This window comes from Quercus suber, unplaced genomic scaffold (genome assembly GCF_002906115.3).
Source record: "Quercus suber isolate HL8 unplaced genomic scaffold, Cork oak 2.0 scaffold_270, whole genome shotgun sequence".
Taxonomy (NCBI): Eukaryota; Viridiplantae; Streptophyta; class Magnoliopsida; order Fagales; family Fagaceae; genus Quercus; species Quercus suber.
Genome location: NW_027069726.1, coordinates 171,851 through 243,555, shown reverse-complemented (window position 1 = coordinate 243,555; position 71,705 = coordinate 171,851). Strand labels below are relative to the sequence as shown.

The window sequence follows — 71,705 nt, the reverse complement described above, 5'->3', positions numbered from 1 at the left end:
AGCTTGGGTTGGGGAGCTTTCCCAGTTGCTTGTGGAGGAACATCTTTTTCCTTCTCCATTTGGACTCCTCTAGCAGGCAGAGTGGTTGAAGCTAAAGCCTGTTCAAAGCTCTGAGAAGCTGCTCCATCTTTGGGCCTCTCACTTGCTTTGTCCGAAGAGATATCTTTGGCAACTTCAGACGCTTTGGGTTGCTCCTGTTGGTTGAGAATGGGAGGATTCTGAATTTTGGCTTCTTTGGCCGAATCAACAGCTGTAGAAGATGCATCCTGTGGCTGAGAAGAGGGGCCTGAGGCTCATATAGCTGGGGGGAAGTAAACGCTGTCTGGTCTCCTCAGCTCGGAAGAAGCGTCAACACCAGCTCGGTTAAGAGCTTCTGTCCAAGTCTGGGCACAATATACTCGGCAGACAACTGGCACCTCAGTTCTGAATTTCTCCTCCGTTTCAGCTACACCGATGTCATACCCGTCCTGCTCAGCTTTATCTTTTTCTTTTTCAACCTCGGCCTTTGCAGTTTCTGCCTCGGCTTTTACCTTTTCAGCCTGGCCTCTGAGCCTCTGGGCTTCCTCCAGTTGTTTCTTCAAATTTGATATCTACTCTTAGGAAGTTACTAGCTGGTCAGTAGCGTCACGCAGACGCTTCCTCTGATCCTTGGCCTACCTCTGAGCGTTATCCAGGGCTGACTCGACACTCTTCCAAGCGTGTTCTTCCTCGGCCAACTTCTTCTTCAGCTGCGCATTACTTTGTTCAGCAATGGTAAGTGTTTGCACAGCTGCGGCCCGCATCTTCCTCTCATTATCCAGTTGCTGGCCATAAGAATTGGTGATCTCCTCTATCCTGAAAGTGGCTTGGACGGCCTAGAGGAAAGGGAGTTAGAGATGCAATGAATAAAGTTATGTGCAGGACATCTATAATTAAAAAGGTAAAGCAAGAAAGATATCATACCATGCCTAAGTATCTCTTAGCGTTCAAGAAAACTTCATTCTTCCTTATACCTCTCAGCTCTGTTACATCCTTAGGGAGCAGGAGGGTTTCCTCAAAGACTGAGGCGACGTGGCACCCAATTCGGCCGTTGAAATTTCTAAGGGATGCATCCTCCCTTAGGGGCTCACCATCGAGCATGGGTGTGGGGAGCCAAGCCTCAAGCTTCGAGGACGAGGCGGATGTCTTTCCCGCGGCTCGTTCAGATCCATGGCTAACCTTTTGCTGCTTCACAGCTCATTGAGCCTCATCTTCAAGAATCAGTCAGGACCTCCCGGCTTCCACTACTTCCTTGTCTTTGGAATCTCTCCTCCTCTTCGGATCGGTAGGTTCGATCACAGGTGGTTGGGATGGTTGATGAGGGGGAAAAGGAGATTTGGGAGGAGGGGGAAGCCTAGGTTGGGTTGACTTCCCCGGCGCACCCTTCCCAGGCTGGCCTTCGATCACATCCAGCAAACTCCTCTGAATTTTCCTCTGGATGCCCATTTCTTCAGAAATTGCCTCGGGAGATGGAGGTTGATTAAACACTTCGAATTTGTCCTCCGAGTCCAACAGTTCTACAAATCCCTCTAAAGCTTCTTCTTCTTCTTCTTCTTCTTCTTCTTCTTCTTCCTCTCTTCCTTCCTGAGGAACAAGGCGCGATGAAGAAGCCCCCACAGAGGGTGTGGCCACGTGTAGCGGCTCGGTAAAAGGAGTCCCTTCAGGGATCGAAACGCCTTCAGGGACAATAAACCCTTCAAAAGCTACACTGATACGGTGAAGCCGAGGGTCCTTAGCCTTTATCACACACTTTGGGGCTTGAAATGCCGAGGAGATAGGCTTATATCCGAGGATGATATGTGCTACTCTAAGTTGGCCGTCAGATGGGTTCACGTATACCTCGGATCGCAGGAGTCTATCCAAACTTTCCCTATTGACTAGTCCGAACTGAGGCCTGGTAGCGCGCTTATCTGCAAGGTCATTAAAATAAGAAGAAAGCTTTATTAGAAACAAAAATAATTTGAACTGAAGAGCACAAACCAAACTATATAAACTTATTGCCAAAAACCCCACCTGGCTTTCCCTCTCTAGTCGGGTAGGGTAGACCGTCATGCCACTCCCCAGAAAAGATTAAAAAGTCATCTTTTAAGCCCTTATTCGATGTAGGGAGACATTGAATTAACCTGACTTCAGGGTGCCTAGACTTAAGATAGTAACCCTGACCTTTTAGATGATTAAGGTTATACAACCAATTCACATCGTGATGGGTCAGGCCTAGGTTCATCTTCTCGTTTAGGACTTCTATACTCCCTAATACCCTAAACATGTTGGGGGCACACTGTGTGGGAGATTACCTAAAGAATCTAAAGTAGTTTCTAGTGGGATTACCTATAGGAATGGTCATCCCTCCCTCCACAAAGGCAATCATAGGGATGACCACTTCTCCTGTCTTCCTATCTTTCACCCATGTTTCTGGAGAAGCATATCTCATACCCACTGTTGGGGGAATCCCATACTTCGATCTAAATGCCTCTATATTCTCCTCGGACTCAACTAAAATTTTAAACCTACCCATTCTCTAAAAGTTATGAAGAAAAGCTAACAAAAAGGGAATGAGAACTAAGAAGGTTCAAGGAGACTTACAGGTTTAAAAAGGAGATCCTCGGACAGGGTTGTGGTATTTATGAATGCACGATGAGGCAAAAGAAAGTGACAGGTTCAATGGATGTGCGCTGTGATAATATGATTGTTGTAACTGGAAAGAAGGTCGATTTAAAAAGCTATTTATAGTGGTGCAGAAATTGTGAGCGGGAAAAATCCCGCCCATAAATATTGAAAACCCTTTACCGTTAGATTAGCATTTTGCCGTTGAACGTGGGGGACAGACAGGCCACCATAATTTAATGAGGCACGCTCCTGAAGCCAAAACGTCAGAAATGCGCCTTGGGCAGGTAGAAAGGTGTTCTAGAGATTATGAAAAGAGGATGACGGCAAGATATCAAAATCTCCCTTCTGCCGAGGTGACAAAAAGTGAGATTTTGAGGGGCTATTATGGGGCCAGCTATATAAGGTGGTATTGGTAAGTTTGTAGGGATTGGGCCTGCGGCCCAATGGCCCAATTTGAGGACAGCAATCCGTCCGAGGATGATTTAATAAAGGCATGATATGAATAATATAAGAAGAAGAGCCGAGGATTGCAAATGAAAATCCAAAATGTGTTCGAGAAGAAGATTCACCTCAGAACGACAGTCCGAGGTGGATGCAACTATCTGATTACCCTAGATAGTCCATAAGGTTGTACTGTAATTGAGAAACGAATATGGGATAGTAGAGGCAACAAATATCTTCTGACGCTACTACCTCCACATTAAATGCTTCCTAGCTAACCCTCTGGCCGCATTAATGTAAAGGTGATGCTTGAACAGTGATCAAGTAGCCTTATGATTGCTGGTTGAGGATTCTAGAGAGTGGGAGATGGGACAGAAAGGAGTTCTCAGGATAGAACCTACACATGTACGGTGAAAGCAAGGGGAGGAACGTAGTATATAACATGAATGGGGATGACATTATAGAGGGAGACTGAAAATACAAGAAACGAGAGGCTTTTCCTATCAAATAGAGCTAGTTCTTTCACCCACTCTCTAAAAATTTATTGTTTAGGCTTGTTGGACCGTTTTTCCCTCTCATTTCTGGAGGCTTTTCCAAATTGAGTCCCTACACTACTTATTTTGCCCGAAAAGGGCATGGTCCAATTTTGTCCTGGAATTGGCTTACTAACGTGATAAGCTTTATAACTTTGTTTCTTGAATTACAAGAAAAAATTGGCAAATGCCTTTTTTGAGCAAAAAAAGTAACATTCTGCCCTCTTTCTCAAACTAATTAGAGAAATGTCTCTCTTTTTTAACTCGATTTGCACCTCTTTTTTTCACTCGATTTGCTCAAAATCAAGTTTAAAAAAAAAATTTCTAGAGCCCTATAATGGCGTTTTAAGGAGCCTATAGTAACGTTTTCATGACCTATAGTGGCGTTTTGTAACTCAACCTCCATGAACTCAAGATATAGGTAATTTTTTTTTTCATTTTTTTTACCTATAACTTGAGTTCATGGAGGTCGAGTTACAAAACGCTACTATAGGTCCTTAAAACATCACTGTAGGCTTCTTAAAAATGCCACTATAGGGCCTAACTCGATTTTGAGCAAATCAAGTTTTAAAAGAGGAGCATTTTCCTAATTAGTTTAGGAAAGAGGCAGAATGCTGCTTTTTTTGCTCAAAAAGGGCATTGGCCAATTTTTTCCTGAATTACAAAACAAAACACAATAGGCGTATATATCATGTGGAAAATAATAATAATCAATTACAGTTCAAGACAAACATGGATATCAATTAACACAATTGCAAGCATATATTCAATATGCATAGTAATATTGTGAAAACAAACATGGATATCAATTAAGAATGCCATCATTAAACCATGATTGATATATATATAAAATAAAAATAAAATAAAAATAAATAAAAAAACACGGTTACAAAACCGAAAGAACATAAACAAGTGTAAATAGCTACATCAATTAGTAAATAAGTCAATAAAACTCAAACCCTCAAATTACTTCCTTTAAGTTAGATACATGAAAAAATTATGCTCTCCGCCCATAATAAAAAATTCCTATGCTCCCTACACTCTCACTCCCCCTTTTTCTCATTGAGCATCATATTAAAAAATGGGAATAGGGAGCCAATTTAATTTTGGTTGTATCTTTTTAAGGATGATTTAATAATTACGAAAATGAAAGTATGGGAATTCGCGCTCTAATTCTACCTATAAAAAAGCACTGACAATGCCAATAAACTACAAGTCCCTCAGTTAGGTTGCAATACTTTGAAATAGAAGGTAAATATCATTAAAGAATAATCGTGATAACTCCTATTTAGAAAAAAAAATCAAAATCAAAATCAAAATTAAATGGTCTCACTTGAACGCCCAAATCAAATCTATATATAAAAAGTGTGAATGAGTAAAGCAACAGTGCATTTGGTTTATTCAAGTGGCACTGTTCTGCTAGCCATTTTCTTTTTCTTTTTTTTGTTAAACTCTATCAAAACAACAAATTTTCATAATTATTAGAGGTGTTAAGTCCTTATCGATCAAAACAAAATAATAAAAATATCATATTGGGACCAACCACATCTAAAACTAAAGGTATTGTAAAAAAAAAAAAGTGTTATATCTACAACATCTTTCACAATATTTTTATAATAAATCATAGTGGTAAATTGTTATTGGTTTTAATTCAAACTTATATATATAAAAAGTGTAAAAGGTGTAAGTGAGGAAAGCAACAGTACCACTTTGAACAAACATTGGCCCTTTTTTTTTTTTTTTGGTTAATATCATCAGTTGAACTCTATTTAAACAAAAAATTGTCATAATATTTTCACAATTGTTAGAGGTGTTAAGTCTTTATAGGTCAAAATAAAATAACAAAAATATCATACTAAGACTAACCACAACTAAAATAAAGGTATTGTGGAAAAAGAAGTGTTACATCTACAATATTTTTCACAATATTTTCATAACAAATCATATGTGGTAAATTATTGTTGATTCTTATTTAAACTTTTATATATAAAAAGGGTCAATGCTCAAAGCTACAGTAGTTTTGTTTTATTCAATGTAATCCATTTCACTGGCTTTCTATTTTTTTTGTTTTTTTTTTTTTTTTTTTTTTGGAAATATAGCCTATTGAACACATTTTTTATTTTTTTATTTTTATATACATATGAGCCATTATCTTAAAAGAATAAAATATTATCACAACAAATTGTCACAATATTTTCTCAATTGTTGAGATATTAATTCTTTATAAGCTAAAATAAAATTTTATATATATATATATATAATACTGGAAACAACCACAACTAAAAAGATAGGTATTGTGAAAAAAAAAAAAAAAAAAAGTGCGACATCCACAACATTTTTCACAACACTTTCGTAACAAATCATAGATGATAAATTGTTATTATTTCTATTTTAAACTTACCAATGAAAATACTTTTTTTCCTATCAATAACAACCTGTAACAACCTATTACTTTATGATTTGTTATAAAAATATTGTGAACATAGCATTTCTCTTGTGAAAACTAGCTCTCTTTTCTTTCTTTCTTTTTGGAAATATCACCTATTGAACACGTTTTTTTATTTTTTTTATCTGCATATGAGTTGTTACCCTAAAAGAATAAAATATTATCACAACAAATTGTCACAATATTTTCACAATTGTTCAAGAGTTATTCTTTATAGGCAAAAATGAAATATATATATATATATATATATCTCATACTGGAACTAACTACAATTAAAAATAAAAGTATTGTTAAAAAAATAAAAAGTGTGACATCCACGACTTTTTCACAATATTTTCATAACACATTATAGGTGGTAAATTGTTATCCTTTTACAATTGCCATTGGGTTGACTAGATTTTGGGTGTGGCTGAAGTGGGCATTTGGAGTTTGATGTGGTGGTTGATGGCAATTTTGTGTTAGAGGTTAGGTCCTTAGCCATTGTGTTTGAATCAAGGCCATTATTGAGTGTTTTTTGGGTTTCTTTGTGAAGAACATGAGGATTTTCCTTTTGGTTTTCTTGGCTACCAAACACTGAATAAAGATGAAACTTTGTTTAGCTTTTCTTTTTAATTTTCTAGGCTACCAACCACAGAGTGGAGAAGATTTATGTGGCTTTCTCCTAATGATTTACTCAGCTACCAAACACAATCATTAATAATTTTTATTTTAAGAAAAAAAAAATCATAGAAAATTGTTGTAGTATGGACTGTAGAAGCTGAAATATTTTTAGTTTTTTATCCATAAAAAAAAAAATTAAATGATAACACACACTACCACTCCCTCTCAAATACCAAATTTAATAATAAAAAAAATTAAACCCAAAATCTGCAGAAAATCAAAATGCAAAAGTTTTAAGATTGGGTTTTCATTTTCTGCAAATTTTGGGTTTAATTTTTTTATTAAATTTGGCATTTGAGACAGAGTGCTCAACAACTCATGTGTGACAGAGGTATAATAAAATTTGGGATTAAATGAGATATTATATTCACTTTCTAATAAAATGCTGACTTGGAGTTCCATTATTGGTGGGTGTAAAACACATGTTTTACATCCCATTTGGACAGAACAAAAGGGTTATTCTACCGTACTCCCTAATTTTTTGGTGGTACGATACCCACCCATATCTGAACCATTAACTTGGTGTAGTTATCATCTTAGCCGTTAATTTAATTTTAGTAGAAACCGGTTAGTGGCAAAGTAAGTTAGTGTATATAAACAAAAAAAAAAAAAAAATTCTAATGGTCTCTCTCAGTTTTTTTCCTCACGCGTTCTCTGATTTTTCTTCCTCTCTCGCGTTCTTCACTTCCTCTTGCGTTCTGGTAAAGGTTTCTTTCTTTCTAAAAAAAAATAAAAATTGAAGGTTTCTTTAAAGGATCATAATCGTTTTGATATTGTTAAAGGTAAGTATCAAAACGATAAAACACTATTTTCACTACTATCGTTTTGTTTCCCTTTCTTCTTTATTAGTTTCTTGTGGGTATTGTGTATGGGGTGGGTGGGTGGGGAAGAGTCCTCAATCTTCTTCTGGTTTGTTTGGATGGCATGGGATTTCGTTGAGGATTTGGATTTAGGTGGGTAACTTAAAAAGAGAAGAACTTGTATTTGACCCTAATCCATCCTGGAATTCAAGTTCCAAATCTATTGATTTCAAATCCCTCACTAACCGTGGAATTTGGGAAATCCTCCCACAACGCTCTTGTCTTCACTGCCTCAAGCTGCAACAACAATGTTAAAGNCTTTGGGCTGTCAGAGCCGGTGCCGGTCCACCGGAAAATAAACGGGAAGCCGGAAAAATAGATACGGGGCGAAACAGAAAAAACTCAGAAAAACCCCCAAATTTTAAGATCCACCTCGTCAATCTTACCTCGTTTTTCCTTCTCTTCTTCGTATGTCTCTGCTACGCATATTTTCTTTCCTTTGTTTCGCGCGGCCTCTGTTTGTACAGCCGCTTCATCTTCTTCATTTATTCCAGCGTGGTCTGTCTCTGTGTTTAGTTTTGGAACACTCACCTGAAAGTAGACACAAGAATGAAAAAAAAGTAAGTGACAAGATTCAAAGCAAAACGTGTGGAGGTGAAAAAAAGAATGAAAAAAAATAAATAAAAGACTAATGGGCTACAGCTGTGTTAGCAAGATGTGTGGAGGTGAAAAAAACGAATGAAAAAAAAAAAAAAAATCCTAATGGGTTGGGACTTTCAGAAGTTGACCCTATAGGTGTATGACCCTATAGGTGTAGTACTTGGAAACTCTAAACATTTCAAATGATAAAAAATTTATTGGTTAACGTAAACCATTTTAATTTTTTTAAAGGTTTAAATTTTTTATTTTAGCTATTGCTCTATTATTGTAACATATATTTTTGTATTTTGATGAAGTTAAAATAGCTATATAGTTATTTAACTTCACTGTAGCTAATGCTCTAACTCCACCAAAACATATAAAAAGTTGTCAAAGTGATATATTGAGTTATTAGAAATATAACTTTATATATTGTATATAATAGTAAAAAATAGCGGTAAACCCGAAACGGTATACCGGTATTGACCGGTATCCGAAACATACCATACCGTTGGCCAAACCGGTACAGTCTCCGGTACGGTATTGACTTCCGTGGATGAAATGCCTCTATAAGCTATGTATTTTAATGCATGATAACTTTTTGGTTGACAGTTGTGATAACTTTTTAACTAGTTTAACATAAGATGTTTGCTTTGTGTATAGCTACATTTATTTCAAAGTTTGTCTTGTTGGTAGATTTGTATCAATGCCTAGTCTGTGATGAAAGAAGACTGCCTAGTGCTAATTATGTAGATGATTCCTTTTGTTTCCATAGAACAGGTAGAACCTTTTTTTTTTCATGTCTAATAAGCATCTTGATGGCTTTGCTTAACCCTGGAATAGCTTTGAAATATATTTGTAATGTTGAGTAGATAACATCAATTCATCTCAATCCAACATCCTCTTTTTCTCTTCTTAGTAGTTCTTTCATAGTTTTTCTCCCTTGTTTTAATCGCAATGGGTGGGGTGCTTATGCCAAGGTATGGTCCCAAATTATGACCTTTTTTTCGCTTAAATTATGATGGGGTATTCTTTGTATTTGCAATTTTGGAACTGGTTGGTCAGTTTTTTGGGTTATGTTATACTACTTGGGTTGATTTTATTTTCCTTTTGTTATACTGTTAAGGGAGTGCCATTGGCCATTGCACTGCGGCATTGAATTTTTCTAATTATATTTTTACATATTGTGGTAATATCCGTGAATTTAAGATTTAGTTGCTTTGTTTGCTGGGTTTCTCAATTTGTTTATTTGCTTTGTTGTGTACTATTCTGATTGTAGGGGTTGTAAAGGCAGTCAAAAACATTGTAGCTATAAAATTTAAAATAAAAAATTTTGTTACTGATAAGTTAGACTAAGTTTTTATGAAACTGAATTTCTGTGGATTCCTTGCCTGATTAACAAGGTTGAAAATGCAAGTTTTGCAAAAAGTAGATTTCAAATGTAAATAATTTAAGTGGTTACAATGTGCTAGCCTTTTAGTTTGAAAATTATAGGGTATGTTTAGAAGGCCTGACAACTATTTGCAAAGTGCAAACAAGTTCCGAAACTGTTAGAATTTTATGTTAAACTGTGGTCTTTTGTGAGAACAATATTTATTGAGATTTGCTATTATAAATTAGTAGATTTCAATAGTTTTGTTTCAATTGTGCTAACTCACTGCTTGTCTTTTTTTTTTTTAATAGAAAATTTCAAAAGCTTGTGCTTATAAAAACAAAGTTATTGACAATTGGGAGGTCAGTAAGATCTTGTTTGGACCTATTGTTCCTTTTACCTGTTGTTTTGGCCTTAACTTACACAGTACTATTGTTTTGTGTAAAGGATTAAATTCTAAATGTTGTATTTTAATATATTCACATCTTGTAGCTTCTTGCCAATTTTCTTGTAGTTGAATATTGCTAGTAGCTTCTACTTTGATGTAATTGGCTTTGTAATTGGGCAGCCTTTTATTTCCATAAAATCCAATCATTTCTCAGGGGAAAAATAATAAAAAAAGAATTTGTTGTTTTTCAATTCTGCATATGCATTTGGTTCCTAGTCATGATGCAAGGGTCCATTGTGAGCCTATCTTATTAATTTTTGGATGTATCAGTTTGAAGAAATATCACTTTTTGACGATATAATCTATGCCTTCAACAATTTGAATCCTGTTAACTATACCTTTGGACTATATATTTTATTGAGCCGATTTAATTATATAACAGTACAAATCATATATATATATATAGATAGATAAACAATAGTGCAAGAATGATTATACTTTGGGTTCTTTCTTAAGTCAAATAAGAGGAACTAAGTGTGGTTAAACTTAGTTTACTTGCTTAAGTTTGTGTTTTTATTTTTAATTTGTGCCCTTATTCCTATTGTCATGTTTATCAGATACACATACACCTCTACTATGTCATGGGTGTTGCCAATGACAAGCATGGGAATTATCATGGCTTCGGGTTATTAGAGTGCCATGAATATCATAGCATCAACCATCAGAAGTGTGTTGTACTTGGAGATTTGAGAATTGTAACTCTTTTTTAGGGATTGAATACCTGACTTTGTATGTTTTGATTTCGTCAGATTGATGTGTAAATATGTAAATGTAGCAAAACATGTTGTACCTTTGGCTCTTTAATTAATTTCTAACACATGATTACATTGATCAATATAATACAAATAATGTTAATATTCAATGTACTACATACATAATTTTTCCTCTCCATTGACAGTGATTACAATGGATGCAGTTTGCAGATAAATGTTAATTGATATACCTAGACTAATCTCATGGATGCTATGATGGTATTCAAGTTCTTATCAGGTGTGTGAGTGACAATATGTTAATTTGCATCATTTGCATCTTTTAGAGGGATTGGTAGGGTCTAAGGGTATTTCATGATTTAATAAATAAATAAAATCATTAGAATGTGGAAAATTGTTAGACCTCGAAAGTGACGTGACAAAGTATTATAAAGTCAACTAATAATCAAACGTCTTTAGTTTTTTCACATTACCAATCACTAACTCATGTGATGCACTAAACGTGATGCATTCAGTAGTTAGCGATTAAATATTTTCAATGTTATAGTTAGTTAAAAATGAATGAAATTCAATATTATTTTATTAAAATTAAAATGTAGAAAGTTTAAGAAAAATAATAAATTGGGAAAATTATTTTATTGATCTTAAATCCAAATCCAAATTTAGGTATCCAAACAACGGAATTTCAAATCATTCATTGTACAAAAAGGCCCAAACAAGGAATTTAAAAATTAATGGATTTTGTAAGTTTCGTAGTCCTTTCGTATCGGATTTTACAATGAATTTGTAGAGGTGGGAACTTTAGTCCAAATAACCAAGCATAGATGGGAATTTTAACTAGTGAGATAAATTATACAATGTTGGTAATTTTAACAAGTTTGATCCTCAGGTAAGCTTCCAAGGACAAAGTTCATATCTCTTATCTATGTACACTTCGGGCATTAAAGACAGGCTTGTCTCTACCAAATTTTCTCATCCACATTAATGAGGGAGGTTACAACTTAAAAGGGTTTCTTTATACATCTAGCTTGCCGAAATGTAACAGTGATCTTGCTAGCTGGAGAAGCACTGTTTAGGGGTTTTATCCTCATTAATGTGGCCAGAGTAGCAAGTAAAGGGCATTTAATGCGATGATGAGGTGTTCTGGAGTAGGGAGCTCCCCTCTTGTGTCAACTTTTTCTCCTTCTATCCCAATATCCTGCTTTCTCTTTAAATTTCCAAAGTAGATATTAGGAGTGTGCAGAAAACCCACCGACCCATCAAACCCGACTCGACCCAACCCGACCCGCCAGGTTGGGTCGGTTTTTAAGACTTGGTGGGTTGGGTTGGGTCATAAAAAATTTTTTTATAGCGGGTCGGGTTGGGTGTGAGTCATAAAATTACAAACCCGCCAAACCCGACCCGACCCACCCATATTTAATATATATTTAAAATATTTTATATTTAATATTTTTTTTAAATCAACTGTAAATTAATATATACTAATAATAATATTATATACTATAAGTGCTTATATATAATATTATATATATAATATACTAATAATAATATATTTAACAAATTTAATAATAATAATAATTTGTTAAACCCATGGGTTCAACCCGACCCAACCTAACCCATATGGGTTGGGTTGGGTTGGGTTAGACTTATGTGATGGGTTGGGTTAGGTTGAATTTTTTTTGACCCACCATGGTGGGTTGGATCAAAAAATCCCCTCAACCCAACCCAACCTGACCCATGCACACCCCTAGTAGATATTGTTCGACCTTGTGACTTTTTCCTCTTCTTGGGTCTCAAGGCCAGATGTTGTCCTTTCAGTGCTCCTTTTACACACTTCAGCGATCCTTTTCCTCTATTCATTCTCTTCAGAACTACCTTCCTACATATTTCAAATCAAAACTTTTTAAATCTTTTAATTTAAAATTAATGGGTTTTAAATACACGCAAATAGAGTGGTTGTATAACATTTTTATTGTCATTTTGGTCTTGCAAATAGAGGTTTCAAGGGGTATTTTAGTCAATTTCAGGTTTATGGTAATTTTGGTCATTTTTTAAGTTTCAAGGTCATGTGGTCTTTTTTTTTTTTTTTTGTCTTAGGGGTATTTAGGTCATTTTCAAGATTTCATTATTATTTTTGGTCATTTTTTAGGTTTTATGGTAATTTAGTTTTCTTTTTTTTTTTTTTCTTTTTTTTTTTTAGTTTCAAGGCCATTTGGTCAATTTTTGTTATTTGGTTTTAAGGGTATTTTGGTCATTTTTTAGGGTTTGTGCTTATTTCGGTCATTTTTTTTTTTTTTTAAGTTTTAGGGCTATTCTAGTCATTTTTAGATTATAAGGTATTTCGATCATTTTTTAGGTTTCTAGAGTATAATGATACAATCAAATAAAAGAACCATCAAATGTGAGAAAAAAATAAGGGAACCACCGAATGTGACAAAAGTACAATCAAATGTAATATTAGTACTACATAATGTGAGAATGATACAATTAAATGTGAGAAAAAAAAAAAAAAAGAACTATCGAATGTGACAAATGCACAGTCACATGTGATGTTGGTACTGCACAATGTGAGGATGGTACAATCAAATGTGAGAAAAAAAATTAAACGAACCATCAAATGTGAAACAAAGTACAGTTACATTTGATATTGGTACTGCACAATTATCAAATGTGATAAAAAAATAAGGGACCACACTGAATGTGACAAAAGTACAGTTACATGTGATGTTGGTACTATACAATGTGAGGATAGTACAATCAAATGTTAGGATAAAAAAATAAGGGAACTACTGAATGTGACAAAAGTACAATCACATGTAATGTTTGTACTGCACAATATGAGGATAGTACAATTAAATGTGAAAAAAAAATAAGGGAACCACCGAATATGACAAAAGTACAGCCACATGTGATGTTGATACTGCACAATGTGGGGATAATATAATCAAATGTCAAAAAAATAAAAATAAATGAACCGCTTAATGTGACAAAAGTACAGTCACATGTGATGTTTGTACTACACAATGTGAGGATTGCATTCAATTGTGAGAAAAAAAAATGAGAAAACCACCGAATGTGACAAAAGTACAGTCACATGTGATATTTGTACTGCACAATATGAGGATGGTACAACCAAATGTAAGAAAAAAAATGAGGGAACCACCGAATGTGACAAAAGTACAATCACATGTAATGTTAGTATTACACAATATGAGGATGATACCATCAAATGTAAGAAAAAATAAATGAATCACCAAATGTGATAAAAGTTCAGTTACATGTGACATTGGTACTGCACAATGTGAGGATGGTACCATCAAATGTGAGAAAAAAATTAGGGAACCACTAAATGTGACAAAAGTTCAGTCACATGTGAAGTTGGTACTGCAAAATGTGAAGTTGGTACTGCAAAATGTGAAGATGGTACAGTCAAATGTAAAAAATAAAAAAATAAAATAAAAAACTATCAAATGTGACAAAAGTTCAATCACATGTAATGTTGGTACTGCATAATGTAAGAATTGTACAATCAAATGTGAGAAAAAAATAAAGGAACCATTGAATGTGACAAAAGTACAGTCACATGTGATATTGGTATTACACAATGTAAGGATGGTACAATCAAATGTAAGAAACAAAATAAGAGAACTGCCAAATGTGACAAAAGTACAGTCATATGTGATGTTAGTATTGCACAATGTGAGGATAGTACAATCAAATGTGAGAAAAAAAATAAGGGAACCACCGAATGTGACAAAAGTTCAATTACATGTGATATTGGTACTGCACAATGTGAGGATAGTACAATCAAATATCCAGAAAAAGAAAATAAAGGAACCGCTGAATGTGAGAAAAAAAAAAGTACAGTTACATGTGATGTTTGTACAGCACAATGTGAAGATGATATCATTAAATGTAAGAAAGAATAAGGGAACTACCAAATATGACAAAAGTACAATCACATGTAATGTTGGTATTGCACAGTGTAAGGATAGTATAATCAAATGTCAGAAAAAATAAATAAATAAGGGTACTGCTGAATGTCAAAAAGTACAGTCACATGTGATGTTTGTACTGCACAATGTAAAAATAGTAAAATCAAATGTGAGGAAAAAAAAAAAGGAACCACCGAATGTGACAAAAGTACAGTCACATATGATGTTGGTACTGCACAATGTGAGGATGGTATAATCAAATGTGAGAAAAAAAAAAAAAGAGAACCATCGAACGTGACAAAAGTACAGTCACATGTGATGTTGGTACTGCACATTGTGAGGACATTGTGAGGATGGTACAATCAAATGTAAGAAAAAAAAAAAGAAATTACCGAATGTAACAAAAGTACAGTCATATGTGATGTTGATATTGCATAATGTGATGATGGTACAATCAAATGTGAGAAAAAAAAATAAGGAAACCACCTAATGTGACAAAAGTGCAGTCACATGTAATGTTGGTACTACACAATGTGAGGATAATACAATCAAATGTCAGGAAAAAAAATAAGGAACCGCTGAATGTGACAAAAATACAGTCACAAATAATGTTTGTACTACACAAGTGAAGATGATACCATCAAATGTGAGAAAAAATGAATAAACCATCAAATGTGACAAAACTATAGTCACATGTGATGTTAGTACTACACAATATGAAAATTATACCATCAAATGTGAAAAAAAAAAAAAAAAAAAAAAAAAAATACTGAATGCGATAAAAGTTCAGTCACATGTGATGTTAGTACTGCATAATGTGAGGATGGTACCATCAAATGTGAAAAAAATAAAGGAAACACCAAATGTGACGAAAGTATAGTCACATTTGAAGTTGGTACTGCACAATGTGAGGATGGTATAATCAAATATAAAAATAAAAATAAAAATAAAATAAAATAAAAAAGGGAACTACCGAATGTGACAAAATTATAGTCACATGTGATGTTGGTATTGCACAATATAAGCATGGTACAATCAAATGTGAGGAAAAATAAGGAACCATGAAATATGACAAAAGTATAGTCACATGTGATGTTAGTACTATACAATATGAAGATTGTACCATCAAATATTAGAAAATAGTAACCTGATATAGTAAATTGTCTACTAGGTACTGTACCCCAAAAAAGGGGGTACAGTAGAATTTCCCATGTACTATGATATGGATACAATTTAAGTCCATGAATACAATTTAAGTCCAGTTTAATTTTTTTTTTTTTTTTTAATCCAACTTTTAAGTCCAGTTTTATAACAACTAGCATAAACCGTGTAATATAAGATTAATAAAAATTATTTTTATAATACACATATTTTAGCAATGAGAATTACTATATTTACAACATTTTACAATACTTTCACAATAAATATTATGTGGCAAGTTGTTATTGGTGGGAAAAAAAAAGTAATTTCAATTGTGATTACAAACTAGAACTAGTAACAAACTGTTACTTAAAATTTGTTATAAAAGTGTTGCAAAAATATTGTAAAGGTAACATATCTCTTTACCAATGCCCCATATTCCCAAAAGTAAGGAAAAGTATAAAATTCCTTAATATTCATTAAGGTCTCCTGATAGTTTTAATAGGGGTAAAAAAAAAAGTCTCCTAATAGTCCTGATTATTTTTTTTTTTTTTTTTTTGGCTAAACTACATATTTGATTCCTATCATTTACGCCACATTTCAATTTGGTCTCTAACCTTTCAATTGTGTCAATTTGGTCACTAACTTTTCAGTGTCATGTCAATTTAGTCCTCATTGCTATATTTTGAATGAAAATTGCTGACATAGCAAATGGCCAAATAAAATTTTATTTTATTGACACATTAATGGAAGCTAATTTTTTATTTTGGCCGTTAGACACGTCATCGATTTTCATCTAAAAAATAATAGCAGTGACTAAATTGACACAATATTGAAAGGTTAAGAACCAAATTGACATAATTGAAATGTTAGAAATTAAATTGAAATATGATGAATAGGATAGAGACCAAATACGTAATTTTCCCAAAAAAATTCTAAGTAACTCTTTGTTATTGGCCATTACTAATGGACAAAATTATAATTTCAGTGATGAACCAGTAAAAATTTATTAGATTGTGGATGTAGCACTTCACTAAAATAATAATAATAATAATAATAATAATAATATATAATAATTAAAAACTAAATAATAAAAACGTAACTCATCCTCAAAACGAAAATATATTACAGTTTTTTTAATACAGAAATAAAGTGCATTTGTGAATTAATAGGAATATGAATACTTTAAATAATAATAACAATAAAACAACAAAAATAAAATTCAAAAAAAAGTTGTCAAACATCACATTTATTGTTCTTCATGAGACCCATAATTTTCTCGATAATGATTTCATTGATTCACGCGTATGTTAAAATCTCCTTTTCATCATCTCAAAAAATAAATAAATAAATAAATAAAAATAAAAATAAAAAATCTCCTTTTCATGGCTTTCCCACATCTGTTCTTACTACATGGAAGATGCCTATAAATAGGACATTTTCTAAGCCTCAAACGTACCATGTCTAAAGTTTTAAGACAAATTGCTATAATCTGATCGTGTTCATGGTAGAGTATCAATTCTGGATATATAGGTCCTCTCTTGCTATTCTATCATGAACAACGATCAGTTTGTAGAAATTTTTTGCTGTGAAGAGATGAAGAGAGACATCTCTAGCTTTCTAGAGGAGGAGATTAATTTTGTAAAACACTACAATCCGATTGTGTTCATGGTCTATCACATGCCTTCCTGGTATTGTCCCATATGGTTTATGATATACCATGAACAACAACCAGATTGTTGATTGTTTTAGCTCAGAAGATTGCCTTACCACTCTGTGTGTGCGTGGTTTATTTATGCTTCCTTAAAACACATATTTCAACAATGTTTTCCATGTGGGTGTCTCTCAGTTTTCATATTTTATAATATGTGTTGTTCATAGAAAATAGTTGTTTTTGCAACAGAAACAGATTCTGGTTTCCCTTGTTGCAACATGTGAGATGCTTCTACATACATATTGTAAATCATTTAGTTGATGCATGCGATAAGTCAATGTTTTAGAGATTATATATATGGTGGCTTATATGTTGTATTTTATCTGTTAAATATTTGGATTTCCATTGGAAACCCCTACACATTTTGACATTTTGACACATTATCTGAGAAAGAATTCTGTTTGCTTTACTAATTGACAGATAACCATAAAATATGTAGTAAATAATTCAAATGCTTCAGTTTATGGTCTTGTGAAGTTTTGCCTATAGGGGAAGAGGAATTAGCCATTGTGACAGTTTCTTTATTATGTTAAATATATCAATTGATCCCAAATTGTGTGAACAACCCAAAATATTCAAGAAAATGATGCCACATGTATAATTCCTAAATCTCATTAGGATTCTGAAGCCTTAAGAACTTTGAAAGCAATCCTCTCCTAAAGATAGCAGATAGGAGCCCTTCATTTCAATTTCATGTCCTAAATGCCTTTCCTAAATAGCATAATTGGTCACTATGGTGAAGTAGAAGCTATGTATTTATGTGCATAAAGAATATACATTGAAAGGAAGCAGTATTAATAAAGATTATCATTGCAGAAAGTTTAGAACGCAGAGGCATCAAACTAAAATGAGTTCTCCAAAGAAAGGGCAGGCTTCTGAACACAGAATATCACCATTTATTTTGTTAAAACATAATATAACCATTGAGAAGCCTTTTTTTTTTCATCATTTTAAATCTCTTGTCCAAAATCTTTTTCTTCTATTAAACTCCCCCTCCCCCCCCCCCCCCCCCCTTCCCCCTTTTCCTATGGGAATTTTTTAAGTTAAAATTGAAAAATAAATAAATAAATTCTTTTGTAGGTTGAATAGGATTCTTAAGTATCTTTTAGACTTTTTTAAAAATAATTATACAAAAGAAAATTTATTACGTAAAAAAATAACAATAAGGCTTGTTATTTTTATTGTTTCTATCATAGGAATTTATTGTATGGAATTTGTATTGAATTTATTTCTTTCCATATTTTAGTGAGTATTTGAATCTCTCTCCCAGATATATTCGTTTGAATAATTTCCTCTTAGTCTTGCACATCTTTTTTTTTGACGTCAATGATAGAAATATATTAATAAAGGAAAGAGAAAAACATTATACAAAAAGAAGCTTGGCTGAGGAGCTGTAAAACAAAGGGCCATGCACGTCTTCTTTACCTACCAATTATTTCTCTTCAAAGTAATTACTTCTTTCTTTTGTAATTGTATCTTCTCTTTCACTATTTCTTCCCCTTCTTATAAATATTTACCATTTATATATACACACACATTTTAAGTAAGATGGGGATTTGAACCCTAAACTCCGTTGGAAATATCAAAGAATATCATTTGGCCTTAAGGTTATTAACAATAGCTACCAATCTAAATGAAGATTATTAGAAATTTATTTTGGAGTATAAAATTGGTTTTTATTTATAAATTACTTTATTTTTTAAAATTTAATTTTGATATTATTTTATGTACATGCATAACATGAATAATTTCCTCTTTATCTTGCACATCTTCTTTACCTACCAATTATTTCTCTTCAAAGCAATTACTTCTTTCTTTTGTAATTGTATCTTCTCTTTCCCTATTTCTTCCCCTTCTTATAAGTAGTTACCATTTATATATATACACACACACTTTAAGTAAAATGGGGTTTTGAACCCTAGGCTCCATTGGAAATATCAAAAATATCATTTGGCCTTAAGGTCATTAGCAATAGCTACCAATTTTTACTAAATGAGGATTATTAGCAATTTATTTGGAGTATAAAATTGGTTTTTATTTAAAAATTACGTTATAATTTTAATTTTGATATTATTTAATGTTCTTGGATAATGTGCTTCTTTGGTTACTGGTTAGTATATTTTTTTATATATTAAGTGAAGAGGGCGATTTGAACTTAGAAATCTTAGTTGGAAACACACAAAAATTGTTAGCTTTCCTCATAGGCTCATAGTATTCTTTTTGGTCTAACGAATATAGTTGTAATTTATAAAGGATTTAATATGTATCAGACAAAATATAGACTGTATTTGAACTTTTTTGTATTTTTTTTTTCTATATATAGAAAGAAGACATCAATATTATTAAGAACGATCTGTATTTGAACTTGAATATATGTTTTTTTTTTTTTAATGTGATGGCCTAAATATTTTTATTAGAAGCACTAGCAAGTTCCATATAATTTAAACGTCATTGCTGTTTTTTATTTTAAATATTGATTAAATACCTATTTAAGTGAAATTATGAAATCAACTTTACTATCACAGATGACATATCCGTTTCAAACTTAGAGTCGAAATTCAGATCTGAGTAATAATAGTTTTTAATATGCATCAGTCTTCTTTCTATTAACCACGAATGTAAAGGCTTGTAGTGCTGAATCTTTTCAAATCATAAAATTGATTGCTTTAAGTTACTACCTTAAGTTCTAATGACAAACCTTTTTTAAATTCTTTCATAAATACGTTATACATATTGCCTAGCATGCGGTTGTCAAAAACGTTATTGTTGACTGAATCTTTTTGGTAAAAATTTCTAAATACATGATTGGTTATACAACTGTGTCTTGAATATCACTAATTTGTAATATGAAATAAATGAAAAAATGGCTCTTTCTCACCCTATATTAACATATGATCAAGTGAGCATTGTGTGAAAAACGTTCCAGTAGACTTTACTCTCTTACAGCGGTTTTACTCCCTCCTCAAACATTTGTTGTTAAAATATATTTAGATATATTATTTTTTCTATATACTATATATATTCTAGGTTTGGAAAGTACTATTTTAAGAGCTTCTTATCCTGGCTATAAGCGGTGTAAGCTTATAAGGAATATCAATAAAGTGACCAGTGGCGGCTTTAGGATTTTTTTTCTAAGGGGGTCAGTAAGAAAATACATCTTAGGTAAAATATGAATCTTACGGTCTAAATGACTTTCTTATTACAAATTTGTCTATAGTACATACTAGTAATAGAATAAAAAATAAACTATAGGTTCGTTTGACATATTTTTTCTTAATATAATAAACATGTTAATTGTTGTTGTTAAGTGAATTTTAATTATTATTGCTTAAAATACTTTTATTTATTAGTTTATGATGATTATATGTTTACATTGTATTGTCAATGTAAGATTTATATTATAGATAATTATACTATACAAATTTGCAAAAATTACACAATATTGTACACATTTATTTAGAAACAACGTAAATATTACAATGATAGTACAATGTAAACTATGAATTTTAATTAGTTTATTTCAAATTTATTAAGATCTAAATGGGCTTTTTAAAACAAATTTAGAAGAAAAAAAATTTACTTTATTGTTGGGCTTACTATTTCTCCCAGATTTTATATAAAATTAGATTGTTGTTAGGCGTTTTTTGTATTTAAAAAGATCAAAATATTGTTAAGATAATCATAATTAAACTTATTTCAAGTGGGTCTTAAAAAATTTAGAGACATAGTGTTCAAATATTTTATTTAGGAGGATCAAATAAAAAAAACAAAGTATATTATATATATTAAAAAAAAAAAATTTGCTAGCTCAGGAGGTTCATTTGAACCCCTTGAACTATACATGGCGCCGCCCATGAAGATGACTGAACTGTTGTATCCTAAGAGAGGCATGTTATGTTGTTAATTTACCATACCAGAAATTTTATAAACGACGCGTCTCCTCAAAATAGTGAGCCCACGCCTGAACTCTGCCACAAACTTTACCATGCCAGAAATTTTATAAACGGAATGTCGCCTCACTTGATTATATAGGGTGAGAAAGAGCAATTTTCATTTATTTCATACCAAAAATTAATGCAATTCAAAACACAGCCTGTATTTAGACCTTTTAGGCTTTTAGCCAAAACGATTGTGTCCAAGAATAACGTTTTTGACAACAGGATGCTAGGCAAAATGTATAATGTATACATTAAAGAATTTAAAAAAGTTTGTCATTAAAGACTTAAAGTAGTAACTCATAGCAGTAAATTTTATGATTTGAAAAGCTTCAGCAAGCCTTCAAAGTTTGTGGTCAAAACAATTTAATAATAGAATGAAGGTTACGAAAATAGAAATAAAACTGATGCATATTAATAACTATTATTACTTAGATTTGAATTTCAATTCTAAGTTTGAAACGGATTTGTCATCAATGATAGTAAAGTTGATTTCATATTTTCGCTTAAATAGGCGTTTAATCAATATTTAAAATAAATTACAATACAAATTATAAAAATACTCCAACACGATGTGGTCTATTAATCGGTGGCTTTCCTTGTAGGCTCAGATAGGAGAAAATCAAATGAAAAAGAAAGACACAAATAGACATACATATAGATATATTATGAGATATCTGGTAAAGTCTCTGATAATTGAATAAGAAATCTGAAATTCAATTTTCACCAACACTAAAAAACTGATTGGTGTCTTAGACTTTTTTTTATTTTTTTTTTTGAGAAATACGTAAAATTGGGATTAAAAGAACAACTGTATTTGTTAACTTAGTAGAACACTTATGTCATTTTAATATTTTTTAGAAAGAAAAAAATATATTTTTATAAGAAGTTATAAAAATCAACTCATGTAGCATTTAATATATTTAGTATTTTATTTTTCAATTTTTGCATTTATTTTTAAGTAAAATATGTAATAGGTGAAGGGAGGATATGATATTTAAAAAATTTCTTCCATTCATTTACTTAGCAAAAATACAAAACAACAACAAGTATTTATTATCTCCTATTATTATAAATAAATAAAAATCATTTTAACTCTTATATATATTGTATATGGCGATAAAATCTATAAAAATAAAAATAAAAATATGGAAATATTGATTTTATAAAAATTTAGGCTAAAATGTCAAAATTCACCATCTAAGTTTTACCATTATTCATTCAATCTGTAAGTTTGCTTTTGTTCATTTCAATTTTCTAACTTTTAAGATTATTCAATTAAGTAATTTCCATCAACTTCTATCAATTATTTTATAAAAAAAAAAAAATTCTTGAAAATATTTTTCAATCAATAATTGGATTTTTTTTTTAATTTAATTTGAAGAAAAAAATTTTAAAATTTAGACAATTAACCACAACATTTAACAAAAGTTGATGGAGATGCCTTAATTGAATAAAGTTGATACTTAAAAATGACTAAAACAAACAAAAATAAAGTTGGAAGACTGAAATAAATTTTAATGAAATATAGAGAATAAATTTTGCATTTTAGCCTAAAATTTAAAAGTAGAACTAAAAATATTGATTTTTATACTTTCTGTGGGGGTCCAAGGACCAAGAAGGATAAGGACCGATATGTCCTTCGTCAATCCATTTTTAAAGCACCTTTGACCCGAGAAGCTAGTTTACCCAAGGAAAGGATGAGAAATGTGCATAATGCCCCACAGAGAGCGCCTGAGTGGGAAAAGTAGTCTTCTAGGAGAGGACTAAGGTAACTGGAAGAAGTTTCGTATAAAAGCTTACCTACTACCTCCGCATTGAATACATAGCATACATAGCAACAACCTTATCAGCTGCATTAATGAGAAAATGACACATGAATAGTAAATTCACAGCTAAGCAGCCTCTTCTACAACGTTTAGCAGAACTTTGAGGGGACAAGTGTCCTTAGGAAAGCCTTGAAATATACAAGATTAAGAGGATAAGAATTGGAACAATAGTAAGGGACACAGTTTAGGACTTGCATAAAATCCTTTTATAAGAACTCATCCTCGGATTGACCCGAGGATAGCATTAATATTAATTAATCTATGAATCAATCTTTTTCATTCTTACTTAGATCTTTGGCCTTAGACCTAAACTTAATCAAACTTACATCAGAATCTTATTCCCACTCTTTATACAAATTCTATTGTTTTGGGTTAATTTGAAGGTAAAGGCCCCACTATTCTCAGTGGGCTAGGGCCATCAAAATTCTAGTACTTACAATTGGCACTGTCTATGGGAATTTTTCTTGTGGTGTTATTAAGTCATGGCAAACCTAGAGCAGAACAGGAAGGAATCTGTTGGTTCTCAGAGGGAGGATCACTTAGTTAATTTGGAACGAATGAGGGATAGGGAGCATAATCCCACACCCAGTGTTATGGTAGAAACACAACATACAGAGCGTACTGAAAGGAGTCATTCAAAGACTCGAAGCCATGTTTTGCACGAGCAGGAAACGCGTAAGTTGAGGCACGAGATTGATCATCTGTGTAAAAAGTTGCGTCAAAGGGAACGTGACAGGAGAAATTCCCCACCTCCATCAAGTGAAGGATCCAAGGAAAGTAGGGATCGATCCTATCACCACAAATCCAGGACTACTTCTAGTGAATCCTTTTCCGCCTCCTCACATCTAGATAAATTGGACAGACATAGGTACAAACGAGGAGAATGCTCATCTCACTGAAGCATGGGGAATGATGCAATGAGCCAGGCACTTCGCCAAATTTCAAAGTTACCCTTTGAAAGGAGAATAGACAGAGCCAAGCTTCCTCACCGCTTTACGCAGCCTACGTTTACCATTTACAATGGAATGACTAATCTTGTAGAGCATGTGAGTCATTTCAATCAGATGATGGCTGTTTATTTTAAGAATGAGGCTCTTATGTGCAAAGTTTTCCCATCTAGCCTCAAGCCCGTGGCTATGTGATGGTTCGATGCATTGGAGAAGGGGTCAATAAGGTCTGTTGAGGAGTTAACTCGAGCATTTGGGGCTAGATTTGTAATGTGTAGTAGAGTTCCTAAACCCGTAGATTCTTTACTGTCTATGGCGATGAGGGAGGGGGAAACTCTTAAGACCTACTTAAACAGATATTAGGAAACATTCAATGAGATAGATGGGGATTTTGAAGATGTAGCTATAAGGACTTTTAAGGTGGTGCTTCCAACGAAGCATGATTTGAGGAAGTCATTAACGATGAAGCCTGCACATAATATGCGCCAACTTATGGATCGCATTAATATGCATAAACGGGTAAAGGATGATCAAACCAAAGGAAAAGCCAAAGCCAAAGCCTTCGCCAAAAAAAGGGATCCTCGGGTAGAGGGATATAATAATAATCGACCTAGGAAGGATTTTCCCAATCAAGCACCATGAACAGGCACTCAGATGGTGAACTCGGTGTTTAAGGAGCCAGTTTATCAAATCTTAGAAAAGATAAAAAAAAAATGAGCCATACTTTAAGTGGACTAGTAAAATGGGTGAAGACTCGTCCAAAAGAAACCAAAGCCTTTATTACCACTACCATCAAGAGAGAGGACATACAACAGAGGATTACAGAACTTTGCGTGATCATCTAGGTCAATTGGTGAAGGCAAGGAAATTGAAGCAGTTCTTGCACCAGCCTATAGGACAGTTAGGACAACCCAGGGCAAGGTATTAGAGAGATGGAACTCCTCAGCCAGCACTGGGTACAATTAACATAATTTTTGCCACACCCAGAGGCAATGTTGGCTCCTACTCAAGAGTCATGTCCATGGCTTCAAATCCAGACCTTGGGGATAAGGTTCAAGAGTTTAAGAGGGCAAAAATGGTGGCAGTGCCAACTTTGGGTTTCTCAGAGGAAGATAAGGAGGGGACATTCCAACCCCATGATGACACCTTGGTGGTAACCCTTCGGATCGAGGGATATGACGTGAAGAGGGTCCTTGTGGACTAGGGTAGTGGGGCAGAGATTATGTACCCATATTTATATAAAGGGTTAAATCTCAGGCTCAAGGATTTGGAGAAATATGATCTACCATTAGTTGGCTTTGATGGAAGAACAGTAACCCCCTATGGGATGATCAGACTACTTGTGCAGGTTAGGGAAGAAAAGGTGCAAGTTAACTTCATCATGGTAAAACCCTATTCTCCTTATACCGCTATTCTAACGAGGCCTTGGCTTTATGCTATGGGGGCAGTGTTGTCTACCTTACACTTGAAGGTCAAGTATCCTACGCAGGGACGAGTAAGAGAATTGGTTGGAAATCAAGCAATGGCTAGACAATGTTTGGTGGCCGCTATTAGGCAGCACTCCATGGATCAAGCCCCATCTGAGAAGGTGCATGTTCCATAGCAGCTAAATGGTCCCGAAGTTGAACTTGGGACCGAGCTGCAGGGACAATTATCCGAGAAGCTAGAAAAGATTTTGATTGGTTAGGATGAGGAGAGATACTTTCTAGTGGGGGCTCAATTACCCCCTATGGAGCGAGCACATCTAGTAAGATTTTTGGAAAACAATTTGGATGTGTTCGCCTAGAGTACTTATGATGCACCAGGAGTTGACCCTGAGTTTATATGTCATCGGCTGAATGTAAATTCTGACACTATGCCCAGAAGACAACCACCCCGACACTCCTCAAAAGAACATCCAGAAGCAGTAAAGGAGGAAGTGAATAAACATAAGCGTGTTGGGGCAATCAAGGAAATCTTTTATCCTAAGTGATTAGCCAATACGGTAGTGGTGAAGAAGATAAGAACTGGAACAGTAGTAAGGGACACAGTTTAGGGCTTGCATAAAATCCTTGTATAAGAACTCATTCTCGAATTGACCCAAGAATAGCATTAATATTAATTACTCTACGAATCAATCTTTTTCATTCTTACTTGGATCTTCGGCCTTAGACCTAAACTTAATCAAAATTACATCAAAATCTTATTCCCACTCTCTATACAAATTCTATTATTTTGGGTTAATTTGAAGGTAAAGGCATCACTATTCTCAGCGGGCTTGGGCCATCAAAATTCTAGTACTTACACTTTCTTTGTTGCATATAATAATAACAAACCTTTAGCAAAATAAACTATTATAAGAAAAGTATATTTTTTAGATACCTTTATTATAATAAAGGTATTGAAATTTAGTCCAATTGAAGTTTTTTTATTATTTATTTTTATAAGTGTAATACGGGAAACGTCTAACATGTATTCATAAATTTGATTATAGATTCTCAAAAAAAAAAAAAAAATTGATTATAGAAAACATTTTTTTTTCTTTTAAAATATATATATATATATACATACATGCAATAAAAGATTAAAAAAAATGCATAGTTTACCAATAGAGCTTGTAAAGTTTCTTGCCCTTGAAGAAAATATTTGCATTCGAATCTCACTTACATCAAAAGTCAATTAGTGTCTTACTCTAATAAAAAAGAATAATTACCATGAAGCCGGTACTATAAATTAAAATTTGATTGAATCTTAAAAAATAAAATAAAATAAAATAAACCACCTATACATTCACGCGGCACATATGAAGATTTAAATTTCCTTCTTATTCCCAAAGTAAAAAAAGGTATAAAATTTCTCAATATATTATTCATTAAGGTCTCCTAAATAGTCAAAATCATTCTAACCTTTTATCAAAAAAAACAAACAAACAAACCTAACGCGTCCTCATAAAGAAAATTAATAACATTTTTTTAATAAAATAAATAAACTACATTAGTGGATTAAGAGAAATACCTTAATATAATAACAAGGAAACAACAATATAGTTGTAACTTGTAATTCAAAAAACGTTATCACACACCCACACATCACATTTATTGTGCTTAATGAGCCCATGATTCTCTCGATAATGATTGTATTCACGCGTATGATAAAATCTCAGTTTTCAAGGCTATTCCATATCTGTTCTGTACAGCTAAGAAGATGTCTATAAATAGGATATTTTATATACCTCAGGCGTACCATGTCTCAGTTGTAACACAAATTTCTATAATCTGATCGTGTTCATGGCAGAGCATCAATTCTGGATAGGTCCACTCTTGGTACTCTAACATGAACAACGATCAGTTTGTAGGAAATTTTTTCTGTGAAGAAAGAAAGTCAGCTTACTGGAGGAGGATTTTTAATTTGAGAAAACACCACAATCTGATTGTGTTCATGGTCTATCATATGCCTTCCTGGTTTTGTCTCATATAGTTTATGATATGCCATGAACAACAACCAGTTTGTAGATTGTTTTAGCCCTGAAGATTGCCTTACCATGTCCAGCAAGAAAAATAATATATGTGTGTGCGCGCGCGCACGCACATGCGCAGGGTTTATTTGTGCTTCCTTAAACATGTAATTACAACATTGTTTTCATGTGGGTGTTTCTCAGTTTCATATGTTGTATTATTTGTTCTTCATGAACTTTCTGCAACAGAATCAGATCTTGGTTTTGTTTTTGTTTTCGTAACATGTGAGAAGTGAGAACCTTCTACATGTTGTAAGACATTAATTGATGCAAGTCATAAGTTGTTTTCTCAGAGATTATATAAATGTTGGCTGATATGTTAAGACAACCCTTTTCTTTGCGTGCAGATTATGAAGACCATTCAAGGTGAGAGCCTCTGAATCCTTAAAAAAACATCTGTTTTCTTTTACTGACTGACAGAAAGCCTCTGAAGTAAATAACTTCAACGTTTCAGTTTTTCTTTTCTAGCAAATTTGTGATTCAAGTGGAGAAGTAATCAAGGTCTTGTGCCTATAGGGGAAGAGGAATTGGCCATTGTGACCGTTTCTTGAGATGTCAAATAACCAATTGATTCCCAAACTGTGAACAACCCAAAATGTTCGTGAAAATGATGCAACATGTATAATTCCTAAATCCCATCTAGTAACATGCCATTTTGATTCTAAAACCTTAAGAAATTTGAAATCCATCCTCTCCTTGTCCTCTATGTAGCTAGTTGCCCCAAAGATCTTTTGAATTTCATGGCATGTTACTACGGTGAAGATAAAACTATGTATATATGTGTATAAAGAATATACATTGAAAGGAAGCAGTATTAATAAAGATACATTATTCATCATCATTACAGGAAGTTTAGAACTTGCAAAATATTTGCAGACTCATCAAAACTAAAATGAGTTCTCCAAAGAAAAAGGCAGGCTGCTTAATACAGACTATAACCATTTAAAGAACACTGCATTATATAGGCAGCTGCTGATGTTCTGAGGCATTGTTCTATAGCCTGGGCAATGGGCGTGGGTGAGGAAGGTCCCAATCAGTCACAATGTGATTACGGGTGATTTCATTGAGTGAACGGCAACCACTTAATGCCATAGTTAGCTCAAACTCCTCACGCAACATCTGGAGTACTTTTCTCACACCAGCCTCTCCTTCTGCAGCCAGTGAGAACACCACAGGGCGTCCAATCTGTGATACAGCCAAGAGTTAAAGAGTCTTAGTCATATCCAACAGTATGTGATGTGTCTAAAGTGGTTTAAGAAAATGGAGTAATTCCAAGGCATTAATTTGAAAGGGAAAGAATACATTAGTACTTTTGTGCTGGCATGAACATGGTAACAAGAAAGAATTGTCTTTTTTACAAATACAATATATAGCAATGTTAGAGTAAGAATTAAATGGCATCGTGCTTACAAATATGCCAGAAGCCCCCAGTGCCAATGCCTTGAATACATCTGTTCCACGACGTACACCACCATCCAAGAACACAGGCACTCGTCCTTGTGCAGCTTTAACAACCTAAATTATAGGACAGAGAAATGGTAGCAGAATATTGGGAAACTGAGAACCCCAATGAAATGTAAATAGTTGTTTCAAATTAATAGATATACACCATAAGCAGGAATCATCAATTGATGTACCTCTTCAAGGGCCAGGATAGTGGCAGGGACATAATCAAGTTGGCGAGCTCCGTGATTGGATACAATAATCCCAGCAGCTCCAGCTTGTACTGCTAGCCTTGCTGCATGATAACCATAGAATTATTATTCAAGAATTCTTACTAATTTCGCCATAGAGTGAGAAATTTTCAGGTGTTAATATTGTCCTTACCATCCTCAGCAGTGAGTACACCCTTAACTAGAATTGGCAGTTTGGTGATTGTCTGAAGCCACTTCACATCCTGTCCAAATCCCACAAGAAATTATTTATATGGACAGCATCCTTCAAGGAAGCCGTCAAAACTAAACCCCTACCCCACTGGCTTGTGCTTGGATTAGTATTGTGATATCTGTTCATCCCATTGATCTGTCTATTCTTCTATGCTTTATGTAAGTCCTTTTCTTTTCTTTTTTTTTTCTTTTTTTTTTTCAGTTGAGTATGTGGGGATTTGAAAACTTTTAACCTTTTCACCAGTCTGTAGATTGGCCAACTCTTTTTCTAACAAGTAATAGCAAATTCTATGTCCAAATTTTCATTAACTCTAAGTAACTCCACATATCAAACAGTACAAATGCCTAATTGCAACCATTGTAACAGATTGAAGACCCTTGAATTAATGTACCTAAACTACTTGGTTCATCTGACATACCTTCCAGCTCAGAGAACGATCTATTTGACCAGCAACATATGAAGCAAGTCCAGAGTCATTACTCTGCAAGGAACCACAAAAAAACAAAAGATATTAACAAGACAAAAAAAATCTTTAAGTGGATGCTGTAGGTTTATTTTGGAGAGAGAAATACAGTCCCAATTGTCACTCACTTCGTCCATCTTGCCAAGGTCCAAACCTTCAAAGTTCTTCAATGTCAAAAATGGTGGTAAAGTAAACCTGTGAAAGAGAACCAATTGGGCTTTAGATGTGCTCAAGAGTGTAAGTGAATCTTTTACATGCTATACTCAGCTACTTGACAAGCTGATATGATCAGCCTTCTAGCAAGAAATTCCAGACTATTGAGCAAAGGAGTTTCTATAACAAATTTGATGTAACCTATTCTTGATGTCAGCTTCTCTGCGACCCAGCCTTGGGGTATCAACTGTAAGGGCAATAGCCTTGAACCCAGCTCTTTCAGCTCTTCTCACAAGTTGAGCAACAACATGCCTGTCCTTGTAGACCTGAACATTATGACAAGCAAAATCTTTAATCACATAAAGCATAAAAACAGACTTAAAATGTAGTTCAATTCAGAAACCAACAAACAGAAATGCAAGAAGTACATTAAGCTTACATAGAGCTGGAAAAAGCGGATTCCAGGTCCAGTTGAAGCAACCTCCTCAACACTAGAAGTTGCCCATGAGGATAAAGTCTGAAATGATTGACTAAGTGATTAAACAAAGCAAAGCACACACTGAAATTAAAACCAATAACAGTAACAAATCTAAATAATCCATCTTTACTGCATTCATTATTAAGCTGATGCTCATCCAGTCCTTTCAGTGTGATCTCATCATTATGTGAATCATTTTCTATACACTGACAAAGTTGTTTACATTGATGTGATAAAAACATGATATCTTAGTTGTGGTGGTTATATATCCATATTGGAAAATGTGCCGATTAATAAAAGTAGGAATCTAAAAGTGCATCTGACCTTCCGAGAAAGAATGGGAAAGAATTTAAATGTGAGACATATATATATCAGTTTAAATTTCCCTGACAATTGCTTGAAATATCAAAGGCCTCCACTAAGATTTCTGAGCCATTTAATTTCCTTTGGGATTAACATAATACGTTTTTTCCTTCCATGCATATCTCCCATACAAGTCAGGCCAATTAAGTGAACATCTAACTCTTCTTACTTTAGTTTTCTTTTCTTGAAACATCTAACCTAATATTGATAAAAGTAACAAGTAACTAAACTCTGCGCAGAAAAAATTATTTCAACTGCATAAAGTGAATAATGTGTAGATCCATTAAGAGGGCATGTGATCACGCAGGACCAAGTAAGCAAACACTATTAACTCGCCTATAATTGATACATTGTCTCTTTAGACATGCACTTTTCCCTTTCTGGTTCCTAATCCGATTTGCAACTCAGCATAATCGAAGAGACAATCTTTGACACTTATGAAGTTCAAAGTCAATAGAATAGTGTGACTACTGAGAAAAGTAGTACCATAATTGTTCCAGCGGCTGATGCAGCTCTTGCTGTTGCATACTCCCCTGCATGAGAGCAAATTTATGTTATTAGACACTACCATGCTTTCTTCAAATGGTGTTAGATTTAATACTAATGAATAAGTAAACCCGTCCGAGTATCAACTTGACTAAAATAACATGCAATTAAATTTTGCAGTCAATCAAATAATCTGCCTTAAATAAAAATCTGTTTGAAGAAATTTCATATTTCTTTTCTTTCCCTCTTTCTGCTTATGGGTTCTTTTTTTGAGAAGATATCTGCTTAGAATTGGATCAGGGCATAGGTAGCATAAATCAGTTGATTTAAGTACAAACAGCTGACAAAAAAAATCAATTAATCAACACTACAAAACAAGTTATAATAGCTCTGGAAACAAATAAAATCAATTAATCAACACTAGAAAAAAATTTATAACAGCTTTGGAAAACAAGTTACAATAACTAACTAAAATCAATTAGGATCAGCAGTTACCTGGTTATAAATGTTAACTGAACAAGTTTAAAAAGAACCGGAAGTAGCTTAAGGAGAATCACTTGCATACCTTCAGGATGAGCCATTTTCTGCATGGCTGTTGGGGCAATCATTATTGGCATTGATATTTTGAAGCCCAAAACAGTAGTAGACATGTCTATCTTGCTTACATCAATAAGAATACGTGGTCGAAACCTATATTTAATAATAACAGTTATTTCAAAGAATTTCAAAATAGATTCCTAGTGAATAAAATACACAAAATAAATAGGGAGAACAAAATTAATTTTTGTATACTTTATTTGAAGATTGAACACAAAGATGAAAATCTCACAGAATTCTTGAGAAAGCATTTCTGTTTTCTGCCAGAGTCCATTGGTCCTCTGCTCCTGATGCATAGTAGTCAAACACCATCTTGGGCAATTTTTGCTTTGCAATGGCCTCATACTCACTGACATTGGTTATTTCCATCTTTGGTTTCTGTTAAAGTTTCCCTTCAGAAAATCTATATTTTACATCAAAGACATGAGGAATCAGATCATCATCTACACGTGTGAACAATAACACAAGCAAAGAGTGGCTTTTAAACTAAGAATAAATTATTCAAGCTCAATTTATAAATCAACTCCATATAACTACAATCAAGCCTAAATCTCAAAATTTTGAGAGCAGCTATGGATCCTCAATAAACTAGTTAGAGTCAACATATTCTTTTCCGCCATTCTATTCTATCAAAAATTTACTTCCTTAATTGATATGTCTTTTTTTATTCCTTCCATTAATGTTATTTTTGGTCTTCCTCTGCCTTATCTTTGTTCCCTCAACTTGAACTAACCCACTCTCTCACTCATGAATTAATAGATGACCTATGAATATGATGATATGAAACCATCTCAAAAGACTCCCTCATCTTTTCATCAGTAGAGGTAGAGTACAGTCAAATAAGCTTAAACTTAGCTCAAAGTGTGCATACAGCTCCAGCAAACAAGGGAATATCTCCATTATCAAAAACTCTTTTTTGCTCAATTTAAATCCAATGGAATGGCTTGGTTAAGGTAGGTTTGTTATACTTTGGAAGCAAAGATAACGCAGAGAGAAAGAGAGAGAGAGAGAGAGAGAGAGAGAGAGAGAGAGATATTAGAATTTAATATTTTATCATATCTTCCTCAGAATTCTGAGCAACCAAAAGGTGTGTAAATGTAAGAAAGAAACTGAATTCACATATATGGCAAGGAAAACAAAACTCACATGCTCATATATATAAACTTCTTAAAATACAGAAAGAAGTAACAAAAGCTGGGATTTGAAAATCCCACTCGTATGCATAAAGATATGTTCTCAAGCAGTTTTAGCCAACACCCACATGAAAGAAAGGTGCAAAAAACTGTTGCATGGATATAATGTAATTTAAGTAGAGAGTTGAGAAAAGAAGACCTTGGTTTCCAAAACTATGCAATGGAGTGCATGCAGGGGAACCAACTGAGAGGTGTTGTAGATAAATAACTAAATATGAAAAAATAAGAGAAACAGGATGAAGTGCAAAATAACAAGAGCTTATAAATGTGGGATAGCATAAAGACAAATGGGGTGGGGTTCATATTGTAATAATATACCATATAGGCCATTTAATGGACAGAGAGGGCATCACTGTTTCAAAGTGGATGAGCATTTGGAGGTGAGTAATTGAACCCAAATCTGATCAAGGAGATTGGATGCGTCTCATCCACAAACCCCATGTGTGTTTCACAGCTTTCCTCTTTCACTATCAATAATCCGGTTTTGATACAAATGATAGAAATATGTTATATACATAAATTTAAAGTAAAGAAATAAACTAGAATTGTATGTGTGTGGATAAGGAAGAGACAAGGATGATTTTCCCTCTATCTATGTCAGTTGGAAGTCTAAAGAGAATGAGGTGTGAGGTGAGGAGTGGTGGCAAATGGATGGGTTTAAATGTAATGGATGAGTAATGAGAGTCACACTCTTTATTATACACTCACCGTACACACAGTGTTTAAATTTAATAGATAAGTAATGATAATCACATTGTATACTCACCATACACACAGTCACATAAACTGAAATCATGTTTTAAAAACACAATTTCAAAAATGAATATGTACGAAGTGTGCAATAACGAGTATGTAATTAGATAATTATTAGTTGGCACTTGGCAGGACAACAGGTCCAAAAAAACCAAAGCCCCTAGGTGTTTGTGATTTCTAAACGCTGTGGCTGTTCTTGTAATACAATAGTAAGTATTCCCTCATTTTGTTTTGCTCTCAAGATATAGAAAAGGTAGGCATTATTCTTAAAAAAAAATAAAACAAAATAAAAATTAAAAAAAAAAGGGTATTATAGAGCTCATAGGTTTATATTCTATCTATAAAATATAATATAATAAGAGAATTTTAAGAATTTTTTTTAGAGGAGTTTTTTCATTTAAAATTTTCTCAAGAACTTTGCTTAATTTCCATAGTGTTTTTCTAGGAAGCAAACCCTTTTTAACTTTAAACTCTCTTTAGGTTATATTCACGAGGATACATAAAATTTTAGGAAACTACCCTTGTAACTCACTCCAGAGTCCAGACCCTTATAGTTTAGGGTGAATTGGTGAGTAGCTATAATTAGCCTCAAAACATATTTTAAAAAAATGATGACGAAAAGCAATGAACTCAACGTATTTGAGGCCTGAGGTCATTCTTCCTTGATTTGTCGTGTTCAAAAATAAATATTAAGAGATGGTCCATAATTCAACGGAATTGGTCTTCAATCATATTGTCAATGTCCATTATTTTATAACATTACTTTAATTGAATTTGTTGAAGCTTTTGGCAATAGAACTTTAATTGAAGTTTCTGAAAAAATCAGTTAGAGAAAATAATCTTAGTGATTATAATATACTAACAATTACATGACGAAAACACGTATGACACTTGTTATGAGTCACATGACATAAGCACAACATATAAATACCTAATTCTCTCAAAAAAAAAATTTACTCTAGAGTTTTTTCTTTTTCAATTGTTTTAACAAGTCATGAAATTTTATTAACTTTATTTTCATGATAATGAACACAGAATCATAAAAAAAATTACGAGAGCATCGAGTTGAGTTCTAATAAGAGAGCATTGGAACTCTGAAATGGAAATACAATGCGTGAGACCCCATGCTCAAGATTAGTCAAATAAGTAGCGATTCAAGGATTTTAAATGATCAAGAGATCTCTCCACATTTTTCAAACATACTATTATGTTCCTTAAACACACTAGTTGTATTGAACAACGATGATTTAATGAACTTCAACCAGCCATGAGCCTTGTAGCTCAACTAGCATTTCTTAGTGTTTCCAATAGAACTGTCTAGGGTTCAAATCTCCTCTCCCAACTATTGAATTATCAATAAAAACAAATTCAACCAAATTAGGTGAAGTCCTTACTGACATCATTCTAGACAAACAATCGGGAAACCTATTGATATTCAACATAAGGATAAAGTAAACTTCATGACTGAAGGGGAGAAAAATAATTTCTGGTAGTCTCTAAGTTTGTGAACAAGTGTTAAATAATTAGACACTTGGTATAGATTTTGCTCGAATAAACTGTTTGAGAATGGCTTTCTCATCATCAAGGCGCTTCTTTTCAACAGGATCTTTTGGTTTGACCTTCCTTTTCTCTTCCAACATCCACTTGAAAAGTTCACGCTGCTGATCCTCCGGAATTGGTTCTCGCAACTTCACAACCTGTGTGATGGGTGGTGAGGGTAAGGGCTTTTCAACAAGAGGAGTAGTTGTAGCAGATGTGGTTGATTGTGGAGTAGCAACTTCTTCCTCTATATCTGCATCTTTCTTCTTTGTCCTCATAAAGAGGTAAGCTATAAAGTTCACAGAAACCTTAATCTCATAAGAAATACATTAAGAGCCCTAGAGAGAATGTTGTTAAGCAACCGAATCAAAAGTTTCAAGACAGTTATTGCATAAGCTTAAACTAACAATGTATATATAAAAACTTCTGAGAAACAGAGAAGGAAAAAATAAAAGACCAAGTTGAACCAAAAAACTAGAAACTAGATAGAATACCTCTCAGACCACATAGGAATATGACGTGTTAAGAATACATTTCCTTTCTAAGAATCCTCACTCTTTTATTAGGATTAGGAATGCTGCCTTCTAGAAAGTAGGCTAACTACTCATGTTCCAAATATCAACTTGCTTCAATACATAAAACACAAGCATGATAATAACATTACTATAACCAACAGCATCAATATCAAGGAGACATGGATATGCCCATTGTGGCAAGTTCAAACAGCAAACAGGTGAGGAAGATCTATCAGCAAGTAGCATACCAAAAATGTAAAGTTTCAAATATTGATATCATGTTAAGAATACTATAGTAGGAAGATTGGGCGTGTCAAGGTTTCCAATTTTCCTAGTTACCATATATTTTTCTATGGGACATGGCTACATATAGTTCACAAGTCTACAGGGGCAGTCACTCACATTAGTAAATTTTTGCAACAAAGAAGAAAATACAAGTATCAGAGCAACCATACAGAAAATGAAGATACATTCCTCTCAAGCTTTGTTGGACATGCCAATGTGGAACATGTCTCCCATATATTCACAAGTCTAATAATATTTTACAGCCAGGCATATGTTGCAACTTTTGCAGTTTCCTTATATTGTAGCCTCAACACAACCTAATTAGTTTGGCTTATGGTCCTTAATTTGGCATACAGAAAAGGCTGCCTTAGATATAGATCAAGGATATCCACCCATAGTCCGTCATCTGGAGAAGCAGAGTGTCCAGTGCAGATACAAAACAACTCCAACCAAGAAATATATATTATGAAGTAGATTCAATAAGCTACACGTACTAGTTAACCACAACAAAACAAATTCAGCCAGACTTTTGATACTTTTCCTTTGCTTTCTCTCCTCTTCTTTTTTCCCCAGCTTTTTACCCCTTCAGTGGAGGAGGGGATTGCGAACAGCAATTGTAGAGGCATTTGGAAATTTATTGGAAAAAATAAAGAAATTAAGAATTTGGGGCTATGTCAAGAGAAATAAGAGATTTATGGAATAGTGTGAAATTCAGCCTTGGAAGTGTCGAAATGAAACTGCATTTGGCACTGTAAGTGCCAAATTATGTGCTCAATTGGCACTCAATTATTATGTGAGGGGAGGGAAAATGCCACACTTCTGGTAGTTAAGAACCAAATTCACTCAAGCAGGAACAGGTAGTTAAGCACCAATTTTGGTGAACTCTAGCTACTGAATTTGGTGAACAGTTGCACATTTTCCAGAAATTTAGCTGCACAATTCTGCAATTAAAGCACAGAATTGAGTGACATGAAATTCAGTACTTTAACTGCCAAAATGAAACATGTCAATAATCTCTCTGACAACGAAATGGCTACCATTGTCATCCCACAACTCAAAATCTTGCACCTTGAAAGGTTCTCCAAGAAGCTATGGCTTGGTTCCTTGAAATTTCTACTCCTGATTGGATTATCTACAATTTATTTATTTTTTGATAAGTATTATCTACAATTTATTTCCTCAATAGTTACCGCCAATTGCTGCTAAAATAGGCATCTCAATGCATGTTCCATTTCTTTCTTTGGTTCATCTATACCAGAGATAATGGCCAATTACAAACCAGCAACTAAGTGAGAGGACTTGATTGTCCTTTTCAAGTGGGTAACCTTTCCTACCAAGGCGATGCTTTGACTCTACAAGGGCAAGAAATTTTTTGAAATGTTCAGAGATATCTCCATTGAGACTAATTTGGGCCATTGATCTCAGGGACTGAATGCTTATTTTCTGCAGTTGCATGGAGCTCAAATCTCAGTGGTTGAACCTCCTAAAAGAGCTCCACCAAAAACCTGCGGTTCCGGTTGGCTTATTGCCACCCACAATACAAGTTTGGGCAGACAACAAAGATGACACTCAGGATACAATTGTTGAGTGGTTAGACAAACAAGATAGGTCCGTGGTTTATGTAGCACCTGGAAGTAAAGTGAGACCAAGTCAAGAGGACAAGGAAAAGTTGGCTCTTGGGTTAGAAATATCCAGGTTGCTATTCTTTTGGGCTCTAAGAAATTAAAATATTTTGGTGGATGGGGATACTTTTGAGCAACCAGATGGTTTTGAGGACCAAATTAAAGGTCGTGGAATTGTTTGTACAAGCTAGGTGCGTTAAGTCAAGATATTGGCTCATGACTTGGTTGGATGTTTCTTGACTCATTATGGTTAGGTCTCAGTCATTAAAGGAATTCATTTCTAGACTCACTGTAGTCGAGATTTGGTTCATAAAGATATGAATTTGCAGACTCTATTTCCAATTTTAAAACTTAAAACTCATTGGCTTCGGCAGTATGGCCACGAAAATCCAGCTCTTCAACAGCCAAATTCCAACATAGCAGTCCCAGCAGCGCACATGGCAAGTTGAGTGTCACATATGCATGAAATTCAGAACTCTACTAGTCGAATTCAACCTAAAAAACACTTTCACACTCGAACTACCCGCTATTCCTGAAACCCCTAAATTCTTTCAATCTTACCCCCAAACACTAGATTTAATTAATTTTTTTCACAATAAACTGCTAAAAGCCTCAGCAATAAGCCCATCTTTTTCAACCATACTCCAGACCCCCATTTTATTAATAATGAACAACAAAAGTAAAGAGCTCAAAAAAATTAATTTTTTCGGCAGAAGCTGAGTGCAGAGAAAGACTTAGGAACTTGTGGTTTTAAATCAAAGAGAGGTCTGAAGGTTTAAAATTAGGATTAAAAAAAATTCACTCCCACTTTCTTTGTGTAAACTAGGTTATCGTAAGGCAATCTTTTGATAAATACTGATAACTCTCAAATAGAATCATATAGATATGCAAAAGCTCAAAAAAGAACACTTGAAGTTATATTGCATTGTTAGCAGCATAAACATGCCATAAAGGAGAAAACAATATGATAAAGCAAGGCTAAGAATCCTATTACTAAACAGGCTCAGTCCTCACTTTTTCTTTAACCTGTAAAGATCCAAATATTTACTAAACTACCATCCACTTGTCTTGTTGACAACATTTTTTTTATTGGTAAGTTACACATGCACGCAATGGGTCTTCAACTCATGACCTCACCCTGCATCCCATTATTATGGGAAGAGGAAGTGCCAATTGAACACTTGAGCAATATCTCATTGGCTTGTTGACAACAATATATGTAAATATGTTTTATGTGTTTTTTAAATTTTCATTCTAAACTTATCCTTCCAGAACCGTTTCACCCTCTATTTAGTTCACATTTTAAAAGAGGAAATAAAGTAAAGAAAAGAGGAGAAAATAAAAAGGGTAGAAAATTACATTAGTTCTTATTGTTTTGTGACAAAGAGAAATTGGAGAGAGAGAAAATAAGAACACATATACAAATTGTACTACCATTTCTTCCTTATGTATAAATTTCTCTCTAAATCTCACCAAACTCGGAATGGAAAATCTTGGTGAGCTAAGAAGAAATTGCTGACATAATTTCTTTACAGTTTCTTTTCTTTTATCTCATGCTAAACAAACCAAACACAAAAAAATAATAAACTTCAAAATTTTCTCATCTTTTAAATTGTCTAGAGTGTGCAGAAAAAAGGGTTAATCTTCCAAGAATGAATAGGACTATTTTCTCTTTTATGATGTATTTCCATTAAGAACAATAATTGAACTACCACTGAGAGCCCATGGTATTAGTTTGGTATGATACCATGGGTAATGCCCTCTCTCACTTCTATTCCCACATATCATAATCAAAATAACTGAATGCTACCTCACTCTTCCATTATGATGCTAGAGAGAAAAACAGACAGAAGTAATAATAGAGATGCCAGTTGATATTATACTGAAAGTGCACACTTTGGTAGAAGAAAGATGATGCTAAGGTCTGCGAAAATTCGAGGCTTGAAGCCACCTAGGGATCTATCCCTTCATATTGAAGCCCTCAAGTTTCTCAGAATCAACATTGATTTTTTTCTCCATCCCAAGTCTGCTCGTTTGTTACAAGATGAATTGGCACTCAGTCTAACACCCCCACCTCTCAAACAAGCAAGTAAAGAAGTGTTTTAAGCAGGAGTTTAGTAGCTTGTAATCAAGAATTTAGATCATATGGTATTCCTTCTTATTGAATTGACGTGCTTAAGGGAAAACTAATCTTTAGCTACATTATCTTAGCATGCCCGGCCTTGATTAAGCACCCATAAACTACATAATAGAATCAAAGCATAAAATATTACACTAAATAAATTATGCATCAATACAACCTCCAAGATTTCATATTTGCATTTTATTGTATACAAACCAGCCAACTCTCAAACATTCAAGCAATCTGTAGTTTTTTTTTTTTTTTGACAAGTGAGATCAAAACCATTCTGAGAAGCCATAAAATGTTTAATTCCCCTTTAATAATCTACTATATTAACCATCCCCCTATTTTGAGTGTCTAACAGTAGAATACCCATTAACAAAAACATCAAGAAACGCACTAAATGAGCTTAAAAATCATTCCTTTAAGCTTAATCACTGAATGAGCTTAAAAATTGTTCTTTTCAGCTGAAATCTTAAAACCCATTACACCATTTTATAAATTCAATCACTTTGTAAACAAATAAATACTCACACCCACATACACACATACACTGAGGATTGAGGAATAAGAGAAAGAAAGCAACCTCCAACGGCGAGATTGACAGCCAAAAGCATAGGCCAGACGAACTTGTAACGGCGAGCAAATGACTCTTTCGGTGGTGGTGGCTGAGGTGGTGGAGCTGAAGAAGACTGAGTTCCCATTGTTGATGATGATGATGGTGTTGAGAACTCCTTTGCTTTCTGATGTTGATCTTGAAATTTTTTCAGTTGTGCTGTTTGTTTGTAAAGTAAAAGAGCACAAACAATCAATCAAAAGTCAAACACCGAAACCCAAAATACTGAAAACAAAAAAACAGAAGTAGAAATGATTGTTTTTTGACAGCAAAGAATTGTTTTTGAGTTTTACCCTTTTTGGGTTTGTTGGTGTAGAGCTTTGGACCTTCACTCATTGTTGCTTCCGAAACCTTTTTCTCTGTCAAAACTCTTTGTTCTTGAATCTTGATCGCCTTCCAGGCTACGCTACACTGTCTCAAATTTTGGTATGATTTTGACCCCCAACCTTGCAACTTGAATAACAATGTTTAAATATACTATGATTCTGAAATCTATTCATAGACGAATACCAGAATACCGCACTCTCTGAACTCGTGGGTTTGAGTAATAATTTTAAGCGTTACAGTGATCCAGGTCACGAATTCATGCTGAGTTGGCTCATGCCACTTCAGCAAGAGTGCCAGCAATGCAAATTTGTTATCATGGGTTCAAGATGCTTTGCGTGTGCACTAGGCTTGGCTTGAGTCTAATGTCCTGGGGCATTAGACAGTGACATGTGGCTAAAAGTATACGGATGTCATCATTGTGGCAGGTTATTAAGTCCTATACATTGAACCCAACTCTTGAGCTTTGTGTTAAGGTTAGGGTACTCACGATGCTTGACTTGAATCCAATGCAATCCAGTGCAAGGGAGCATTAGATCCAAGCTTTTTACATGACTTGACTTGTATCTAGTACACTAGAGCAGTGAGTCCAAGCTTTACCTTTAGCTACAAGGAGCCTGGAGAAAACAAAGTTGGACTCATTGAGCCTAGAAATTGGAGCGAGAAACTAAACAATAAGATTGCGTTTGACATTGGTTTAAAAGATTAATTTTTTTACTATTTAGCTTATTTTTACTACTATTCAACTTATTTTTTCGTACTATTCATGAGTCTCATTGCACTTTTTAATACTATTTATGAGTCTCACTATGCTATTTGAGTTACTTTTTAGCTTTATCTACTATACTTTCAGTATAAAAAAAAAAAATCAGTTTCACCTAAATAAGCTGTTTCCAAACAGACTAGTCTAGAGTCACAACAAAATTTCAATAATTATTGAGGTGGCAAATTATAAATGATAAACAATAAGTAGATAGTAAAATAGTGTCACTAATTGACTTAAATGAGAATTAATAACAAATTAATGACCTAGTAGCTGCGGAGTTTGTTGCGAAAAAATTTGCATATGTTGCCGGTATTTCCAAAACTATCACATGGAAAACTTGTGAGAAAAAATTCATAAACACTCTTTTGGCTTTTCTGTTATGGTGAGAGAATGTTACATGTACAAAAGCTTTTACAACTAATATTAATATAATAGAAAAGAGTTTTCTTTATTTTTTTACGGCAATTGAGTTAACACACTTTTATTATTTCATATATGGGTTTACCACTAAAATCACTGTTTTTTTTTTTTTTTTTATATATATATATATATATAAGCAGAGACCTCAAGCGAGGAGACATGGGATTCTGCCATGTGATGCTTTTGTTGAAAAGATAATTGAAATATTCTTAAGTTACAAGATAAGAACAAAAAAAAAAACTTTTTATTTCTTTGGTTCAATATTTCAAGACTTCCAATTAAAGAATAAAGATTCTTTGTTTCTTTTGGTTTAATGTTTCAAGAAAAATATCTTGCACTTCAAATACACCCCGACCAAGAATGATGTTATTTATCTTCAACCTTTTAATAACACCTACCTAACTCCAACTTTGTCAACCTATATGATCTTAACCCGTATGAGTTGGCTATACCAAGGAAGAGGGCTTGCATTTTTTTTATTGAGTGACAACAACTTATGGTTTTGATGTTGTAGTCAAACATTATGGGTTTTGTATAAGTTGTGATTGGCTTTGAGTCTTTGGATATTTGGTGTGGGAAAGCCATAAATATAATTTGTTTTAGAACTAAAGAAAAAAAGAAAGAAACCTTCTAATTGATTATTAATGAGATTAATATTTTTTTTATTATGTTTTAGAATTCATAATTTATAAGTTTCTTTGTAGTTTTTTTATTACTATTTAGGGTCCGTTTGGTTCGCGTAAAATAATTTACGAAAAATAGCCTATTTTCCAGAAATGTTATTTTCAGGAAAGGAAAATAGCTTCAAGTGGTTGGTTGCATTATGAAAATTGTGTGTAGAAAATATTTTCATGTGTTTGGTTCTATTCTGAAAATGCTATTTTCCTACAATTTTTTCACATTTTCTCAGCCATTTTCTCACAATCCAAACAAATTTTATCACAAAAATTTTCAAAATCACAGCAAGGCAAACAAAAACAGAAACAAAACCAAAGAAAAAAAAATATCAAATCCGGTCAGACGCTTTTGGGTTCTGGGTTCGCATCGAAGACGATCGAACGGTGCTCGTGGGTTCAATTGGTGCTCTGGGTTCTGGGTTCTGGGTTCTGGGCAGCGGCTTCTGGGTTCAATCGGCGCGGTGCTCGGGGTTCAATCGGCGACGGCTTCTGGGTTTGCTGGTGCGAGATCAAAGGCGAGATCGCGAGATCGAGTGGAGGTGATCGCTGGCGATCGAAGGCGAGATCGGCGCGGTGCTCAGGGTTCGCCGGCGATGTCTCCGACGTGATCTGGGCTCCTCGGCGCGGTGCTCGTGCTCTCTTTCTCTCTTTCTCTCTCTCTGTCTTCGTGCTCTCTTTTTCTCTCTGTTTTCCGGAAGCTATTTGAAGTGAAAATAGATCCGGAAATCATTTTCACCTTTGACTCACAGTCAACTGAAAATGATTTCCGGAAAATTGGTTTTTCATGCGCAACGAAACACCTAAAAATATAGAAAAGCATTTTCGGAAATGAATTTCACCCAAAACAAACGCAGCCTTAGTGTAATATCAATATGAGCTAAGATGATAAAAGTAAAAGTCAATGATCATTTTAGAGTATTTTTTCGTGGATTGTTTGTTTGTTTGGGAAAAAAAAAAAAAAAAAAAAAAAAAACACCTTAGGATCGATTTCAAAATTAATCTTGATAAATGAAAATGTTTTTAGCCATTTTTTGTTTATTTTATCAGATTCTTTATATACCGGTACTTACAAATGATTTCTTTTAGTTGAAATAATGAAATTAGTGTTTCAAATTTGGAGCTCAGTATTTGGTTGTCAAGATAGAGTAGTTGAGAAAGTGTTCTAGAGGTCGCTTGAATTTTCGTAATTCTAGGATGTAAAAGTATTTTATGCTTTGAATTTAAATTTAAAAATTTCAAATTTAAAAATCATTTAATAAATTTAATAAATAAAATCTACAAATATTATAATATGTAGGTCTTCTAATAATGTCAAAAAACTTGACCATTCCAACCTCATAAATTTGGACTAGTAAAACAATTCCATTCAATATCCGGAAACCAATCATAAGACAAATATATATATATATATATATAATATGAATTAAGAAAATTGAGTATTATAAACACGGTTTTAAAAAAAATAAAAATTATTTCAGATGAATTTGTAACGTATTTGCACATCGCACTGGAAATTATCTTGTAACTAATAAGAGCACTTACATTAGGAGTGTATATAATAATGATAATAATAATTGTGGGGGTAAAAGCCCAAAATTATGTATTGGGCTTAGGGTTCTATTTGAAGACTAGGGTGTGTCCGAAGAAGAGAAAATGATTGAGAAGGAACCCAGGTGGAAGAAATATACCTGAAAATGAACGAAAAGTATAGTCCGAAGAGTATGTTCTCTTCGGATATAAAGAGTTTCGGTTAAGCAAGTACCTGAGAGTTTCAAGTGACCTTCCTGACGGTTCCAATAATAAGGATAAACTTCAGGCATATATGGAGATGATAAGAACGGATAAATATCTAGAGGGAAAGCTGCTACCATCACATTAAATGCATTACAGCAACTTTTCTGGTCGCATTAATGTGGACAAGACCTCTGAACAGTGCATTTTCAACTACCACCATTCATAAAGAACCAAATAAGAGGCCTAATGGGATCTATACTCAAGTAAAGGCTTAGATGACTAACAAATGTACGATGAAAATGATCCAAAAAAAGACTATATAATGTAAAAGATCTCCCATAAGAGGGGGGGAAAAAAAAAGGGGGGAGAGAAGAGGATACATTGTAGCATTAAAGCTTGTTAGCGTTCAAAAACAATATCCCAATTTATAAATTATCTCCTCAGATGTCTATTCAATCAGGTTTTAAGAGTGTTTTTATACTTATTTATCTTTGAAACCCATGCTAGTAGTTATAGAATTCACAACCAGCCCAGCTCTTTTACCCACTCTCTACAAATTCATTGTTTTGGGTTCATTGGACTCATACTCTAGATCTTTTGGGCTTGAACTATAAATCTTGACCCTACAATAATAATAATGATAAAAAGTGTAAAATTTATACATTTTTATTTAAAAATAACTTACATCAATGAGTGTATAATTGTGTAACTTTACAACTTTGCTACATGTAAATTTATATCTACATTATTCATATTCAACATCATGATGATTTTTTTTTTTTTTTTTTGGAGAATCGAGTGGATGATAGTTTTTGTGTGTGAAGAAAGATAAACAATTAAAAAAATCAAAATTTTTTGATATTATGCTAAAATTGACATAAATTTTTGCACGAGTTAATGCGAATGCTTTAAGTAATAATTTTTTCCTATAGAAAAATGTAATAACTTGACACATAAGTAGTTGTGATTTTTTTTTTTTTTTTTAATTCTACATACACAAATTATTTTATAACATTTAAAAATATATATATATATATATATTTTTTTTTATAACATTTTTTACAAACTATTAATGGACAAAATTTTCCTTATTATCATTTGGCCCATTAATGTTACTTTTTTATTTGTAAAATACAGTTTATTGGAGTCTTTTGGCTAAATATTGCTAAATTTAAAACATATTTGCGTTATAGGCACTGTTTCAAGTTATTTAGGGGAATGAGTAGAGAGATTGAATTTCGGCAAAAAGTAGGAGAGAGAATGCCATTGCCACAATTAGTAAAAAAAAAAAAAAAAAAAATCCCAATTGTGGCAATGGCATTGCTGAAATTGGGGAAAAAAGATTTTATTTTATTTTTTCCCAATTGTGGCGATGGTATTGCTGAAATTGTGGAGAAAATTTTCCCCCCACAATTTCGGCAATACCATTGCCAAAATTGGGGGAAAAAAATTTTTCTGGCAATATCATTGCCACAATTGGGAAAAAATGTTTTATTTTTATTATTTTTACTAATTGGGGCAATGGCATTGCTAAAATTGCGGGGAAATTTTTTTTCTCCACAATTTCGGCAATACCATTTGGGGAAAGAGTTTTTATTTTTTTTTTTTTAATTTTTTTCCAATTGTGGTAATAGCATTGACGGTGAAGAAATTTTTTTTTCCCACAATTTCGGCAAAATACCATTTGGGAAAAAGTTTTTTCCCCAATTGTGGCAATGGCATTGCCGAAATTGTGGGGAAAAAAAGTGCCATTGCCACAATTGGGAATTTTTTTTTTTTTTTTTATACTAATTGTGGTAATGGCATTGCTGAATTTCGACAATACCATTTGGAAAAAAAAAGTTTTTATTTTTATTTTTTTCCAATTGTGGCAATGACATTGTCAAAATTGTGAAGAAAATTTTTCCCCCACAATTTCGGCAATACCATTGCTACAATTAGGAAAAAAAAGTTTTTATTTTTTTTCCTATTTTCGGCAATGACATTGCCACAATTGCCAAAAAAAATTGTCACAAACCCATTGAAACTTTTTTTTTCCTCCCATTTTCGGCAAGCCACAATTGCCACAAAATTTTCGGCAAATCCATTACATTTTTTTTTTTAAGAAATAATAAGTGCACACAATTTTTACAATATTTTTACAACAAATTCTAAGTATCAAGTTATTACTTGTTGTTATTGTTAAATTAAAATAGTAATCTCAATGTCAAATTTAAATTGTGAAAATATTGTAAAAATATTGTGTACGTAGCATATTATATTTTTCTTTAATTCTTCCCTAGATTTTGGCATTTATTTTTTTTTCTACCATTTTCGGCAATACCATTGCCACAATTACTCTTTTTTTTTTTGACACTCACTCATTATTGCACTTCTTACACTCACACATTCGGGCATGTATAGGAAAATTGGGCAGATGAATTTCGGCAATATTGTTGCCGAAATTCAAGGTTTACTGTTGTCGAAATTAGGATTTTCTCTTTCCTCCTTTTTGTCATTCTCTCTCCTACTTTTTGTTGAATTTCGGCAACACTGTTAGCAAAATTTAGTCTCTCTCCTCATTTTCCTAAATAACTTGAAACAGTACTTATAACGTAAATATGTTTTAAATTTACCAATATTTAGCCAAAAACTCCGGTTTATTGCTTTAAATATTTTTTTTACATGCTTTCCGGATATGGTGGGCGGTGGGCCTAAGGAAGGTGAGGTGGCAACTGGCAAGTCGTCACGAGAGGGTGTGTCATGTGTGAAATTTTAAGTAAGTCCAGTGTCCATAGACTTCAATTGAAACCGATATCTTTGCATTGTGGTCGCTTACCAAATACCAACTATTCCTGCCATCTTCATAGTTTAGTTTTTGAGCTCTCTCGTCTTCGCTTTGTAATATATAAACAAACAGCTTCTTCTTCTTCATTTGTACTATTAGTAAAATTTCCCTGTTTGAACGCTCTTTTTCTTCATTATCCTAGTGCCGCTAAGGTGTTTGTATAATTTCCTAAGAGGAAAAGAAGACTGAAGCAATAAACTGCAGAAAGCCCAGTTCTTCACAGGTATTCTATCCAAAAACCCATTAACAACCCATCACTTAATTTTTGTTGCTAAAGTATTGTGAAAATTTCATTGACATAGTATTTCTCTATAATTAACTTAGGTGTAATTTAAGTTTATCAAAGTTTTATTTAATGCAAACTATTGACTCTGACCATTTCTTTTTTCTGTTGTTAGCTTGCTATCCTGCCTTGTCTTTGGTACATTAATGGCAACCTGCAGCAGCTTGACTCTTCATCATCGTTGTTGGTCTAGATTAGACTTACCATGGAGACCTCCAAGACTAATGCTAAACTTCAATTCAGTGTCTGCAACTACTACTGTTGCTACTTCTTCTTTGGCAGGCAAAGCCCCCTTTGAGAGGTGCAGTAGTGGCCGCATTGGCATAAGGATGTGCAGCAGGAAGTCGAAATGGATCATAAAACGTTGCTCCACCAATCCATTTGTTGTTGTCGATGATGAAAAATATGGAAATAAGCAGGTTGTTAGTGTTACTCCAAGTCTTTATGAATACATCCTTGGCAATGTTCGAGAGCCAGAGGTAGTGAACTTATTTCCTATTTTTTCGAATAAAATTTATACTAAGAGATAGTGTATTATATATTTTAACTATATAGATAACCATTTATTGATTAGTTATTTGATGTTTACCTTTTGTGATTTTGAATGAGGTTTTATTTTTCAGATTCTAAGGCAACTTCGAGAAGAGACTGCCTCTTTGCATGGTAGTCAGATGCAGGTATTTATTATCTCTTCCTTCCTCCGTATGTTTTATTTGTACATTGTCCGCATGTAGAAGTTTCTGGCTTTTCTTATTGCTCCATTTTTGAATTTCATTGGCGTGGGCAGCAGCCTGATTTTGTGTTCATTAACTTCCTGTCAACTGCTCCATTTTCGGCACAGAAGGCACATGTGTGTGTGTGTGTGTGTGTGTGTGTGTGTGTGCATGTGTGCTTATGCTTCTTGTGTGTATTATATGTGTTGTGTATGTCCAAGTGATTCTTTCAAAGATTATTACTTTTAATAACTTGCGCTACTATTTTTTTGATATTTCAAGATCTTCCTTCAAGTTTCTTTTCCTTTTTGTGTGTGTGCGCATGTGAAAGTTTCTTAAACACATTTTTATGTTAATGGTTTAACATTCATAATTGGCTTAATGCCTATTCAAAAAAAGAAAAAATCACAATTGGGTTAATAATGGCCCACGCACAGTCTTCTTGATCAAGATCAAAAAAAGTCAACGGTTCTCCAACCGTTATAATTTGACAGGAAATTGTTAGTCTCCATTTGTTATAGAACAAGTGTATTTCCAAAAACTTGTCTGATCTGATAATACTCAATATGAAGATCGTTGGTCGAGAGTACCTTATCCTAATGCCTCAATAATGTGCCTCTGTTACGGGATGTGATGAATGTTGAACTACTGCACATGTATTGTAGAATGTGATGTACCTTCTCTAGTTTGGTGTGATTTATGTTGTGTTTCATCATTATCTCAATGGCTGATTATTATTTACAAATATCTTGTTCAAGGAAACTTAAATGATAAATTAATAGTTGCCCCAAAAGTCTGAGCTGATAGGAAATTGTGAATTTAATCATTTAACCAATATCCTAACACTTCCCCTCATGTGTGGGCCCAAACTCCCCCTTAATAATTGGGGCCGAATACATGGGATTTTTAACATTTCAAATGGGAGTTAAAGCAAAGATGGGGTTTGAACACAGGATGGCCTGCTTTGTACCATGATAAATACCAATTGTTCCAAAAGCTGAAGCTAATAGGAAATTGTGAATTTAATCATTTAACCAATATTTTAATAATAGTGATTCACCATAAATACACACACATGCATAGACATACCATTTATACATGTAAAATAAATATTTATATATATGGATTAGATCTTTAAGGCATCAAGTTCATAGCAAAAACTAATTTTTATCAGTCTAATGTTGTATGGAATGTCTGAAGTCATGGTTTTCATTCCTTAATGTGTACATGAAAGTTGACAGTGTATTGTACTCTTAATAGGTGTCTCCTGATCAGGCACAGCTACTTGCAATGCTTGTGCAGATTCTTATGGCAGAGCGGTGTATTGAAGTTGGTGTTTACACTGTATGTATTTTTCACTGAAATTTAACTTATATATATATAAAGAGCTAAAAAAAGCTTATAAAAAAAATTAACTGCTTTAGTTGAACAGACAACTTGTTGTTTTTATTCTGATTATGAAAGTTTTTGTTGCCATATCTCATCCTCATCTTGTGAAAAAGTAAGCACCATAAGACCAGGGCCTTTGATTTCTAATTTCTCTCGCCCACTTTGTTACTTGTACCTATCAAGGTACTCCAGTGTCAAGTAATGAAATGAAATATCTGCACTTTATTCACTCAAGAATTTGAAACAGAGTTGCATATGCTGACATGCCGCATATGTGTGGTAAAATAGAAGGTTAAAATTATTCCCTATTCTTAGCCAAAACCTCAATTAGCATGTATATTCATATCACACATTAAAGCCCTTCTTTAACCGAGAAATTAGAGGAAAAGTAAGGAGCTCTTTTAATGAGCAAAGATGATCAGGGGCTTTTGCACTTAATACTTAAGTTACTTCTTCAATTTGACCTCTGCGTAACTTTATTGCAATGTTACACTATGCTATTCTCCAGTAACTACTTAACATATTCAAACTAACACTATGATAGCAAGTTGATTTGATGATATGAATTGGTTCTACGTTTATCGAGTGATGAAAATGAGTGTATTAGAAAAAGAAGAGAATTTATGTGGGATGAGACCCAAAGGTTGTATTTGGCCTACCTAAATGGACCTATGATGGCAAGGGAGGGGAATCAAATTGCCCTTGCTGCCCATCTCCGGGGCATGAGCAATGAAATGGTTAACTCCCTATGGCAAGTGCAGACAAATTGGTAAAGGATGAGACAAGCAAAAGACCTAAATTTCAAAGGAAACTTTCAGCTAGGAATTTTCACAAACACTTTTTACACAACAATTTCATAAAGTAATTTTCAAGATCAAGGTCACAATTCAAAGTGCCTACCCATAAAATCCATTCTAAAAAAAAATTATGACATCACATGGGTCTCGGTGCACAAAACTCCTACTTTTGTGGGTCTAGGAGAGTTAATAGTAGGCAATCTTACTCCCAATTTTTTTTAGAGAGGCTGACTTATGTCGCTTTTGGTGGAAGGCAGTCAAGGCACTTGCCATCACACGCCCAACCTCCATGACATTGAAAAAAAAAAAAGGCAAGACATCATCTTCTTGCAGTAAAACACCAAAATAGTTCAAAATTTATCTTACCTAACGGATGGCTTGTTGAGAATGTGTTGGGTAGCCTCTTGGAGGAGGAGGCCATACTGGTTTACTGTGAGAGGGGCCAAATATCTCCTTGCCTTGCTATTACTTATGTCAATGGGACTAATTAGGGCCTTGAGAAGAATTTTGCTTTTATAACTAATTCTCATGATTTACAGTGCAGTTGGTTAAAAATCAAAACATAAATATTTCTTAATTTACACCTTGGCTGGTTAAATCAAAATAAAATTTTCTTGATTTACACCTCGGTTAGGTAAAAATGTAAGCAACATTCTTTTGATTTACACCTAAAGTGGTTAAACGTCTAAACACAAATTCTCTTGGTTTACACGTTAATCATAGTAATGACAAATTTAAATAAATCTGGATTCAATAATCAAATCAGGTTCAAGTGATTTGACAATTTTATTGTATTCTGGCTTTGAATTTCACGTTCTCTTTCTTGTTCTACTATGGGGTTCAACTCTTACCATGCAGTAAAAAGTTTATTTTATTGTGAATTTAATGAAGTAGCAACTTATCATCTTCTTAGGATTATATATATATTTCTTTTAATTTATTCAGGGATACTCATCATTGGCTGTTGCATTAGTCCTACCAGAATCAGGTCGTTTGGTTGCCTGCGAAAGAGATGCTAAGGCTCTTGAGGTTGCAAAGAAGTATTATGAACGAGCTGGTGTTTTGCACAAGGTAGTATTTTTATCTCTTTTATGTTTGCTAGTATTAGCATCTGTAAGTGCTTGGTTCTCGCAATTATAAGGACTTAGCTTATTTAGTTTGTCTCAAAAGTTTATACATCTGCTACCTTGTGCTAATGGATGCCTACTAAACCCACATCATATACACTGCAAAAGCTCATAATACTTCTTAAGAAGTAATACATTTTTGTAATGATCATTGGACTAGCAATGGAACTTTCAAGGATAAATGCCCTGAGTTGTACAAGTTTGCTAGAGAAGAGATGCCCTTGTAGCAATGGAGTGGGTTAATGGTGAGTTGCATTCGAATCCAATTTTATTAGAGAAGCTCAAGATTAGGTGGATGAAATTTTGGAATATTTTTAAGATGACCTCTATACAGTTCAAAATTGACCAGGCAGGAACTGGTACATTGGTGTGGCCCTCAGCACTCAAGCATGGATTTCACGTCAGAAGTTATTATGGAATGCTAATATTAGGGGTTGCAAGAGGTACCCCCGTTCCATGGGGAGCATTTCAAAAGTTAGAGCTCCACCTAGAGTTGCTTTCTTCACATGAACTGAAGCACTAAGGTAAATATTGACAACGGATAATTGGATAAAAAGTGAAGTTATAATTGTGGATTGGTGCTGTATGTATAAATTAAATGGGGAGTCCGTGGATCATCTTCTTCTTCATTGTATTATTGCTAAGGAGTTGTGGGACTTATCGTTATGTCTATTTGGTGTTACTTGGCTAATGCCCAATTCAATAATTGCTATGTTGGCTTCTTGGAAGGGGAAGTTAGGCAATCATAGGAGTGGGAAACTTTGGACGACAGCTCTTTCATGCCTCATGTGTTGTCTTTGGAAAGAGTGGAATCTTTGTACTTTTGAGGGAAAGAAGTTACCCTTAACACATCTCAAGTTTCTTTTTCTCAAGATGTTATACAACTGGACTTTCAATTCCCATAATTTCTCCATGACTACTTCATGGACTTTTTAGATGACTTATTTTCAGAAGTTTAAGTTTTTCTCCCTTTGTTTCATTTGCTGTTCTTGTGTGTGCACTCCGTGTACTAGGATAGTTCCTCATTGTTTTGCCTCTTAGATTTGTGGACTGATATGTATCCCATGTTTCTCTCATTAATATTTCTTATACTCCTGCTTCTTTTAATGACTTCTGAAACAATTGGTTTGCATCAGGTGGATGTAAAATATGGACTTGCCGCTGATGTCCTAAAATCACTGATTCTGAATGGTGAAGCTTGCAGGTAGATGTAGTAGCAGTGCACAATTATACATTTTTCACAAACAGCTTTTTGTTAATGTTTATTTTGATTATAGGGGTTCTAGTTCAAACGAATAGTTCACATTATTTGGACTCAATCCTTAGCACAAATTGCTGAATTGTGAACATGTAACACATGTAGAAGAGTTGAGAAATGAGAACTACTATTCCTTTTTTTTTTTTTTTTCTTTTTATTATAGGGGTTCTAGTTCAAACGAATAATTCACATTATTTGGACTCAATCCTTAGCACAAATTACTGTATTGTGAACATGTAACACATGTAGAAGAGTTGAGAAATGAGAACTACTATTCTTTTTCTTTTTCTTTTTTCTTGATTCTCAAAAAAAAAAAAAAAAAAAAGAATAGTAGTTCTCATTTCTCAACTCTTCTACATGTGTTACATGTTCACAATGCAGCAATTTGTGCTAGGGATTGAGTCCAAATAATGTGAACATTTTCATCCTTGCATTTGAAGTGCTACTACCTTATTGCTTTGCGCCCTAAAATGAACTTTTCCTCGTGTGCAGAAGTTTCTGACTTTTTCCCCAATTTATGAGGGACAAAAATAATAAATCAACATTTACACCTATTTCCTTTTTTTAATCAGCTATGATTTTGCGTTTGTTGATGCGGAGAAGAGGAAGAATCAAGAGTACTTTGAATTGCTACTTCAACTGGTAAGAGTAAATATCATGTTCAATTAATCTGTTCTAAATCCATTTTCCTGTTCCTTTTGATTGTTTGAACAAATTTGCCCATTCATTATCCTGCAAGCAGTTGGTGAAGATTTAGTTTGCAGGTGAAGGTTGGGGGTCTCATCGTGATTGATAATGTCCTTTGGCATGGAAAAGTTTGTGACCCAATGGTAAATCAATGACTTTATTTTTATGTTTTGTCCATTTGCAATGAAATTGATTCTTTTTTTTTTAATATATCTTGAGAAGGTAAATGACGTGAAGACTGTTAGCATTAGAAATTTCAACAAACGTCTGCTGGAGGACAAACGCGTAAGCATCAGTATGGTAGGGGATGGTAATTTTTGCCTATGTTTTGACAAATTCTGCGAGACTCTTCTGAATTGATCTATAACCTTAAACATTTTGGAGCTTTAGGTACCTATTGGAGATGGCATGACAATATGTCGAAAGAGATGACCTCGTACCAAAGCATAAGTCCTGTGCAAGTGAGATTTTGTTGTCAAATTTTCAGAAAGTATCCATATTCATCGGTTTCTGTGGGATAGTTGAGGCTCGGGATGTTTCTGCATAGCTCTTGGAGGCCACCTCGGTGCTGGTGGGGTTGGAGGCTACCTGGCTCTTGGAGGCTATGATTTGCAGATTAAGCTGATTTTTGCCAAGGGCATATTCTTTATTATTTCTTCTTGTAGCTATAACTAGTACTTAGGCTTGAGCTTTGATTTATTTATTCAGCCTTGATTGTATAAGTTGGGTGCCCTAGTCTCTCTTAGTGTGAGAGAACATCATTAGAAGACCAGACAACCTAATTTCCCCCAATTTTGTGGTTGTGTAACAATTGTAGGGGTATAGCAAGGTAGGGTTTAAGGGACCCAACTGCTTGTAAAAGTCTTGAGACCTAAGTTGGCATAATTTTACAGGATTGAAGATATACTTTGTGCATGACTGGCAATCCTCAAGTTTGAATATGATATTAAAATGATATGATCTCTTAATATAAATTATGTTCCTGCTGATCGAGTAAATTAGTAATAGATTCTGATGCAACCATCATTTAGATAGCTTCATGATTAATCATGTAATGTCTTCAATTCGTGAGTTGTGGATTATATGCTGGTTTTCCCAAATAGCAAACTATTTGATGCTTATATACATTTGTGGAAGCTTTTCGATTTTAATAGGTTTAATGGGTTTAAACTTCAAATTACATATCCTATGAATTAGGTAATAAATATCTACAAATCATAGAGATTGATTCAAGAGTTTATATCTGTGTGTGTGTGTGTGTGTGTGTGTGTGTGTGTGTGTTGGGGGCGGGGGGGGGTTGTGGTGTGGTGTGGTGTGGTTTTGCGGGGGGAGGTGTTAAGCATCTTACGATATTCATTTATAATAGGTATTATATTGAAGCATATGTTCAATCTAAAATTTCCCAACCTAAATTTGGAAAACTTTTTTGGCCTGTCCGATCTTACTTAACTGTCCACATCTCCATAACTTCAATTTTTGGAAACAATTAGACTGATTTTGTGGATTATGTGATTTATTTGTACGATTAATAATTTTCATAATGACCACTGAAGCAAGAGGGGATTAGTCAGTGGGGGGAAAATTGATTACAATTTAGAGTGTAGTTGTGAAAATTTAAAATTAGTTTTGTAAAGAGTTGTAAGGGAATTGCCTAATGAATTCATTAAATTAGTCTGCTGAATGAGTATTAACTATTAATGGAGATTATTCTTGAGGCTTTTTCCCTCCATCTCATGAGAAATTCAGAAGAGGTCTCGATGGACTTTTTGCTTGATGGTCTGCAAAATCCTCAGTGTGATACTTTTTTTTGTGATACCTACCAAAATGTTAGATAGGAGAAGGCATGATGAGTTTGCTCTCGGTCTAGCCCCTTCAACTTTACCAAGCTAATTAATGTATTTCTTCAAATTTTTGTTTTGGATCTATGCTTCCATCAAATTTGTTTGCATTGGCTATTGAAAATTTGGGGGGATTTTGAAATGTAAGTGAGACATCCTATTTAGTTATTTGCATTTTTCTATAAATCTTGTGATTTAACTTTATTTATTAATACATATGTACAAATATTTTTCAATAGACTTCCTTTTGTATTGCACAGGTTAACAATTAGTAATTAGGTGCTGACAAATAGGGTAACTGCTTATCTAAAATTCAGACACGTGCACAGTTTAATCTTTAAAAAAATCGTACGATGCATTGTTTGGAGAGGCATCCTATCATAGCCTGATGGTCTCTGAGTATAAATACAACACATAACTGCTTAAATGGGTAAATTACATTCAAAAGGCTTGCCCGTGTACGGAGAAAGAGAGAGAACGACAGAAAGAGGCAGAGTTCGTAATGCCCCAAGAGAAAAAGAGAAATATCCAAGGCCAGCGATTGTTCGTTCCCTGGCTAGACTTAGACCATCATAACAGCAAGCACAGAAAGAAACTGTTAGGCCATATATCAACCACTCAAATCGCCGGAACCGGCACCAGTAAATTTTTTTTTTTTTCCATTCTTTAGATCTGGGTATGAAATTTTACTTTTAATTGAGTGTTTTTTGTTGTATACATAAAAGTAGAGACCTTATGTTGAAGAGTATGAGGTTGTGCCATGTGGCACATTTCTTAAAGTTCTTTTTATATAGGCTTTTACTTCAAAGATTTTGCATTTATATCAAATTATTAGTTCATTGAATTAGCTAATGGAGTAAATGTATATACTAATTATCTATAGTTGTGCATTAATTATTTAAATTAAATGAATTTATATGATTATTTTTATAAAATCTATTTAAGAAATAATTTTTAGTTGGGATAATAATAATAATAGATTTACAATATGACATTCTTCCTCAAGTTTAGTTGTTTTGTCAACAATTGACACAAAAAATATATATAAAAAAAAAAATTATATACTTGTGAATTCACTAAAATTAATCTTAACCGTTTAAATTTCCTAACGTGTCTATTTAAGAAATAATTGTTAGTTGGAATAATAATATTAGATTTACAATATGATATTCTTCCTCATGTTTAGTTGTTTTGACAAAAATTGACACAATAATTAAATATATATATATATATTTGTGAATTCAATAAAAATTAATCTTAACCCTTTAAATTTCATAATTCCTTTCAGTGATATGTAATATATATTGTGAGGGTAAAAACCCAACATTGTGTATTGGGCCTAGGGCCCTATTTTAAGGCTAAGGTGTGTCTGAAGAGAAGAAAATGATTGAGAAGGATTCCATGTGAGAGAGATATGCTTGGAAATAATCGAGGAGTATAATCCGAAGGAAGCATCAGTAGTCCAAAGAATGTATTCTCCTCGGATACAAAGAGTCTCGACCAAGCAAATACCTGGGAGGTTCGAATGATTTTCTTAACGATTCCAATGATAAGGATAAACTTTGGGCATGTAAGGAGATGATAAGAACGGAGAAATATCTAAAAGAAAAGCTGCTACAACCGCATTAAATGCACTGCAGCAAATTTTCTGGTCGCATTAATGTGGAGAAGACCTCTGAATAGTGCAATCTCAACTACCGCCACTCATGAAGAACCGACGAAGATATCTGATGGGACGTATGATCAAGTGAACATTTAGATGAAGACAAGTGGACGATGAAGATAGTCTAAAAGAAAACTATATGAATGTAAGAGACCTCTTACAGAAGGGAGGAGGAAAAAACAAAAGAAAAAAGAAAGATCTATTCTAGCTCTGAGAGTAATACATACAAAAGTTTGTCTCTTCAGACATGAATTGATTTAAGTTTCAAGTCTGTTTTGACACTGATTCATCTGTAAAACCTTAGTTGAACGTTGTTTAATTCACAATCAGTCCAGCTCTTTCGCCCACTCTCTACAAATTCATTGTTTTGGGCTCATTAGACTCGTGCTCCAAATTTTTTGAGTTTGGGCTACAACTCTTGACCCTACATATATATATATATATGTATGTATGTATGTATGTATGTATGTATGTATGTGAAACTAACATTGTAGTATTTATTCTATGTAATTAGAAAGATAACTAATAGAATGAATATGTTTATTTTGTTATATTAATTATTTTAATCATAATGAAATTTTAATATCATTTTTCTAAGATTTATATGAGAAACAATTGATTTTTTTTTATGTGAGGAATAATTGATTTGAAATATGGTATTCTTACAAAAAATTTAGTTGTCTTTGCAACAATTGAAACAATGTCCAACAAAAAGGGAAAAATAAATAAATAACTTTACTAACACAAAATCTAGAATGTAAAAAAAATAATTGAAGAATATTTGCATTTTTTGTAGGCATGAAACATGTGTATCTATATGAGCCACTATATCATGCAATTTTCAATTTAAAAACACACACACACACACACACACATATATATATATATATAATATGGTCAAATCACTACTATTCTTAATTTCTTTCTATTTTGTTTATAAAATAACTAAAGATTATCTTCTTTTACAAGGAAAATTATTGAAATTTTTTTTACACGTTGATAGTTGAGGGTGAGGGATCTGAATTTGAATGTCTCTATTGGAAATTAAGGTGTCAACCAGTTAAACTAAATCTTATTGAAATATTGGAGAAAACTAATAATGAGTTGCACCGCACATTGTGCGGGAACTCAACTAATTAAAATAATTGGAGATCTTTTAAGTCTAGTTCAACTGTCAAAACATGTAACACTAAAAGCAAATTTATTTATTTTGTCTAGACAATTTATTTATTTATTTATTTTATTTCAAGTGTAAATAAGAGGATTTGATTACATATTTAAATCCTACAATCGGAGTAAAGGTCACTTTTGTTTTTTTGAGGGGAATAAATGTCACTAGACCATATGACCATTAGCATATCCATATCATTAAAAAACCAAACGGGACAAAAATCTATATATGAGTATCATAATAATTACATATACAAAATTCTTGGTGAGATTTTATGAGAGCTTATTAAAATCCTTGATAATGAACCGGTTTTCTTTCATGTATTATACTAAGAAAATTATATAATATTATTAATGGCACGAATTTTTATGCATAAGGGTGATAATTCATCATGTCAACTCATAAGTATTAGACTATACAAGTTGACATTGACTATGTTTATTAAATGGGTTAGGATTCTTTAATCCTAACACGACTTGTTTATTAAATGGATCAGTCATATCAACCTATTTATCAAATTTTATCAAAAAAACAAATTTTAGTATCAATTCAATTGATCTGAATTATGAAAAACCAAACAAATAGATTTTTTTATTTAAAAAAAAAATATAAAAATTCAAAACTAATAGTGTAATTGCAATTACAAATAATCATTCAAAATTAAAGTATATCTCAATGTCATAAATAATTAATTACAATATGTCAAACAAAATAAACCACAATAATTAATATCAGATCCCAGTAATTAATTTAAGGAAAATAAATAAAGGTAAAAGTAAAATTAAAAGACAACGATGATGACGCAATGGTGGCAGAGAGTTTAAATATGAAAGTAAAGGATGGATGCAACTAGGGCTTCGAGTGATAGAGAGAAGTGAATGATGAGGGCGACAAAGGCTTGGCACCACAGTGACAAAATGGTGACGATGGCTTAGAAAATAAGGTGAGATGAGGTGAGATTGAGGTATGAGAATGAGAGGCGGCCATAGGGCTTGGGAGAATGCAACCTGGAAAGAAAATAAGTTTATATCCCTACGGTTTTTAATGGTATATTGGTAAAATAATATTTAGTTAAACAGGTTAGATAGGTTCCGTGAGTTAGACACAAACACAACATGTTTATTGAATGAGTCAGTTGTGTTAACCCAAATATAATACAAACTCGTTAAGTTTCAATCTATAACCTGCTAATTTTGTGTCATGTTGTGTTGTGGGTTGTGTTGGATTTTGCCACTCTTAACAATGTGAGAGAAGAGAGTATATACTTACTATAGGGAAAAGTTAATGGATGTTCTAAAAGTATTGGTTTATGAAATATTTTTTTAAACTTTTTTTGAAAAAGAAAAAAAAAAACTGATTTTTTGATAGCTTTTTATATCTCAAAAAAAGTGATATCAAAACCTTCTTAAAATAATCTATTAGCAAATACCTGAACACCACTAAAACCTTTATTGTGTTCCCAGAATATACCATTTGCTTGAAATTTTTAATGGATACACTTGCCAAATAAAATCCAAATGGATACCCTTTAAATTTTACACCTCTTTAAAATGTTTTAATAGCTACATTGACCAAATTAATTCCTAATGGATACCCTTTAAATTTGACATATCTTAAAAATTATGATAATGGATAAGCTATCATCCATAAATGGTAAGGAATTTATGAATTTTGTCCTGAAGTTATAATTATAATTATTATTGTTATTACTGTATTTTTTTTTCAAGTTATTTTGATAACATAAATAATATTATGTTAACAACATTTTTTTTATAAAAAAATTTCATAATTTTTTTTTTAAAGAAAATTTTCATAATTGTTAAGGTATGAAGTTATTATTACTTATTAGCTCTCACCTTTATCTTAAGTAATACCACTTTATTGTCTATCATTTACATTATTAAAAAAAATTATTACAGCTATAAATATATAGAGTTATTAAAAAGAAACTTCAACCCTTCAATCCCTTTAAAAAAAAATTGTTTAAAGGCAGAAACCAAACCAAAACTCGTGAGTTCTAATTAGTTTAATTAATAAATTTTTTGATAATTAAATAATAAATTTGTAGTTTAATATTTACTAATATCAAAAATTGATTGATACCTTATTCTGATAATAAAAAGTTATCTTCCGGAGTTGGTATTGGTTGAAACACTTATTAAAAGAAAAAAAAAGAAAAGCCCAACCAAAACTTTTTTTTTTTTTTTTTGAGAAACTCCCAACCAAAACTTGACGTTTGTTTTGTGGTACCATTTCAATTAGTACTTTTCTTTGGTTGCTTCAAACCTCTCATTTCCACACTCCTCCATGCTCCCCCATTTGCTGACTTCCGCGCCCTTCACTCACGTTACAGCACAGAACCAACTCTAGTTTTTTCAACCCCAAAAAAATATAAGTCTACTTAGCTCATAAATAATATATAAAAAAATACATTAGTATAATAGAAATACCTCCACAAAAGAGTTTGAGATTTCAATAGGATATTTTTTTTTTCTCTCTCTGCAATGGCGGATCGGTTTAGAGCATTTTGCAAAGACGAGATTTTAACCTACGCTTATCTTCTTCTCTACATCGCTCTCTCCAGCGGCCAGATTTTCTTCAACAAGGTACTACTCTTACTTCTTGTTTTTTGCGTAATTGCGCTTTTGATTATTAACCAAGTTTTTGTCACTGAAAAAGGAACTGCAATTTTGTTTTTGTGTTTTTGGATTTGGTGACATTAATTAGAGAGAAAGAAAAGGAATTATGGTTACAAAATTTTATGCTTATTCACTATTGGATTGGAATGAAGGTGTTTAGTTCAGCGTTGTGATTTATGTGTTTTTGTGTGGATTATTGAATTTATAGATAAATATGTTGGTGAATTGAGTGCATTTCTTGTGTTCCATAATGATACCACTCTTATATAATACAACTTTTTTTTTTTATTTTTAAAGTGCTCTTTACTAGTTTTGCGTAATCGAATTTTGATTATTAACCTAGTTTTAGTCACTGAAGGAACTGCAATTTTGTTTGTGTTTTTGAATTGGATGAGGTTAATAGAAAGAAATGGAAATGCTTACACAATTTATGTTTATTCCCTATTGGACTGAATTAAGGTGTTCAGCTCAGTGTTGTGTAAATTTTTGAATTGATAGATAAAGATGTTGAGGAATTGAGAGCATTTCTTGCGTTCCATAATGATACCACTTTTATATAATCCGTGTTTGAAGTCTTTGTTGTTTTAGAATTTAGACAATATAAGAGACTTTTGGATCCTTATTTCTTAGCTCTTCAATGGGGCTTGTGAAATGTGAAGTGGGTTTTGAACATATTTATTACACAGAGATTTTACTGGGGTTGCTCTACATGGCTGAAATATAATTATATTGAAATTGTGAAATGCAGTGAGTTTGTTATCTAAGGAAATAAAGTTCCCTTATCCTCTTGAATTTGAATCTACTTCGCATGGCCTTCTCATAAGTCTTATGTTTTATGCGTTGCGTAAATTATTGAATTGATGGATAAAGATTTTGATGAATTGAGAGCATTTCTTGTCTTTTATAATGATGACACTCTTATTGAAACCTTTATTGTTTTCGAATTGAGACAATAAGAGACCTTTGGATCCTTATTTCTTAGCTTCAAAGGGTCTTGTGATTGAAAAGAAAGGAAAAAGCCCTAGAATGGAGCACAAGATATAGATAGAGATGGAAAGGAGCTATAGATGTTTGATTTTGGGTGTGTATTAGTAGTTAGATTACTAATTTCTAAAGATTCCGGTTTTCTTTCATGTCTGAAAATTTTTACACCACTAATGGCTTTGGTTTTTCAAAATTGATTTCAATAGATTTTTTTTTTTTTTTTTTGGATAGGTAAGAAAAATTATATTAAAAAACTACAGTATGAATGAAAAGCACAAAGTAGTAGATAAGTACGCAGAGGAAAGAAAAAACAGGAAACAGAAAACTAATTATAGAAAAGAAGAGAGCTAATGAACAATGGGATGGAGTCGCAATAGGTGAGTCCCCAAGCCCGAGAACAATCAAACCAATAACCACTAAAAGAAGCAACTATTCATCAGAATTGTCCACATCCTCAAACATGTGGCGATTACGTTCCTTCCAGGCTCCAAATCCACCACAATAAACACAAAGGTGCTAAATTCCAAATATCTGACAAGTGTTTCCCCAGCCAATTCCTCCATCCTAACATACGATTGAACAACATTCTTGGTAAGACCCAAGAAACCCCAAAAGATCGAAAGATGAAACAATATAACTGTTGAGCCTTCTCACAATGGATTAACAAATGGTCCACAATCTCCCCACAATATCGACAGCAAACCCCTTATTCTTTATATTATCCCCATTGAGTGTCTTATTCTAAGCTGCAGTCCAAACAAAATAGGAAACTAGGAGCCTTTGCTCCCCAAATACCTTTCCAAGGAAAAGTGATAAAGAAGGAGCTTTGTAGAACATTATAATACGAGTGAATGTCAAAATTCCCATTGTTCTTCAAAGTCCACCTCAATCGATCATCATTTTCATTTAAAGGGATAATATTCGCCAGAAAAAGCAAAAAATCATCCGTAGAACTCACCTCCCAATCATTTACATCCCAGATGAACGTCACAACCCATGTCCTCCTTTCCCCTTCCCTCGGCCTGGTCAAGGATAAAGCAACAGAAGCCTCTTGATTATAATAGATTTTGGCCTTATATATTTAGAGCCTTGTCTATTTTGACAAGATGAGACACCCTTATCATGTGTTGTGTAGTATGAGAGGCTTGCCTTTTGGTCATGTAGCCTGGGTGGACGATTGTTAGTTGTACATGCATTATATGATACATTAATGCCAAGCAATAGGTGACTTTTAATATGTGTAGAAGTTATTAGTTTGTTTTATTATTAGAAAATGACATGGACAAATATATAATAAATCAACTTTAAGCATAAAAGAATGAACAGAAGCATGTGATAAATTTTCTTCTGAAGTATTCTGTTCCATTGCTATCTTTATGGTCATTACTGAGTGTGTGTGTGTGTGTGTGTGTTGGGATTTGTATTATTGTTACAGGATTATGGCTATTTAATATTGCACAAAGATTCTACTAGGGTTTCTCTACATGGCTGACATAAATTTTATTGAAATTGTGAAATGCAGTGGGTTTTGTCATCTAAGGAAATAAACTTCCCTTATCCTCTTGGATTGACTCTACTTCACATGGTCTTCTCATCAGTCTTATGTTTTATGCTCACCAAAGTTCTCAAGGTATTTAATTTACTACATATTATGAGAGACAGTCATATCCTTTTCTCTAATGTCTTTACCGTATTTTGTTCTTCTTACAGATTATGAAGGTTGAGGAAGGAATGACTGCAGACATGTAAGTAAAGAAATGGATACACTCCTATCTGATTTATTTAAATCTTCAAAGTTGATTTTTGTCAACTCATTAGAATCTTTAAAAAGTTGCAATGTTTGATGTGATTATTATAGATACGATGATAAGAATCACTAATTTGAGGCCTCTATTACTTAAATAGAATTTGTTTTTTTGGATAGGACCGATAGGTAATAAGACTTCTGTTAAAAGAAATGAACATCGTGTTCACGCACTCTGAACATGGAACAAATAGTTTAAGAACTAAAGCGAACATATTGTAGGAAATCAGAAATGGAAATGCATTGTGTAAATGAGCCCACTGAAACAAAGTTGCAAAACGAAGAGATTTTAAGAGATCTGAGGGTCTCTCATTTTCTTCTGGAAAAGAAACAAAGTCGAAGAATAGCCTCATAGGTTTAAATTGTGGCATGTGTTAGCACATTGTTAATATTTGTCTTAAGGGTCCAAGGCCTAAAGTTGATTGTCTTTGACTGATAGGATCTCATCATTACAATCATACGATATATAGTATAGCCTCATAGGTTTAAATTGTAGCATGGCTGTACAGGAACCATTCCATTTGGGAGCCCAAAATTAATTCTTTGGGCCTTATGTCAATTAAAAGGCCTGTGCCTGTTGAAAACCTTTGTGGTGTGGGTTGAAGTGTCCATGATAGTTGTTTGTGCCTTACTAGTTATTAATAAAAGCCTTAAAAATAATGTTCCATATGTTTCTCTTGTATACCTCCCGTGTACTAAGGTTGCACCCTTCTGCCACTTTTTGTATATTATATTACCTATCAGAAAAAATAAATAGTTATATAAGTATGATTATGACTTACTTTTTCTGAGAATATGATTGTGACTTACTTAATCTAAAGGCTAAGAGTAGTTTTTATAAGGACTTCTTGTATACAAAGCAAAAGACTTGTAACTCTCTCTTTAATTAAAGTCATGCCTATTTAATTGAGTTTTGCAGCCTGCTTTGTTTAATGTTTGGTAGTGTATAAACTCCTCCTCTGTTTCTCCTATTCCTTCTATCTTTAGTTCCAGCATTTTTGTTGTTCTTTAAATGCTACAACCAGACCCCAGATTCTACCACTTTTACATATTTCACCAAGCCTAACCTCCTCCGCCATTAAAAAAAGTTCCTGTCAACCCAAAACCTCCAAATTCAGCTCCTGTTGCTGTTCAAATAGCTATTCCCAAGCCTGCTGACAACAACCGAACAAGTTAGAAAAAGAAAAGCAGTTATAGCAGCAGCTATCCAATCGTATAGTGTTTAGGAAGCACGGACGCAAACACGGTTACGAATACGATATGGCGACACAAGCAATTTCTTAAAAACTATAGCATAAAATGGCCAGTATGACATAGGTATGTCACCCTAAATGAAGTGTCCACCACCCATCTTGTCATGACTCACTGTATTCCAATTAGGCATAAAATCACATTCCAAAGTTCCTTAACACTTGAGAATGGAGGAGTAACTGATGCATGGAATCACCAATCCATCAGAATGAGGCATCTCTTCCTCAGATTATCCATTGTTAGGATTTTACCTAATGTTGCCATCTAAGAAGAGAATGCTACTCTCAAAGGGGCCTCAGTCTTCCATATGCTCTTCCAAGGGAAAGAAGTTCCATTATTAATATGTTTTAACCTCAAATGTACGATCTCTGGAAGGAATCCAATATAATTTGTCCTCCCCTTAACTTTACTAGAGTAGAGAAGATTAAGGAAGAAGATACAACTTTGAGGTCACAATCCTGCACAGTCCTCATGAACCTTAATGTCCCATTGCAAGTGACCGTTAAATAAGTTCATATGATCTGCCTCCAGATACTCCTTATGACGAGCTTTATGGAACAATTCCGGAAAATTCACCTGCAAAGGTTGCTCATTATAAAAAAAAAAATAATAATAAAAGACCTAGTGTAATCAATTTCAAATTAAACAATTGAACAATTAAATAATTATTTCAATTTAAACAATCTAACAATCAAATAAGTACAATCCAATATAAATTTTAGGGTTTAAATAATTTGTTAGTTACCTCCACAATTTTTTCTTCTTCCTTCTTTTCCCTTTACTTTCTTCTCTTTCTAATTTCTCTCTCTCTCTCTCTCTCATACACACACACACTCTTGTTCAATTAGATTGACAAATTTTGGTGATTGACTATTTGATATATGGTACAGTGTGAGGAAGGAGAAAAGTTGGGTGATAAGTTTTATCTTTTGGGATCATTTTATGGGGGAAAAAAAAAATCTAAGTTTGTTTAGTTTTAGGAATTGGGACTCTGCATCTAAAAAATGCATATTTAATAATTCTTTTTATATTTTAGTATACGTATATGTTTTTAAAATTACAGTAGGATCTTATCTTACCAAAAGGTTCTCATAATTGACCTACAAATTTTTTTCAGTAGGTGCAGTTGTAAAAAATCTCCAAATCTCATTAATGTTTGAGTGGTGCAAGTATATGTGGCTTTGCCGCTGCCACACCGCGACAACTTCTCAATCCTTGTAGTGACACTAACAAGAATAGGAAATAAATTGGCAAATTGGGATATACCTTTGACAAAAAGCCTTGATTTGAGATATTAGAAGAACATTAATTATGATAATAAATTAAAATTGTCTTACTCTTCACAAAATTGTATAAGTTGGCTATATAATTATTTATAAAGTTTATTGTTCAAGTTTCGAAGTATAAGTAGATGTTGGGGAACATAGAGCACAATTTTGTTAAGTTAAGCTAATTTTTAAAGGGAAATATATATCTTGAGAAATGAAAAGATTAATTTGGTGTGAAGTTGACTATATATGAAACAATATCATATGTTAGATTATTTGTTTTTTTAATAATTAACATAATTTGGAATCTTGTTGTATAAGACATATATGATCTATAAATTTTATATATTGGTTCTTATTTGTTTGACTTAAATTTTTTTGTTTTATTTGGTGTGGCCCCTTGAGTAATTTTTTTGGCTTAGCCCATCCTTGCTAGGAAGGTATTAAAAATCAAGTGTACTGGGTTAAAAATGGACTCTAGGTTGAAGTGGATTGTAAAGGACAAAGAGCCCAACTTAAAGGGGTTTTATATTGGGGGAACAAAATTAGTGAGAAAGATGCAGCAACATACATAGGTCTTCAAAATGCTAGAGAATATAGAAATGAAGGAGTTGTAGCATTCTAGTTGAGTCACATAAGAGGCTTTGATTTCTCCACTGTTAATAATTGAGTTTTCACATAAGAGAAGCAGTGGTAGCATAGCAACTGGGTTTTGTTCAAGTGATGCAGCTGAGTTATATATATTTCCACTGTATGTTATTTTCCTTAATTTGCATATCAGCATATACCTAATGGAACTTCACTCCATAAGCTTAACCTACTTCACAAATAACTAGTAATACACGTTATCTAATGTATTTAGCCAAATGTTCTGCAATCTAAGAATGTAATCATTTTGGTATTAGAAATAACCCTAATGTACCCAGGGGACCTCCTTGAAATATACTCTTGAGTCACCTTGTCCATATTATTAAAATGAAAATGTTTATAAAACATTTCAGTGTGCCACTTTCATTCTCCTTGTTACTTAAATTTTGCAGAAATTTCTTCCCTGCCTGGATACTTGTTCAGTAATTTTCCACATAAGTCTAACAAAGTTCCAATTTTTCAGATATGCAACATCAGTTGTGCCAATTGGTGCAATGTTTGCAATGACTCTTTGGCTGGGAAACACTGCCTACCTGTATATTTCAGTTGCGTTTGCACAAATGTTAAAGGCAATTAGTAAGTCCTTAATAATTCTGTATCCCATTTCAGCTATATATCTAAAGCCTGTAGAGAAATTCTATGGGTCTCTAGAACTGCAAAGTCTATTTCATTGGCTTAATTTGCTTAAAGTATAGTAAGCCGGGTAAAGTATACTTGTACCTAGAAAAAGTGGGCCTTTAAACACCAACCCCCACCCCCCCACCCCCCCAATCCCCCCCCCCCCCCCCCCCCCCCAAAAAAAAAAAACAAAAAAAGAAGAAGAAGAAGAAAAAAAAGGACAAAAAACAATGAAACAAACAAGTCTTAGTAATGGCTTATATGTGCTGACTAGTAAGATGGTTGGTTAGCAAGTCCTAGGTCTTCTATATATATTACTATTTATCATGATTACAAATTATAATGTCTATCTCTTAAATGACTTTTTCAGTGCCGGTGGCTGTTTTTGTGCTTGGAGTAGCTGCAGGACTCGAGATAATGAGCTGCAGAATGCTGTTAATCATGTCAGTTATAAGTTTTGGTGTTCTGGTGGCTTCTTATGGAGAAATAGATATAAACTGGGTTGGAGTTGTTTATCAAATGGGTGGTGTTGTTGGAGAAGCTTTAAGACTTATTTTCATGGAGATCTTTGTTAAGCGGAAGGGTCTCAAACTGAACCCCATATCCGTTATGTATTATGTTAGTCCTTGCAGGTATACTGATTCTGTTATCTTGTATCCATCATCTTTTTGAAATAATTTCTTTCTAATTCCTAAAGGGAAGATTTATGCCTGTCTGAACAAAATATTAATTATCTGTAGTGCTCTTTGCCTATTAATTCCGTGGATCTTTCTGGAGAAGCCAAAGATGGAAGCACATGGATCTTGGAACTTTCCACCCTTTGTGCTTTTACTCAACTGTCTCTGTACTTTTGCCCTCAATTTATCAGTTTTCCTTGTAATTACGCATACAAGTGCATTAACCATTCGTGTTGCTGGAGTTGTTAAGGATTGGGTGGTTGTCTTGCTATCTGCTCTTCTGTTTGCGGATACAAAGCTGACAGTAATAAATCTGTTTGGTTATGGCATTGGTCAGTATCTCATCATATTCACTTTTTTCGACTTTTTCTTGGAACCTAGATGTTTTCTGTAGCTCATGGTTAGTTTGAGTTGAATGTCTTAAACATAAAAACTTGCTCATCTATTAGCTAATTTGCATAAATGTTAGGCCAACTCGAGGGCGAATTCTGCAAACTGCACTTTGCCATTAATACCCTTATAACCCCACTCCCCTTTTTCCTTTTTCTCTTTGGTTATTTACTTTTTATTTATGTTTTTTAATTCTGGGTCACTCTGCTATTCTTAAAGTGTACCCTAAATGCCATTTTTATGTTCTCATAAATTTCCCTTATAGTTGCTTTCTCTAGATATTCTTGTCCTCCTCTCCCCTCCCTCCCCACCACCCAAATTAGACTTAACAGTTTGAATTCACCCAGGAGTATGATGTTAATCCACTCAGATAGCAGATCCTTGTTTGGATTTTTTTTTTCTTTTAAATGTATTGGTCTCTGTTCTCTATAGTTGAGCACATATTTGGGTGAAGAAATTTCTAGCAAACTATGGGTGGATACAATATTTAATACTAATATCATCATTATTTCTGATGCAGCTATTGCGGGTGTGGCAGCATATAATAATCACAAGTTGAAAAAAGAAGCTTCGCGAGCCAGCGTCGATGATTCCCAAGCCAACATCAATGAATCCGAACTGGCTGAATCTGAACCATTGGTTGCATCCTCAGCTTCCAACAAGTAGAAATATAGTAACAACAGTGAGTCAAGTTCCTTTCTAAGGTGTGTCCTTTTATATTTTTGCAAAAGATGTGCTCCATAGTTGTTGATTCTAATCAGAAATTAGGGTCAATTCTTTTTCTTGTTTCCAATAATCCAATCCCCATCCCCACCACCACCATTTATAAGATTATGTCTGACTAATAGCATATGTTGCTCATTTCACATTGTGAATGGGACACATGCATAATTTGGAATTTGTTTGATGAAGAAATCAGTGTAAAAGATTTTCCATCTTTTTTTTATTGACTGTTGCAGCTGCTCCAACATTGGGTATTTTTTGTGATGTACGGAGCAGAATTTCCAATGATGTGAAAAGATGTGGAATCTGACAATTGTACCATCGGAGAAAGAGGCATTTAATGGAGGGTCAAAATTGAGGTACGTCTAATCAGAGACATTGATGATCATTGTGTAGACAATACCTGGAATTTAAGCCCATTATTTGTTTGTAATGCAATTGCAAAAATGTAAGTATGCTAGTCTTCAATAGTAAAAATAATGCTCTTTTTTTGTACTAAATCGTGTTAGTGTCAATATCAAGGCCCAAGAATGTACTATAATTTTGGATTGCTACGCCTAAGGAATATAAATTGGATCCCATAAAGGCATATAATTGCACCAGGTACAATGCACCTCATTTGTCTCACAAAAATTTTTCGTATTTGACTTTTTCAACTTTTACTTTTTACTTCTCATAAAGTTTTTCATAACTTTTTTTTAATCAATAATTAAGATTGAAAATTGCTGTTTGCAACTATCAATCTCATCTATTAAAAGTAATTACATTAGGTGCAATACCTACGTATTGCACCTATCTTAATCCGTTACACATGCAATTTATTGGCATAGTGTCACTAGTGCAATAACCTGTAGAATATTGTATGGGGATCAAATATGTGGTGGCCTACCGGCCAGAACTTAAAGGCTTGGCTCAAATGTCAAATCACAAAACATGACCATGGGCTTTGGTTGTTTCATATCCAACAATGTCCACACTTTTTTACGTCATGTTCATACTTTATCATATTATGTGTAAAATGTGGATATCTAATGCGAAAGTGTAGACATTATGAAATATTTCACATTTAAGAATTTGAAACAATCAAAGCCCTTTGGGAAAGACCTAACTCTTCCTATGCCATGCCTCGTAATTCTTTGTACCCAGTCAATTTCAAGCCTAGATAAAGAAGAGTCGTGGTTGGCTGATGGCTAAAGTACAACTTGGCCATATCTTCAGAGAATAGATCTTGTTTTGCAGCCTATTTGTGTGTTTGATTTGGTTCTGGATTTTGTTTGGGTGTACTAGTCGGTTTCATTTAGGTTGTGGATTGACTTGTGGCTTTCATTTGGCAATGTGGATTTCATTTGGGCTGTTGGTTAAAATTTGGTTGTGGTTTGAGTTGCGGCTGTGTTACACCTTTGTTTGTTTGCTAAGAAAACAAGGGAAAACTAAAGAAAATACAAAAGAGAATCGGGTGGAAATAATAAAGGTTTGATTTGGTTATGCATTTGTTTGTTTGCTAAAGAAAACAAGGGAAAACTAAAGAAAATACAAAAAGGGAATTGGGTGGAAATAATAACGGTTTGATTTGGTTGTGGATTTGGACAGTGGTGGTCCTATGCCTTTGTTTGTTTATTGAGAAAAGAGGGGAAAACTTAAGAAAATACAAAAGCGAGTTGGTTGAAAATAATAGTGATTGTCGGATAAAAAAAAAAATGAATGAAGAATGAATATTTAAATTATTAATAGTTTAGATTAGAAAGTCAAAAGTAGGTGTAGGGTTACGAAAAGTTGTTAGTTAAAATTCAAAATATAAAAATTTTTGGCTTAGCCAACGTGAAAGCTCTTAGATGAAATCCTAACAATTTCATTTTAGTTCAAACCCTAAATGGTCAAATTTAGTAATCGAAAATTTGTATACTAAATTGTGATAGGGTTATTGTAAGGTAGGAATTTGTTCCCCCCACATCTGATTGTCCTACCGCGGTGCCTGGCGCGGTGAGTAGTGGTACACTACCCAAGCTCCTGAAGCGTTATAAAGGGTAGTGGGGCGCTCTCTCTAACCGATGTGGGACTCGACGAGTACAAGTCCAAGTTAAGCGCTTGCTTGCTCGTGCCTGCACTCGGGGACGAGGACAAAACCGCACCGCGCCAGGCACCGCGGTAGGATACAATTAGATGGGGCGGAGGTTTTTTTTTTTTTTCTTTTAAATGTATTGGTCTCTGTTCTCTATAGTTGAGCACTGATTTGGGTGAAGAAATTTCTAGCAAACTATGGGTGGATACAAGATTTAATACTAATATCATC

The 71,705-nt window shown here is 33.5% G+C and overlaps 4 protein-coding genes and 1 long non-coding RNA gene across 13 annotated transcripts in view; 3 read left to right on the top strand and 2 right to left on the bottom strand.

Moving 5' to 3' along the window:
- Positions 1-28,446: 28,446 nt before the first annotated feature.
- Positions 28,447-33,496, bottom strand: LOC136070920 (glycolate oxidase). Of its 2 annotated transcripts, XM_065781548.1 has the most exons (12): positions 33,427-33,496; positions 32,327-32,472; positions 32,063-32,187; positions 31,498-31,544; positions 30,610-30,687; positions 30,372-30,496; positions 30,146-30,212; positions 29,973-30,035; positions 29,495-29,564; positions 29,305-29,405; positions 29,078-29,182; positions 28,447-28,852 (listed from the first exon to the last, which is right to left on the bottom strand). In XM_065781548.1, the coding sequence occupies exons 2-12, from the start codon at positions 32,461-32,463 to the stop codon at positions 28,661-28,663; spliced, it is 1,110 nt and encodes a 369-aa protein (XP_065637620.1). In that variant the 5' UTR covers positions 32,464-32,472; positions 33,427-33,496; the 3' UTR covers positions 28,447-28,660. The 2 variants fall into 2 exon arrangements, with proteins under 2 accessions (XP_065637620.1, XP_065637621.1); XM_065781549.1 differs by lacking the exon at positions 33,427-33,496 and having other exon boundaries at positions 32,308-32,497.
- A 1,790-nt stretch (positions 33,497-35,286) lies between these two features.
- Positions 35,287-41,263, bottom strand: LOC112020825 (uncharacterized). The gene is made up of 3 exons (XM_024053383.2): positions 41,033-41,263; positions 40,710-40,898; positions 35,287-35,868 (listed from the first exon to the last, which is right to left on the bottom strand). The coding sequence occupies exons 1-3, from the start codon at positions 41,073-41,075 to the stop codon at positions 35,564-35,566; spliced, it is 537 nt and encodes a 178-aa protein (XP_023909151.1). The 5' UTR covers positions 41,076-41,263; the 3' UTR covers positions 35,287-35,563.
- A 6,069-nt stretch (positions 41,264-47,332) lies between these two features.
- Positions 47,333-54,656, top strand: LOC112020841 (probable caffeoyl-CoA O-methyltransferase At4g26220). Of its 5 annotated transcripts, XM_065781547.1 has the most exons (11): positions 47,333-47,418; positions 47,630-47,710; positions 47,886-48,249; positions 48,394-48,447; positions 49,744-49,827; positions 51,615-51,740; positions 52,933-53,000; positions 53,627-53,696; positions 53,819-53,884; positions 53,964-54,051; positions 54,132-54,656. In XM_065781547.1, exons 3-11 carry the CDS (start codon positions 47,917-47,919, stop codon positions 54,260-54,262), a joined length of 1,020 nt encoding a protein of 339 aa, XP_065637619.1. In that variant the 5' UTR covers positions 47,333-47,418; positions 47,630-47,710; positions 47,886-47,916; the 3' UTR covers positions 54,263-54,656. The 5 variants fall into 5 exon arrangements, 4 of the variants coding, with proteins under 4 accessions (XP_065637619.1, XP_023909172.1, XP_023909171.1 ...); XM_024053404.2 differs by having other exon boundaries at positions 47,338-47,710; positions 53,964-54,026; XM_024053403.2 differs by having other exon boundaries at positions 47,338-47,710; positions 53,964-54,041.
- Positions 54,657-60,701: 6,045 nt separating this feature from the next.
- On the top strand, positions 60,702-70,033 carry LOC112020839 (probable sugar phosphate/phosphate translocator At3g14410). 4 transcript variants are annotated; one of them, XM_065781546.1, is made up of 8 exons: positions 60,702-61,019; positions 63,559-63,666; positions 63,747-63,781; positions 67,471-67,583; positions 67,996-68,257; positions 68,366-68,634; positions 69,213-69,374; positions 69,692-70,033. In XM_065781546.1, the coding sequence occupies exons 1-7, from the start codon at positions 60,918-60,920 to the stop codon at positions 69,356-69,358; spliced, it is 1,035 nt and encodes a 344-aa protein (XP_065637618.1). In that variant the 5' UTR covers positions 60,702-60,917; the 3' UTR covers positions 69,359-69,374; positions 69,692-70,033. The 4 variants fall into 4 exon arrangements, with proteins under 4 accessions (XP_065637618.1, XP_023909167.2, XP_023909168.2 ...); XM_024053399.2 differs by having other exon boundaries at positions 69,652-70,033; XM_024053400.2 differs by having other exon boundaries at positions 69,213-69,396.
- A 1,564-nt stretch (positions 70,034-71,597) lies between these two features.
- LOC111985434 (uncharacterized) overlaps positions 71,598-71,705 on the top strand; it is a 934-nt gene continuing 826 nt past the window's right edge. Inside the window, exon 1 of the long non-coding RNA XR_002880039.2 lies at positions 71,598-71,705. This exon is cut by the window's right edge and continues 200 nt beyond it. This is a non-coding gene — a long non-coding RNA (uncharacterized LOC111985434).

Coding starts and splice junctions, on each gene's coding strand:
- LOC136070920 (XM_065781549.1), bottom strand. CDS start 32,450: ATGTCAGTGAGTATGAGGCCATTGCAAAGCAAAAATTGCCCAAGATGG. Junction 31,545..32,062: donor GAAAATGGCTCATCCTGAAG/GTATGCAAGTGA, acceptor GCTCTCATGCAG/GGGAGTATGCAACAGCAAGA. Junction 30,036..30,145: donor ACCTTGGCAAGATGGACGAA/GTGAGTGACAAT, acceptor GGTTCCTTGCAG/AGTAATGACTCTGGACTTGC.
- LOC112020841 (XM_065781547.1), top strand. CDS start 47,917: ATGGCAACCTGCAGCAGCTTGACTCTTCATCATCGTTGTTGGTCTAGA. Junction 48,448..49,743: donor TGCATGGTAGTCAGATGCAG/GTATTTATTATC, acceptor TACTCTTAATAG/GTGTCTCCTGATCAGGCACA. Junction 51,741..52,932: donor GAGCTGGTGTTTTGCACAAG/GTAGTATTTTTA, acceptor GGTTTGCATCAG/GTGGATGTAAAATATGGACT.
- LOC112020825 (XM_024053383.2), bottom strand. CDS start 41,075: ATGAGTGAAGGTCCAAAGCTCTACACCAACAAACCCAAAAAGG. Junction 40,899..41,032: donor CACCAACAAACCCAAAAAGG/GTAAAACTCAAA, acceptor ACAAACAAACAG/CACAACTGAAAAAATTTCAA. Junction 35,869..40,709: donor TGTCAATCTCGCCGTTGGAG/GTTGCTTTCTTT, acceptor TGAACTTTATAG/CTTACCTCTTTATGAGGACA.
- LOC112020839 (XM_065781546.1), top strand. CDS start 60,918: ATGGCGGATCGGTTTAGAGCATTTTGCAAAGACGAGATTTTAACCTAC. Junction 63,667..63,746: donor TGCTCACCAAAGTTCTCAAG/GTATTTAATTTA, acceptor TTCTTCTTACAG/ATTATGAAGGTTGAGGAAGG. Junction 63,782..67,470: donor GAAGGAATGACTGCAGACAT/GTAAGTAAAGAA, acceptor CCAATTTTTCAG/ATATGCAACATCAGTTGTGC.